This window comes from Acanthochromis polyacanthus, chromosome 12 (assembly GCF_021347895.1).
Source record: "Acanthochromis polyacanthus isolate Apoly-LR-REF ecotype Palm Island chromosome 12, KAUST_Apoly_ChrSc, whole genome shotgun sequence".
Lineage (NCBI taxonomy): Eukaryota > Metazoa > Chordata > Actinopteri > Pomacentridae > Acanthochromis > Acanthochromis polyacanthus.
Window position 1 is genome coordinate 32,705,253 of NC_067124.1, and position 70,979 is coordinate 32,776,231.

The following is a 70,979-nucleotide window of genomic DNA, read 5'->3' on the forward strand; positions in this document are numbered from 1 at the left end:
TTCCCTGACTAATTTAAACAGTAAGGTTAACCCTGTATAATATCACTAGAAATGAAACCTTATCTGACCTAGGTTAAGAGTCTACAGTATTATTTATTATGTGAACATACTTGAATATTTTAAATATTATAGTTTAAACACTGCAACATTTCATAAAATACAAATTCATCAGAATAATTTAAAAGTCATGGTTAAAACCCTTTATTTTGATTTATGATGCAATTGTCTAACTAAATTAAACATAAAAAATATTACCAATAATACTATAAATGATGCAAATTTATCAGACTAAGTTAAATATCAAGGTGTATACCCTGGAGTATTATTTGTTAATGTGAATTTACCTAAGTAATTTTAATATTATGGTTAAACCCCACAAAATGAAATGTAATAAAAACTAATCTGACCAATCTAAATGTTAAAGTTAACAAAATGAACAATGGATTAAGTTTAGTTTTCAGTGTCAGTGGGATGAATATTAATGCAACAGTAAAGTTTGACTCACATTAAAGTGGCCTGACATGTGACCTGTTCAATTTCTGAATGAAGTTTTGACATACAACCACCATGAGCGGTCGACCCACTTCCCTCTCCCAGAGAACACTCACCGAAAAACTTCCTTTCCCATGCTGCACTGCGGCTCCCCCCTCCCATCTCGCGCCTTCCCTCTTGTCTCTCCTCGAGCTGCTAGCCGTCGGTGTGTGTTGTTGTTGAAGCAATGATGGCGGCAGCGGGATGCGGATCAGCAACCGCGGCTGCCGTAGGAGGCCAAGGTGGAACCGCTACTGCCAGAGGTCGTTTTCCCGGTCGGCCTTGGTCATCACGCAGTCGTTTGCGCTCTGAGAAGCGATGGCAACTCGGACGATCAGGCTTAGAAGCTGATGATGTGACTAACGGAGGGCCAAGGCCCGCAAACCTGGTTCTATCGTTAAACGAAGACCAGTCTCACTTACGCTTACTTGGGATAGAGGCAAGCCACAAGATCCTTGGCCAGGCTGGATACAGCTCTAGTGGGAGTGAAGAGGTGAGGTCCCAAACCGACCCAGGAGTTAGTATCTTTATTTCATCTTCTCCATTTTGTGTGATCGTTAGTGTGCAAGAATGCGTGCTGTACACAGCAGTGTGACTGGTTAGTGCCATGGAGAAATGTCAACATCCTTTTGCTAGGCTAACTTTAGCTTTAAACTCGCTAAGCTAACATTACATGCTAACTAATGTTAGCACAGTGCAGCTTTCCATTACATTTAATGAACAGTCGTAACAGAAAATATCACTGCAACCAAGCAGCAAAGCTGTTGTGTTACATTAGCACTGCTGTCTCAGTTACTCTCATGGAGGTACATATATTAGTTGTTGAAAACAAAAGAAACCAGAATATATATTATTTAAGCTGGTCAGCAAGAACGCTAGTTTGTAAACAGGCAGCGTAATTGTTTTATCTATGGCCCGCTCGTTATCGAGCTGTGTAGCAGCTAGCTGGCTAATAGCGAACACAAAGAACGGGAAGGCTAGCGCCTCCGTACTCTGCACAGAGGCTAAATGCTAACTGTTTTCATACGCTGTCCAGATGTGTGCAGAGTTGTCCGCTTAGCTAACATTAGACAGAATTTATATGTCATACATTTGTCTGCCTTAGCTACCTGCTACATAGATACTCAGAGAACGAATTTTTATGTTTGACTATGTGGCCTCTTTCTAGTCAGAAATTGAATTTCAGTGTTTAGAGAGAATGGGATGGCTAACTGCTAGCTACTGTTACTGAACACGGCAGGTTTAAATGGTGATGCAGAAGTGTGCCAAAGCCAGCGGCACCTGTGTTCAAAGTGTAATTTCTCCAATTCACACGTTGTTGTTAACGCCTAATACTGATCCATGAGACTGGAGCTGTTTGTAGGCTTTCAGTTCCCAGCTGCAAGTATGAAGACGACATGCAGTACTTAAAAGGACTCGTAATTACAGCCCCAGATTTCCCCTGTATTTTCCCTCCCTGAAACGTTAGTGTAGGTGTTCTTCCTAACTGCTCCAGAGAGATTCACACAAAAGTTGTAGAGTTTTGATCTTACATGAAGATCACAAGTAACTGCATCAATACAACTTTATGACGAGTTACCCTGAACAGCTAAATCTTTATTTTGAGTGTTACTAATGAAGACCCTATTCATATCTTATTTTTATGGTCCAGAGATGATGAATGAACGTAGTTGGTTTGAATGTGGAAATGCTTTAACAATCATACAATGTCTGTTGCTTATTTATTTGAAATTTCTTGCCAATAACCCTTTTTTTTTGCAGTTTTGTTACTAGTATTATTATTCTACAAAACCTTTAATCCAATGTGCTAAGATAACGTATGCTGTTTCGTTAGGTATATTGATAGAATCAGCATTATGCTTCACATAATCCATTCTTCAGTGTGACTATCAAATTTCAGTTTTCCTCCATCTGTCCATTACATGATTTATGTAGTAACATTTTAGTTACTGTTTTTGTTAGTGGTTAGCAGTTTCCAGCAGTGTGGTTCTAAGTGCTTTCAAGTGTTAATCTTCTGGATTTTATTTTTCAAGAGTGACGACTTCAGAGGATTTGAAGCTGACAGAAAAAAAGGATCTGTATTGTCTCAACAGAATTCTTCCAAAGGTAAATTAAGAAGCTATAACTGTATCGCATGACACATTTGGTGTAATTTATGAACAAGACACAGATTAAATTTTGAATTAAGCAGGATACACAAGATAAAAGACCATTATTTTTCTTTACCATGTGTACATTTGTAGACAAGCTGTCGGTTTCGTAGTTTTTACTGTATTTTTTTGTCTTGTAGGTGATGCTGTCCACACAAAATCTAAACGACACAGCGAGAAGCTACCGCTTAAAACCGCAGCAATGGAGGCAGCTATCCCATCTGATCCTGTGAAAGATGTGAAGTCCTTAGAGGGAATACACGGCATATCTCTTGAGGCAAAGCCAGGAAAGGATTGCAGGAGAAGTTCGAAAGGAAAAAACACTATGGATCGTCAGTCCACGAAAAGCAAAGCTTCATCAGCAGCACCAAGGATTACTATAAAGTTGGTGGCCAAAAAGAAAGTGAAGACCGTAAAGGAGCCTCAGAAAAAACCTGTGAAGAAGTTGAAGATAAAAGAAGTTCAGGATCAGCCTACAGCCAAGGACATTCAGGGTGACCAAATTTTAAGTGCGCACGTCAAATTAAAAGCTGAACCACATGAGGACAAACAAGGCACAGAAGATAAAGGAGGGGGACTGTACCTACAAGAAGGCGTGGGAGGTCTGCCTTAAAGACAGCAGAGCCCGTATGCCAGACAAGCGCCAAAGTTGTGGTTGATGACCAAAAGTCAGATGAGAAGGAATCGACTGATCAACTTGACACTGTAAAAAAGAGAGGGACTGTAGAGCCAAAACTGAATTCAAAGAAATTAAAGATAAAGAATAAAGACACTGTGGCCGGGCAGGGTTCGGAAATTAATCAACTAGTGACTCGCAGGAGCAACAGAGTCACTAACCCACTCTGTAAAAAAGTTTCAGACACTGCAGCTGAACCAGAAACTAAAACTGACGCCGCTCCGGAAGAGTCCAAGTCAGAAGTTTCACCAACAGTGGAGGCCAAACCGGTGGTGGGAAGGGAGAGACGAAGGCAAAGCAGGAGGCTGAATAAAGATATTACAGTGCCAGAAAACCATGGTCTGTCTTCCACAGAGACGGATAATCCAGCTGTACAACCCGGTGACAGTTTGCCTTTGAAAAACGAAGAAATGAGGGTCCCAAGCTTAAAGCTGATAAGGATCAAAAATCCCAAATATGATCCGCAGGCCAGTGGAAAGAATTCATCTCGAAAGAAAAAGCGAAGAAAATTTGTCTGGAGTTTAACATTAGTGAAGGGAGGAATTCTGACACCGGGTGCTGAAGCCACTCTCAAAGTAACAGCAAAGACTGTGAGTGAGGTGGATCAGTCTGCTCTTTGTGACACCAGCGTCACCACAAATTTAAAAGGAGTGGATAAAAAATCAAAACAGGAGAACACACCGCTGCAACAGAGGGAAAGCACGGACAGCAGTGAGAAGGATGCTCAAAACAAAGCTGATGTGCCAGTTGAGGAAAAGTCAACTTTACAGGTGGAAGTTGAAGTGGAGCAAGTCGCTGAATCACCTGAACAAGACATGATTAAAACGGATTGCGGGAAAGTTGTCCCCCCTCTTCAGATTAAAAAGGTCTCCTCTCCTGGTAAACATAAAAGCTCAAAGCCATCCTTTTTAATTCAGCAGGTTAGCCCTGTGTCTGAAAAGAAAGAGGATGCTTTGAAAGATCCGAGCGAATTAAATGAGGATAAAGCACCATGTCAGGATGTTGAGGCCACACCTACAAGGAGACTAAGGAGACGGATGTCAAGCCTTGATTCACCACAAGCAAAGCCTGTCAGTCAGAAGCCAGTGACCACGCCGAAACGGAGGCTTAGAACGAGTCCAAAGGATGAAGATACTCCACAGGTGCATGTTGAAGATTCTTCTCAGGTTTCAACTGAAGATTCCAGCTCACAAGTTCTTCCTGAAAACTCTTGTCATGTTTTGGCTGAGGAGCCGCCACAGGTGACCAGTGAAAACACCACTGAAGTTCTTGACAAGGATATCTCAAAGATTGCTGACGAACCGTCACAGGTGCCAGAGGAAGTTCCTCCACAGAAGGTGGAAAATGAGGTAGAACCACAGATTGAAGAGGCCAAACCATTGCCTGTGCCTTCCAAACCTAAAAGATGTAGAAATAATAAACTAGGGAAAAAGAAGTCTGTTCAAAGGAAGAAAGCTGTTGTTTCTCCTGAAACTGCTGTCAACACAGAGCTTGTCACAGTTGATGCTCCCAACACAGAGCCTGTTTTACAGGAAGATGCTCAGCCTTTAGTAGAAGAGGTAAGTCAGCCAGAAACACAAGATTGCACTCAGCCAGAGACCAAACAGGACACTGTGTCAGTGGAAGTAGAAGAAGAGCAGATACAGCCTCCAGTAAAAGAGGAAACGGACATTCAGTTGATAGACGGTCAACAGTCTTTGGTGTCGGAAAGTCAACCAAGTGATCTCCAAAGGTCAAGGAAATCTCTCAAAAAAATTAAAAAGAAGCGTAAAAATTTAATTGGGCAGCGTCAGAAACACAGACACAGAAGCAGAGATGGGAAGTTTGCTCCACTTAAACTCACTGAAAGTGAGAAAATTGTTGAGGAAGATGGTGACATTTCCGCTCCACCGGCAGCTACTGCACTAACACCAAGCTCAAAACTTATTGGAGTACATAAAAAGTACAAAAAGAGACAGTCAGGTCTTCAGTTCATTGGAAGTAAACGGCCAAACACAGAAACTAAAATCATTTCTAAGCTGATGGAAATAGAACTTGACAAAAACAGTCTGAAGCAGGAAGAAACGGACACGTTAGTTGATGGCGGGCAGACAGATGTTGTAGATTCTCAGCCTGGGAAGTCAAAGTTCGTCAAAAACATCAAGCACTTCATTATGCCTGTTGTGAGTGCCAGATCCTCACGAGTAATCAAGACCCCGCAAAGGTTCATGGATGATGCTGGAATGTCTGTACTGCCTCGAAGAAACTCTCCAAAGAAGGGTTTACACCTGGGCTTGCAAATACGCCCAGGAAAGAGGCGAGATGATGGCACAGACAGAGCAATATCTCCCATCCTGCCAATTGATGAGGAGGATATATTGAGTGAAGCTCAACTGGATGTCGATCTGTTTTCAGCTCAGGACCTAGAAGACGGCATTGACATAGCCGACAGCTTGTTTTCTGAGAGAAAAAGTGGCAAAAATGAAAAGAAGAAGTCTCTTCTAAAGAACTCTAGTTTCAAATGGCATGTGCCAGAGGTGTCTAGCGAGGAGGCGTATACACTGGACAAATCTCCAGAGAACAAATGTGAGGATCTGTTTTTATCCACTCCTGTTGATAAGCCCCTGGAACTATCTACTGACCTCCTGGATGTTCAAAAGAAGAAAGGTTCTCCCAAGTTTTGCAAGCAAACGGCTCACCTCAAGATGTATCATAGGCTAAAGAAACCTCACATGGGACTTCCCAAAAGCAAAAACCTAACAGAACTGGATAGCGCGAGTAAACCTCCTCAGCCACCTGTTGATTTAGCAGAAGGACTGGATGATGAGGCCATGAGCATCAGCCTTAGGCAACGGAGTACAGGCGCAGAGAAAGAGAAGTCCAAGCTCAAGATAGAAGACCTCGATAGTCCTGGAGTGGTGAGAAAAGTTGCTGTGTGTGTTCGGACTACGAACTCGAAGTCGCTTGTATTACAGCCAGGTGAGCAGGAGGTTTCAGCAGGAAAAGACACTGCCCAGCTTCACTCAGGTAAAAACAACGATTAAAAGCATCAGATAAATTCATGGTAAACATTTTATACTTAACCTAACATGAAAACAAGAGCATGCAACAGACTACTAATCTTTATATCCACAGGAGAGTCGCAGTCAAAAAAGAACTCAAGCACAGGTGAAGGCGATCATCCTCCATCTGTGGAGAAAGGAGCCTCGCAAAGAGCGCGCCTCACTGGTGCAAATAAAAGAATGTTCAATCTCCTCAGGAAAGCCAAGGTCCAGCTCATTAAAATTGACCAGCAGAAACAGCTTAAGTCATCTGGGGTAAGGTCACGATCAACACAAGCATGTTCTCTGTCAATGTAGTCATTAGTTGTACATCGTTAACCCTCCAATCTGGAACCATAGCATTTTGCCCACAGGAATTACCAATACTGGAAAAACACTAGTTTGAGGACTGTCATACAGTTTGAGACTCTGATAAATGGTGTAATTTTCATGTATTTATTTGAAAAAAAGATAGCATACCTTTCAGAGTGCAGAGGGTTAGAACCTGTTACAAAGAAAGAAAAACCTCATATGTAATATGTTTTCTGAAAGATGCACATTAGGTTTTGGGGTGTCTTGTATTGACGCCTTGTTTTTGTTCGTTAACCTTTCAGCTGTTATCTGGCCCTGCCGGAGCCCGGTCTCAAGATAGGACCTCCAAGAGACAAAGGAGGAAGCAGAGGATGCAGCTTGAGTCTAATGTTCCCATCAAGACAGAGCCACCTCAAGGACAAGTAAGAGTACAAATCAATCAGCCTCAGGGGGCGAAGCATCAATCCAGCTAAAAATCTGGTTTCTGTCTCAGGTTTTACCACAAGAAAACCTGTTGTCTTTCGTGCGAATTTCATCACTTTTATGTATATTTTTCCCCCACAGCCACAGCTCATCTCTCCGCTGTGCCAGGAGTTTCGCAGAGCAGGAGGTCCGCGCATCAAACACGTGTGTCGTGCTGCATCAGTGGTACTCGGGCAGCCTCGAGCTCTGGTACCAGATGACATTCCCAGACTCAGCGCCTTGCCACTGCATGAAAGATCTGGGATTTCCCCGACAGCGGTCACAAAAGGTAGATTTGACATGATTGAGGAAGTAACAATGAATTCGCTTTCTTGGAATATCATGTGAGTTGATTGTAATTTTGTGGTAGCAGCACAAGCAGCAGGAAGAGAAACAAAACTGGTTTCGGCTCCTCAGACCTGACAGAGAAGTAGTTTGTGAAGCAGCTCGATTTTTGTCAACAGAAGTGTTTCATATTGATTGAAATCAGACTGGTTTGATCATTTGTTGTAACAGAGAAGTGCATGAAATTGGATGAAATCTGTATAATACATTACTCAGTACATCCCCATTGTTTCTATTTTGATGTGTCTCTAAATCGTAAAAGATATTGGCTTTTCAGTCTTACTGTAATTTTGTTGTTGCAGATGTGGGATCTCCGTCAGAATCCGACAGTCCTGGCCTCTCGGATCTGAAAGTCACAAAGGTCAAGAAGCCGTCAAATTTTGTGAAGCGGAAAGGACTTGGGCCATTTGGCTACCGTTCGAGGCGGTGTGGAGTATGCAAAGGATGCAACCACGAGGACGACTGTGGCAAGTGCATGAACTGCCTCGACAAACCCAAGTTCGGTGGTCCCAATACGAAGCGGCAGTGTTGTGTGTAAGTTCACTTAATTATTACCTGCAGTGGAGCGCAACACGTTGCTCAGAAATAAGAATTCTACGTTTCTTTCTTTACCACAAGGTATAAGAGATGTGATCAAATTGAGGAGAGGAAAGCTCGCAGGTTAAGCGGAAGAACGGCACCCAAAGGTAATTTTTCACTTCAGCATGTAAGCTTCCGGTCACTGTAACACCTCTTACATAACGCTCAGCGCGTCAGCAACAATGCTTCCTCTGCTTGATTTTTTTTATTTTTTTTTTAAGGTTCTTCTAAGCGACGGCGGTCCTCTCTCAGCGGGGGTCATTCAAGTAATGACGAAGGGAACGAGGGTGCTGTGGACTCGCCATCTGGTCTCCAGGGCGACGGTAACAGTCCGTCAGTAAGGAAGCAGCCAAAACGTGTTGTGAAACCCCGTGTCTATTTTGACCTGGTGGATTACGACTCAGATCTAGATGATAAAGCTGTCTCAAGCTCTGCGTCCCCAGCGAGGAGAAGAGGCGTTGGACCCCGTTTCAGTCAAGGTAAATTAACACTTGGAGACCTTATGAGACGGATTATCAAGTGTAATGTTTTCAATGATGCTATAGGTGATAAGTATCTGTTTTAAAATGGTTTATAACTCATTTATCTAACTCCCTAAACTCCAGAAAAGCATGTTGTCTTTTTGAAAAAATGCCGCAATTCATTTTTTCATCACAGCCAGGAAATAAAATGGGAAGAATCTTCAAATTCTCACCTTTCTGATGGTCCTTGAATTTCTAATCCATCGCCTGCTGTTATACCTGTAAACCTAATTTAGCTTAAGATCCAAATTTCATCGCAGTCACTTCATTTTACATTTATACATTAACCAAAATTTGCTGACCAGATTCTGTAGAAATCTAGAAAAATGCTCATTCCCTGGTGCAACCCTGAAACCATCATTGACTCACCTACGTGGGAAAAGTAATGTTACAAATATTCAAGCATTCTAAAGCTGAAATGAAGGGGTGTTTATATAGAAAAGATAGAACACAATTAAAAGGAAACAAATTAAAAGTGCAAGTAGTTTAATATCTGTAGTATGTTGATTCACTATTTTTCCTGTCCTGGAAACACCTGTGGCCACTTGAAAAACATGTTGATTCCAGGTTTATCCATTTTTGTAAGATAAACAGTCAAAGAAATTCAACCTTCATTTTTCCTTTCTTTAAAATTATTTATGGCATTATAATGATATTATGCACAAAAGATATTTTTGAGTTTTTGTCTACTTCTTGCCATGGCCGTGCTGTTTTCATAGAGGTGCAGGACTTTATATTGCAGCAAAAAATGAGCCCACAGTGAATAAAAAAGTCACAGAAGAAGAAAACGCACAGAAACTGCATTGGTTTCAGATTATAAAATGTGTGTTTTTTTTTTATGTGAGGGAACAAAGCCTCGTGCTATGTACTGAATAATATTTATCATTTTTTCCTGTCCTCTGAAGACTTTGTGTCACTGGACGGATTTCTGGGCGACATTTCAGATGAAGAAATCCGGCATCGAAAGTCCAGTTCCCATCGTGTACCAACGGGTCGACGTAAACCTGAGAAGGTGAGTTTAATCGATGCCGACACCTGCGTTGGCCTACACAACTTGGGTTTATGCCAATTTTCTGTTTGATTTTTTTTCTTTCAAAGCTGTCAGTCAGTGGTCTATCTAAGGCTGGCAAACAAGTCTCCTGTCCAGAACACTGCTTAGTACTGTGCTGCAGGAAACATGACTGGATTCGAGGAGGTTATTGTTTTTAATGTGTTCCCAGCAGACAAAGCTTCTGCAAATGTCAACTGCTGACCTTTTACCTGATGTACTTGCTCCACCATTCATGTTCTTCCTTGGCTTTTGTCAGCTTGGTGTGTGTCATGTCATGGATACCTGTGTATCCATTAGAGACAAGTCAGCTCTAGTCAGTTCCAGTCCGCTGAAGTCGATGCTGGCAGTATTTCTTGCCACAAGTGCAACAAGTGTTTTGCATGTGAAAGTGGGAACATAATGTCCCCGTCGAAACATCTACTGAAAGTACATCACATACAGTTGGAGGAATGCACACTCCCTAACTTGTAGTTCATCTCTCCCTGCCCCGGGTGTGTAATGTATGCTAACATCCCAGAGCTAACACATAAAGCTAGCCAAATTATACAAGCATGGGTTAATGATTAAGTGTAGTGAGTAGCCAGCTGGTAGTTTAGTTATAGGTGTGTTCATAAAAGCAGTCTGAAACGTGCAGAGCAGCATTTAAACTGTTGTTTAGAAGTTCACTTTCAGTTTAGAGCGCTGACAGCAGGAGGGAATTCAGTGATTTAGAGGTTACAGGCAAACTCTGTCTTGGCTTTTTTTTTTTTTCTCGACCTTTCTGTAACTATACTGGCCGTGGGAGAAGAAGCACTTTGAACCTTGAGCAAAAGTGACAAGGGAAAGAGAAATGAACAAAAAAATAGCTGACAGTATCTGATTGATGTGTCAGTAGTAGTAGTGGTACCTTTAAAATCTTGATGATGCTGATACTCGGTGTCCGTGCTGACATGTGAATGCATACTCAAATCCAAATTTAAATGTGCTCATATTTACGTTATGGTTGTCTCTTAGGGTCTCTCGTCTCAGAGTCCCTTGGAGCAGACTCCTCCCAGTGTCCTGGCTGCCTTGGCCCACGGATTTGAGCAGCGAGATGTTGAGTCGTCTAAACCTACTCACAAAATCAGGGTTGACTTCAAGGTAGGCCTTTTTTTATTTTATTTACACTACATTACATATGTTGCAGTATAAACATTTCTTGTATTAGTTTAAGAGGTAGAACATCCTCAGAATTTCGGCTGGAGTTGTACATTTTAACAATAAATGCAGATGTGTGAGCTGATATACGAACTGGAGTTAAACACAAGGTATTTAATATATTAGTCGTCCTCAAGCATTATTTATTCCACAAAGGATGCAATTTACTACTTCACATATTATTATATTTGCCCAATAGAGGTCAGTGTTTGTTTCTCATTTCCTACTTGAACCTATTGCAGTATGTGCTTTGTTTTAAAAAGGTTTCTACTAATAAATCAAGTGGTGCTTTTTAACTGAACAACAAATTTTAGATTTATAAAAGTCTTTTCACTGATCGGCAACATGGAAGTATACACAGTAACAGTCAAAAGTTTGGACACACCTCATTCAATGCTTTGTATTCATTTGGATTATTTTCTACATTGTACATTAATTCTGAAGATTAACCCTTTTTTGTTACAATGTAATTCCATATGTATTCTTTAATAGTTTTGATGTCTTCAGTATTAATTTACAGTGTATAAAATAATTAAATATCAACCAATGAATGACAAGGTGTGTCCAAATTTTTGACTGGTCGTGCATTCTTGTTTCTTTATTATTCTCCACGGATATTGGTTAGCAGATACAGTATTATGTTGGTGAGAACTGTGAGCAGTCTTTTCTAATCAGTCATTGCGTCTCTTTTTCAGGAGGACTGTACTTTGGAGAATGTCTGGAATATGGGCGGCTTAAGTATACTGACCTCTGCGCCGCTGATGCCACCCTACGTCTGCTTCCTTTGTGCCAGTAAAGGGCAACATGAGGTAGCTGCTCCTTTTTCTGCTCCATTTTACTTGAAGTACTTGATGTGTTGCTTTGCCATTCTAACCATCTCGTCTTTGCAAACTGTTAGCTAAAAAGGTTTTTACAATTGTGTGGTATATAATTTAACATGGACAGCTTTGAACAGATGCAATGAAGTATATTCTTGAGTCATCATTTTTTTGTGCGCAAGTCATCATATAATCCAAACTAAATTATCTTGCAATAATGTCTAAAATAAGAGAACTGTGCGATGGTGAGAAGACAGACACGTTTATGCTTAACGAAGATGGATACAAAGTAAGAGAAACTTATTGTCAACTGGCTTGGAATCAGTAAAACAGCTGTCCATTACAACATTAAGAAAAAATGCAGAATGGCTCCAGCAAAACCCACAAATGAGGCAAAAAACAGCTGTCACAGTAGTCTAATAGTTATTTCCAAAGCTGTATGTGATACAGATGTGGAAAAAGGATGAATTTCATCATATTTATATGTTGACGTTGTTTGAGGACTATTTTTAATACTGAGGATTCCTTTTTTGTGATTTTCTTGTTACAGATGCTGTATTGCCAAGTATGCTGTGAACCCTTCCACCAGTTTTGCCTTGAACCAGCAGAGCGCCCCTCTGAGGAGAACAAGGAAAACTGGTGCTGCCGACGCTGCAAGTTCTGCCACGTGTGCGGCAGGAAAAACAAGCTCTCAAAGGTACAGAAAGATCGTTTTGTTTGTTTTGCTTTCCCGCTGTTAATGCAGTTCAATCAGCATGTTTTTTCTCCTCTCTCTCAGCCTTTATTAGAGTGTGAGCGATGCCAGAACTGTTATCATGCTTCCTGTTTGGGACCCAACTATCCAAAGCAAAACAAGAAGAGGAAAGCCTGGGTAGGCTGCTTTAAAAAACACAAATTCATGCCAAAGTTCATAATAATCCTGTTGATTTTACGGATTAATGTGGTTGTTTTTGTGCAGGTTTGTATGACATGCATCCGGTGTAAAAGTTGTGGTGTTACACCGGGGAAGAGTTGGGACACTGAGTGGAACCATGACAAAGGACTCTGTCCAGACTGTTCCAAACTCTACGAACAGGGTGAGGGAAGAGTTTTATCTGGACAGAACATTTGGTGATGTGTCGCCTCCTGTATCTACCAACATTAGCTAAATTAAGGCTGATCTTTTCCGAATTCTTCTTTCTTGTAGGTAACTACTGTCCAATCTGCTTCAAGTGTTATGAGGACAATGACTATGACAGTCAGATGATGCAGTGCGGCACCTGTAACCACTGGGTGCATGCCAAGTGTGAGGATCTAACAGGTGATTTGTCGTTACCATCCTCATTGATGGCATACATTTTCTGTGCTCATTAACAGCGGTAAAACAATGCTAAACATCCAACTTCGTGTATTACTGCTATTTCATGCTGAACATGCATATACACAGCCAAGTCCAATAGCAAGTTACTTTTATTGAACTAGTCAGTTTTTTGGATTGGAAATGACATAGATCTTTCTCAAAAGATAAGATGATGTACAAGAGGTATCATTGTGCAAAAAATAATTTCTCGGCTTTTATTTACAGTTAAAGTAACTTTAAGTCAAAATTTGCTTGGGGTATGAATAATTTCGGGCTTGGCTGTAGCTTTACACATGTGCAGTATGTTCACACACCCTGAGGATAACATTTTCTGCTGGTGGAATCATCTGTAGTTGATTTGTACAGATGCACACCCATTGTTCAGCATGCATGTTAACCAAAGAATAATTGCAAAGTTTCACCACCATTTACCGCCTCTGTTATGTTTGAAAGTAATTAAAGGGCCACTCAAAGAGCACAGTCCTCCACCAAATTTAATGCTGTCTATCTATATTTAAAATTTTAAAAGAAAGTGGTTTGGATCTGCACAGAAATTTCAGTTAAACTCTAACCTCTCTGATCTGACACATAATATATGGGGATTTTTAACATTTCACTACATCTCCATGTGAAATGCTCTCATTTCAGATGAACTGTATGAGATCCTGTCCAGCCTGCCAGAGAGTGTTGTGTACTCGTGTCGGCCGTGCAGCGTGACTCAGCCCAGTGCCTGGAGAGAGCTGCTCTACATTGAGCTCAGGTCCGGGGTGGAGAAGGTGCTAGCATGCTTGCTTTCCTCCACCCTCACCCAGCACCTTGTTACCTGCTCACAGGTAGGAGATTTAAATTCTGTTTTTATGAATGAAAAGTAATGTGACAGATGTGAGATGTGAAATTTACAAATCATTTACTGTAATTACTAGTTTTCTGTAGTTTACAAGCGCTTAAGCAGTACTGAAACCTGTGAAATAAAGCATGTTAAATATGCTCTGGTTTCTGCTGCAGTGTGAAAAGTTGGTTGACCCTGACAGTGGAATAGAAGGACAGCCTGCCTGTGATCTCCGAGCTGTAGGCAAGAAGTTTGACAAAGGCCTTTATACTACATTGGTGAGTACATAACCTCTTCATGCATGCACTAAAGGAGTTTAATCTTTGACCTCTGCGACCAAAGATTAAAATCTGTGTTCATGTTATGGCACTTTATTGATATTAAGTTCTGAAGGTCAGATAAGAATGATGCATAAAATAATGTAGGACATATTTGTAAACATTCTTGCATTATACAGTTTTGAACCTTGGATTCCGTAAATGTTTATAAGGTTTTGAAACCATGCACGTAACAGTGAGTCTTTCTGATGTGCATGGACTCTGGTCACAGAGGATAATAAAATAAAGTAACAAAGAAGAGGACTCATAGTTTAATATTAGGCAGCTTACCGATTCTCACAAGTATAAAGTCCCAGCTTCTGCTTCCACATTAATGTGTAGTTTTGTGGGATACTGTGATTTTAGGAATACTGAAGTTTTATGCAAATATAAATGGCCACTAAATTATTGTTGTTCTTTCATTTTTTAATAGAAAATGTTCCATGAAGATGTGGTTCAGGTGGTACGAAAGAGGCTTGAGCAAGAGGATGATCTTCCAGAGGAGCGGAGACCCACCGCCCTAGCACGCTCGTACTACCTAAAGGTGCTGGAAATTACCCCAAATTGTCTCTAATGTGTTAACTTTTACATTGTTATCGTATGGGAATGTGGCACATAACACTTTCAGATATGCAGGTGAGTCAGCATTTATAACTGACTGATGATTTTTCTTCTGTAGCTCCTCGAGGAGGTATTTAATTGGTTCAACAGCCAAGACCCAAAGGTGTGGAACCCTTGTACCAAAGACTTGCCTGTGTGAGTATTGGTTACCATATACTGATTTGTACAGTGTGTTTATTTGAAATGTCCTCTGATCCATGCTAAAACCAATAGTGTGCATGCATTTTTAGCATTTGAGATGTTTACAACAACATAGTTCATCATTAGTATGCATTTAGTTGCTGCATACCTACTATTATTACATAGCCATATGTGCTGGTTTGTTTTTCTGTGGCATTGAAACTTATTAGTATTTAAACTCTGGAATTCTCTCTGTAGTGGGATGTTGTCCCATGCTGTTCATCCTCCTACAACGGAGCATGTTTACGCCCAGTGGCAGGAGAGAGAGGAGCTCCAGTCCAGGGCTCCACTGGGGCTCTTGCAGGAGGACAATGGGCAAAGCTTGGATATAAAAGAAGAGGAGGCAGTTTCTCCGATGTCTGGGGAGCCAACAAGCAGGAACTACTTCAAAGCCAGCAGGGCTGTCAGACTCAAATTCAAAGGTAATGTCGTCAGTTCAGGAAAGACAAGGAGAAAAGTACTTTTGATTTTGTGTGATGTTTTGCTTTGCCATTTAACTTTTGTACATTTGTGTAGGGAAAAGAGGCCGGCTTTCAAAAGCTGATCTAGACACTGGATGGTCTAAAGACGATGAGAGACAGTGCTCTTTGTGCCAAAAATATGGAGACCTCAAACCTAATGTGAGGATTGCATTGACTATGAAAGTGAACAGTGGCTGAGAGGATGTAGTAAACTCTTAATACTGCACATACAGCTTGTGTTGTTTACTTATTGGACGTTTTTTTTTGTGTTGTTCAACAGGAAGCAGGAAGGTTACTGTACTTGGGCCAAAATGAATGGGCACACGTCAACTGCTGTCTTTGGTCCGCGGAAGTTTTTGAAGAGGACAATGGCTCTCTGCTGCATGTGCACAGTGCCGTCACAAGGGGGCGCTTGATGGTTGGTTGAAATTTTGCTCATTTCATTTATTACTAGGAATATAGTCAGATTACGCTGGTAGTTGAGCATTTAACCCGCTTAACTTCAAACTGTCTCTGAGTATTTTCTGCTCTTGTCACATTTGCACTCAACATGGGCTCGTTTTGCAGTGAAATAAAAAGTCTTGCACTTTTTGACAACAGCACAACCATGACTGGAAGTGTAGAAATCCAAATGTCTTTTCTTCGGTATAATAAAATTCTAACACAGTGAATCAGTGTAGCAGGAAAAAAATGAAAGTTGAAATGATGTAATTGGTTAGAATACTATGGATATTTTACTACTTATATTTAAAATTAGTTTTTATACTTTTGTCTTTGTGCAAACAGCCAGCAGTTCATCCCATTTCAGCCAAAAACTCAGTAGATTATTTGTCATGTGGCTGTTGGTCACATCTGAGTCACTAATGGTTTCTCAGTTGCACTGACGAATGCAGTTTTTTGTTTATTTTTTGCAGAATTTGGTTAGAGCAAATGTGTGTTCAATGAAACATGCACAAAAAGTGATTTGGGGGAAATATGTAATTGGTTAAGTTTTCTAACTAAACAGCACATCATAGATGATGAGTTCAATGACTGTGGGAAAACTTCAGAGTATGGCAATTCTGTGTTTTTGGTTTGGTTTATTGCAGTTTCTGGCTTTGCTAAATTGTGTAATGTTGGCAATCTTTTAACATGCCTATCAAACTAGCTGTCAGGTTTTGGATTCAGAGGGTTTAAAACATACCAGATAAGATTACATCAGTTTGGTCAACTCATAGACAAAAGCTTTCTTGCAATTGCTGTTCCTTTGTTACTTAAACTCAAATGTAACATTTTACTCTTCACTCCATCCCAAATCCAATCCCATTAGCGATGTGAACGGTGCAACCAGACGGGTGCTACAGTTGGCTGCTGCCTGACATCTTGTCAAAGCAACTACCACTTCATGTGCGCCCGCTCCCGCCAGTGTGTGTTCCAAGATGACAAGAAGGTCTATTGCTACAAACATAGACATCTCATCAGCGGCAGGGTAAATTCCGCTCTTACACCGTTGTTCTTGCTTGATGTTGTAAAGATTTAGAATTTGAATCTTCTTGGATCGCATTTTTACATTGTTTTCTTTGTTGCATAGATGATAACCGGTCAAGAATTTGAAGTAAATCGTAGAGTGTATGTGGATTTTGAGGGAATCAGTCTCCGCAGAAAGTTCTTGACTGGACTGGAGCCAGAACTGATCAATGTGATGATTGGTAAGTCGGTTTCTTTTGGATAGTTTTCATGTTTCTCTCCTCACTGGCATTTCTTCGGATGAGCTTGTGTTATACTATTAACTGGTATGCACATTTTCACACAGGCTCCTTGCAGATTGACAGACTCGGTATACTGACAGAACTTTCTGCAAACAAAGGAAAATTGTTTCCTGTGGGTTTTCAGTAAGTTGCAGTTTCTGTTTTCAAACTTACTTCTATTTTTTTAAAAAAAAAATCATATTTGCAACATGAAAAGAAATGAACACTTTTAAAAATTAGATTTTATTCCCTCCTAAGGTCTTCTCGCTGGTACTGGAGTACAGTCAATCCTCTGCGTCGGTGCAAATACACATGTACAGTCCGGGAGGTCCGGCCCATTGTCCCAGAGAAACCTGTTGAGGAGATGCCAGACCAAGGCGACAATCACACCATCGCTCACAGCCCCTGTCCGCTCCCTGGTGCGTGTTTTACTATTGAGTGATTTACTTTGAATTGATAAAGATACTTGTAGTTTCATAAACTCTTTGTACAAATCTTCAGAGCCTGAAGCCCAAGAGACTGAGATGATAGAAGCCCAGCCCCCAGTGGAAGAAACTTTTGTCCCTCCCCTGAAGTCAGATCACGGTGCAAGGCCAAAGATTCCAAGCTATCCCCAACCCAGAAGACCAGCTGGGGGTTTGTCCCGACCTTTGCCATCGCCAGGTAAAACATAAGCTCACAGCTTTTTTTTGATAAAAGTCATTTAAATCCACCAGCAAACAATGTGTAAATCTAGTTACAGGCACACGTTTAAAGCTCTCATTAATTGTGTTTCCCACTTAGGGGCGGTCCCGTTGAAACCCCACCACATACTCACCATAAGTGATCTGGAAGAGACTCGAAGAGTTCGTCGCCACAGCCCTCACTCACAGACGACAGGCATGCGCTCTCACTTGTCTCCTCCTCCCCTGGGCCCCCTGCCTGGTCCAATCACCCTCCGTGCTGGAAAATCTTCCCTCCCCACCTCCCCACTGTTCCCACTTGGTGCTACAGACAACTTGATAAATTCTCCATCGTCCCGCCCAGCTGGAGGTAGAAGTGCTTCCTCAGTCCGATGCCCCGGGAATACAGTAACCCACTGTACCTCATCATTCTTTCCTCAGTCCCCCTGGCAGGAAAGTTCTGTTGGTCTGCCTTTCTCATCATCCATACAGCATTTACCCAGAACCCGACTGTCGTTTGATCTGAATCAGTCAGACTCAGTCGAGGTGCCGCACAACTTCTTAGCTTCGCCAGAGCCTGAGGATGTCTCCCCAGCTAATGGTACATCACCGCAGGGAGACCAGCAGAAGGATGAAGAAGAGTTTCCCTACAGTTCATTCCACAAGGATCCCAGCTTGAGTCTGGGCCAAGAGATGCGGACAGAACTTGAAATTGAGGAAACACTCCTGAATGAAGGAGTGGCAATGAACTGTGGGGGACAGATAGTGGTGGAAGGTGATGATCAAGAGGAATTCTGGGGAAGAACTCAAGAGGTGCACAAGAGGAAAACCCTTGTGGCCAATTTGCCACGGTCTGCAGCCTCAGCCAGGGATGACTTGGGCAACTCATCCTCTGATGATGACATGGAGCACTATTTTGACTTCTCGCGGACGATAGTCAGCTGCCCTGGATCAAAAGATCATTCTAAATCTCCTTCTTCTCCCTCTTCGAGGCCTTTGGCTCAGCTTGACGGGGTAGATGATGGTACAGAGAGTGATGCAAGTGTAGCGACCAACGATGATGCTCAGAAAGCTGATGGCTCCGGTCAAAATCAGATACAGGGCAAAAACACAAAAAATATAAACGCTCCTGGAGGCACAGAGGCTCAGAAATCATTGTCTGATGATAAGCAAACAGATTGTTCAACTGTCACCATGTCAGTTGCCGGAAAAGGTCCTACAGGTTCACCTAAAGATCCTCCTAAATCCAGTCACAGCTCTGGCACTCCTTTAGTAGATCAGGAGAGCATGCTTTCTACTCCAGCTGATAACAGTCTGTCTAACTTGCTTACAAAGGGGCCTGAGACGTCATATTCAGGGGAGTTATTGTTGGATTCCACTTTGCCGTTGGCTTCTGAAACACCCCTTGTTCTTGAGAGATGTGACAGTAGCCCACGTTTCACTGAGATGGTTCCAGTGCTACAAAATGCACATGAGACTCCACAGGTTGAAACTTGTAAAGTCCTGAACTCAGATCCTGACAGCAGCCACTTTGCATCATCAACTGAGGCATCTGCTGTATTGATGAACCACTTAACACCTAACACAAGTGAGCCCTCACTAGCAGATTCTGCTGTTAACGGTCAGGGCTCCCTGCTCGGTCTTCTTCAGCCCTCCCCGTTAAATACCACAGATGCACAAAACTCCTCCCAAGGCCTCGTAGACTCCCTCCAGATGTATTCCTGTTTACCAGGTTTCACTCAGCCTCCTCTAACAAGTATTACACTTCAGCCGGTCACAACTGCACAAGAGGCAACAGCCTTCACATCTGTGGAGTCGACTAAGCTAACAACTCTCAGTACAGTTGGAGACGTGACACAAGCACTGCTAAATGTTACCCCTCAGAATGACCTGGGGTTATCGGCTACGATAAGCACTTGCCTTCCAGCAGGAACTTGCGGTACAGTTTCTGTTCCCGTGTACTCCACACAAACACAGCCACTGGGTTCTACAGCCCTCACCATTGTTTCTTCCTCTGCTTCAATGCCGTCTCTTTCTGGACTGTCAACGCACTGTTCAGCCACTTCAGCGCCAGTACAAACCACCTCCACCCCTGTGATTTTAAATGGTTACAGCTCTTCATCTGTACAGAAGGAAGCTACATCTGGTCACACAATCTCCATCAATTTCTCCACACCCAGGACAGCTATAGAGCCTCAGCAGCCGGTGGTACCCCAGGCGCTACCTGGTCACGCTATTCTCACTGTAAAGGAGGTGGGAGGTCCCAATGTAGATCCCACACCACATGTCCTACTGGTGAACCGTCTCGGGCAGATCTTTGTGAAAAACCCAGAAAGCAACACTTTCCAGCTTCCCACTCCCAACTCCCCTTCCTATAACTGTGTCACTCAGATTGCCAGCCTTTTGCAGAGCAACGCACTTTCAGCCACACTGGCAGCAGCTGGTAATATGTCTGCTCCACCAGCCGGGGTCAACATGACACCAGCAGTTCCCCTGTCAGTCACACCTGCGGTTCAGAGCCCAGCCACTGTTACACAGCTGCTAACTCACAATAGCAACGGCGCGGTGGCATCGGTCAATGTAAAGAAGTCAAGAAAAAACACAAAAACATCAAAAGACGAAACTGTCCCAGAGGTAAGAAAGCCAAAGAAGAAGAAGGAGTCCAGCGCATCCAAAAAATCCAAGTCAGCCAAGTCCTCAGTGCAGCCTGCTCTGTCAGCTGAGAATCCTCCCACGAGTCCTGCTGAAAGTGCCCAAGCAATTATCAATCAAGCAATGGCAAGTAACTACACGCCCAAGTGGAGCGGGCTACGGACAATGAGCCCTTCCTCACTGGTTTTGCCTCCTGACCTGTTAATTGAACCAGAACCTCCGGTGTCATCTCGCTCTCCGTCACCAACATCAACACCAGCTCCCGTATCCCGCCCTCGCACCCACGTCCGGATGAAAAGAGTGTCTTCGCTTTCAGACCGCATCGTCACGAAGAAGTCTAAAGTGGATTTCCTGCAGCCAGAGCCCATCACTGAGGTGGAGGAGCGCCGCAGACCAGCCTTCCAGAGCATCTCCAGCAGAGCCTCCGGAGTTCGCATCAAGACCCCAACAGTGAAAGGAGTGCTGAACCTGGACGAGTTAAAGGAGGAGCGGATGAGCGATTCCGACAGCTCAGGGTAAGTTTTTGTTTATCGGAAGTACGACTGGAAACAACAGTTGTTGTCATAAAATCATTTTCTTTAAATTTGTTGTTCTGGCTTAGCAGCAATACAAACCTCGAAGACATTTAACCTGCTCATGTTTGTAGTGATGGTGTTTAGCACAGGAAACAATTAACCAATACTCAAAATAACTGCAGTTTACCTTTATTTCAATTCAGTAACTCAGCCGCTTGTTGTGGCTCTGCTCTTTAAAGTATTTTCCATTAGGTCCATTTCAAACAAAATTACTTCCAAATTTGAACAAATTCTGAACTCAAAACACATTAAGAGCTGTCATAATTTGAGCTGTCAATATTTGGTTTTCTTTCACATTTATATGACATTTTTCCAGTGATTTTCCGTATTGCATTTACTCTCACATGTTTTATGAAAAGGGTTAGGCATCAGGTTCCAAAGCTCTGATTCTAAAGGAATAATTAAGAAAGATCAGTTTGGATGCTATGTAATAATTCCTAAAAAAATGTAAACAGTGTACTGCATTGTACCACTATCAGCCTTGATCATTAGTTGTGAGCTGAGTGCATGCGTGTCTTTAAATCTCTGAATATTTTTGTCTTAATAAATCACGATCCCGACACAGCTGTTGCTGAGTTGCTTTGTTAGCAGGTAAACAGCCAATGTTGTGCAATTGGCTTTTACCACTTATCTTAATTTTGCAAATTCTACTACAAAACACTTGACTGAAACAGGATTAGACTCGTTATAGTTTCTCGTCTGTGACAGGAAACACAGCACGCAGACTCTGTGTAGCAAATACACTTATCTTGGCACGTCATCACTGATATCAGTAACCTCAGTACCCTTACACCTAAATTTACTCACTGTGGCTCTGCTCGGCTACATCTGTCACACATCAGGGGAGTCACTTCCCTCAACAAAACCTCTAGTGTACATCACTGCCTTAAAGAAAGGGTACGTACAGTCATTCTGTGCCTATATTAACTATACTTTAACTTTAATAATTGATATAATTATTAAGTGTTTGATACACAGCGCAGAGCTGTGGTATGCTTCACTCTAAAACAGAGCAGGATTTCACTCTTGTAGTAGACCTAACCACTCGCCCCTTTAAGAATCTAAATCAAGAAACAGACTTGTTGAAGAAAACTAATAATGCCCAACCGTCCAGACAAATACAGGGGTCCTCGACTTACCTCAAAGTTCCGTTCCTACGTATTGATATAAGTCAATTTTCACCGTAAATCGGAACTCCAGCGAAAATGTAAGCAAATCCGTTAGGTACATCGCAATATCAATTAGTTCTTTGGAAAAGTCATGAATACCAATGACCTTCATGCATGTATGAGTAATTTTACAAGAAGATAACAGAATATTGTAACGGACTGATATTGTTGTTGATGTTTCAGTGTTCATTGTTCAGTTCGAGATTTACCTAATGTCAGTGAACGTGCCATGTTTAGTTAGCTCACCTTGGATTGGCTGAGGGTCAGCAGTAGTGTGTGTGTGTTCTTGTACTTGCTACATTGTGAGAACCATTTTCTGCATTTAACTATCAAAGTGAGGACATTTTTACAAAGTGAGGACATTTTGGCCGGTCCTCACTTTGAAACATGAGCCATGTTTGAGGGTGAAGACTTGTTTTTCGAGAACAGGTATGAATTGAGGTTTAGTTAGGGTTAGGGTAAGGATTAAGTTTAGGCAATCAGTTGTGATAGTTAAGGTTAGGGTAAGGCTCTAGGAAATGGATTACACTTATGGATGTCCTCACTAAGATAGAAGTACAAACGTGTGTGTGTGTGTTGTTTCGTGCCGTGTCGGTAGCACCATGTGACGACGTAATCGTCCGATCCACACATCAAGTAATTCCATGTTACCAGTTCCGACATAGCGACAAAACGCCGTAGATCAGTGACTTCATATACCAAGGACCCCCTGTAGTGGATCAGTTTAGCAGGAGTATATTATCGTAGGAGTATATTACATGCATTGACAGTTTTACATGTAGCATGGTTAGCAGAGGAAAATGTTCCATAAAGCAAAATCAAATGTCAGATAAGTCGAGAAACAAATATTTGTATTATGAAACTTAAAAAAAAAACACTTCTGTGTTGTCTTTTCCAGGTCAGAGCCTTGGAATTATTTGTCTCAAGGTGAACAAGGCAAACAGCATGCATGGGAACCAGTGGGACACAGCACACTGACCGACTGGAAGAAATACTCTGGTACTCTTTTGTTTAAACTGCATCATTTCAGCAATGTCTGCAACATGCAACACTTACTGCAGTTAATGCCTTCAAGGACAAGCTGTACGAATTGTGTTTTTTGCTCAGGCGCTGCTTCTACCTCAGATGAAGAACCAACACCATCTGATGAGGACGAGGTTTGTCCAGCTAACAGAGACCAGCCACACTTACGGTTTGAGATAACCAGCGAGGATGGTTTCAGTGTGGAGGCGGACAGTATTGAAGGTAAGGAGTATATTGTAATAATAAAGGTCCTTCTAAAGCCTCCAAAAATTATCTAAAAGAGATTGTTGACATGGGAGTTCTCTTGCAATTTCTGTTCATTGTGTTCACCGAATGACTCCTGATTCTTGACTCTCTCTTCAGTGGCTTGGAAAGCGGTGATCGACGGGGTGCAGGAGGCACGAGCACTCGCACGGTTGAGGCCTCTGACTTTTCAGAGGATCACCGGCGGCCGTATGCTGGGTCTGGTCCACGACGCTGTGGTCTTCTTGCTGGAGCAACTTCAAGGGGCTCATCGCTGTCAGCGGCACGCCTTCCGATTCTTCAAACAGTTCAGCCAAGAGGACGACCTGCCTGTCAATCCCAGTGGCTGTGCCCGCTCTGAGCTCTACCTTAGGTGCGTTTAAGAGTTGCTGTTATTGGGAATTGTGAGTTACAAAAAGATGCTACTCATCTAGACCTAATGTCATTTTCTCTGTATTACAGGAAGTCTACATTTGACATCTTCAACTTCCTGGCTTCTCAGCACCGACAGCTTCCTGACATTGGGCCTTATGATGATGAGGAGGATGAGGTTCTCCTGAAGTCCACGAGGTCAGGCATTCACTCGTTTAGTTGTACTTCTTCTTTCCAAAAAATGTCTCTGCACGTTCAAAAACAACGAAAATGTTTTTTTCAACTTTAACTTCAAACAGTGCCCTGCGCACAAAGGCTTTTGCACAAAATTTTGCAGATTTCTTCCCTAAATATTGTAGCCATGCACCTAATTTGAGTTAACCCTTTAAGCTTCAGTGTACCGCCGGCGGTACACCTACTAATTTGCATAGGAATTTCAGGAATGTCCGACGGGTGCAAACGCGATTATACAAACACTATACACCGATGGAAAGCTTAGATTCTCATGAATCCGCCGGTATAAACCACTTTCAGATGCGATTACCACAGCGGGTGAGAAAAACACATTTGTCCGACAAAAACAAATATTCATCCATCCGTTCTCTATACACGGCTTCAAAGCACACAGCGCGACTCACATTTCCGGGTTTATTATTACACACAAAAAAAAAGATTCCACAAAAAACGGCCATAATCCAACCTTTTACATCAGATGACACAAGCCAGGAAACTATTTTGTCCAAAACATGTCCTGAAGTCGGTATAAAATCCCCGAATCGGTCGTTTTCAAGGAAATGCACCTCCCGATGCGCGTCCAATATTCCCCGTATTTTTCGTAATTTTTTTATTTAAAAATAGAATATTAGCGATTTTTTTGTACTGAAAACGGCTGGAATTGACTGAAGCTTAAAGGGTTAAGTACAAAGCAGAATAGTGTTGTATATGCTTTTAACTCATTTGTGCTTCTTCATTTAGGCGGGCTACTAGTTTGGAGTTGCCCATGGCTATGCGTTTCAGACATCTGGAAAGAACATCCAAGGAGGCTGTTGGAGTGTACAGGTTAGCTACATTTGCAAAATAACCACAATTCTATGTAGTAATGAAAATATTACATGTTGTGTGGACAGTAGAAAATACTAGAGTTGCTTTGAAGTCTTTTCAATGAGCTAGTGTTTCTAGTCATTCCTAGTATGCAAATTAAAACAGCACAATGGCAAAAATCTCAGTAAATGCATCATTCTGCAAACAAGCTGATAAACTTGTTTGTAATGAATCAAAATATTTGTGCATGTCCTGTTGTTGCAAACGAAGGAACAGCTGTGTAAGAAAATGGTTTGTCTGTTTGGAGTGGTGTCATGTTTCTGCACAGCACTGCTGCTTTCTGTTATTTTTATGTTACTGTATTTTAAAATGATGAACAAATTGTTTAAGCTCCTTAGTACAAGTCCAGTTAACTTGACATTTTAAGCCAGCGGTCACATTCATTTGAGAGAACTTTGTAAAAACAATGTCTGCGTTGATGACTCTGCTGAATATCAGTTACCAAACATTTGACTGTTATTTAAATGTCAGAGGCCATTCTTCCGTTCCAGAGTAGCAAAGATATTTTCAAAACAGTCTCCGTTTTAAAGATTTTTTAACCTCAGTTTCTGTTATCGTCAAATGACATTTAGTCATGGTCAAAACAGCCTTGACTTTTGAAGATAAATTTCCACTGTAGCTGCTGTGCCATCTGTAGATGAGATAACGGTTACAAGAGAGATGTGCATGTGCACTTAAATTTCATTGCAATTGCATCACATCCTAAGTCGATGCTGTCTATGTGTCAAATATGTCACTCCTGAAAGAATTTACAGTAACCTGTTTGTTTTTTGGTTTTGGTTAGATTTCCCGTGGAAACTTGGAAGATTAGATAGTATTTGAGGGAAAAAAACAATACAAAAATTCCAGAACATTTGTTCAGGCTTTGCAGCTGATATGGATAGAATCCTACCAAAACAATGACCGACCCAAACAACAAGCACTGACATGATTAGCGTACATGCATGAGTTCAGTTGATTTCATCATCCTTCAATATCCTGTATGTGACAGCTGCTTCCCACATTCAGCATCTGTTGTCTGCTAGGGAGTATTAAGAGGAAGCTGCACTCAGGGGGAAAAAAAATCTAGCAGAGACTTTGAAACAGACCCAGTCAAAACCAAACTATTAAAAACTCCGCAGCCTTGCTGGGAGGCCAATCTGGGTGCACACATACCTCATTTCCACATGGGAGTCAACTAAAACTCCCTTTCTTCCCATGATAGCCTTCGTCATTTATAATGTGTTTGCCAAATTGCTACTGTTTCTTCCAGCATTGCCTTGAATTGAACTTTTGTGGTAGATTTCCAAGAGACTGTGAGAATTGTGCACCAGAAAGTTAGAAAAACAAATGAGGTAACGTCTACAGGCTATTCCGTTGTTTGACGAAGTGAATAATCAAATTGTGTGAAGTCCCCAGTGGGTGGTGGTTTCTACACCGTTAAACAAAATATGTTACAAAAGTGACTGCACAAACGGCAGAGCAGCCTCCTCACTTCTTTCTTAGTATAGATAGTTGCTGTGGTCATGCTCCATGTGCATGTTCCGTAAAACTGGACTGAAGTTTCCAGACAGAAATACATTTCCTTGCTTTGCTCAAGAGGGGGCGTAGTTTATATATCCTAGAGAATTCTGGATATCCTTGAAAGGAGGCAGGAATCCCTTTTTAGTGTTCATATTCAGATAGTGTTTACCATGTTAGAATTCATGTTTACATTTAGTGATTACAAATACTCTCCACGTGAAGTAGTAAGGGGCAAATTCAAGCAACAACTATGCAGTATTGACAATGTACTGGTGTGTCTTTTTATGCACCTTTTAAGAGGAGGAAGGAGCATTTCTTTGTCTCAGGTTGGGGTCAGAGCGCATGGTCATTCTTAATAAGGGTCATGGTCCTTTCTCAAGGGCCCAACAGTGGCAGCGTGGCGGCGCTAAGGCTTGTACCGTCGACCTTCTGATTAGCTGTCTGGAACCTCAACCATCAGGCCACCACTGCTTCCCCAAAACTGCAAAGACTTCTAGAAAGTCATAGCAGAAACTGCCTGACTGTCTCACAGTGCTGATTAATCGTCACTTTTAAAATCTTGAGAAATTCCGGCAAATGAATTTGTGCGTTCTGACCACTCCTGTACATCTGCTGTAGGTCTGCTATCCACGGACGCGGTCTGTTCTGCAAGAGGAACATCGAAGCCGGGGAGATGGTCATCGAATACGCAGGCATCGTCATTCGCGCAGTGCTCACTGACAAACGGGAGAAGTACTACGACGGCAAGGTTTGTTGGCCACTCATTTTTTAAAATCAGTTTCATTCTAATTAAGATTGCCACAATTGTCTGTTTTTCTGTTATTTAGTCTGTACAGTATTTGACCAATCACGCGATTCGTTTACGTTCATTTTATTGTGACAAACTCTCTGTCATAGCATAGTGCAGCACAGTACAAAATGTTTACATATGAAAGACTTCAACACTACTGTAGTTTAACTGGCAACTCCATCATGATAAAAGGAGGGCTTATTATTTATGTTAGTAGGGCACGTTTAAAAGAAAGACAAGTTTCTGTTAAACTTTTTAACAAAATCAAAAAGTTCAGTCTGTATAATAAACACGTGCAGCATGGACATGGTGGATATTTTACAAGCGTGGAGCTGCTAAAGCAACTTCTTTTCTCCTTTTTGTGTAACATGTCTTAAACTTGCAGTTTTCACCTGTTGTGGGGTGATGCAGCTAAGATTTTATCAGTGCAGAGCAGCTGCTAGGGAGTGACAGCTGGTTAACAGGCAGCCTTAAAGGTCCTCATTTCAGTCCTTTTTTCATACTCCACTGAGAGCTTTACTTGAAAGTCAGCTTGATTAAAATACAACATATGTGATATCCACCTCAGGCCCACTGGATTGTAGATAAGTTATAGCTGACACGTTTGTTAACACAAGATTTACCAAAAATAAAACTTCTTGATTGTAATTGAAGTTTTGGAAGAATATTCCTAAACTTGAGTTTAGTTTAAAGAGGTGAATACAAAAAGCATTGATTAGATGTTTTCACGTTCAAAGGCATGTTTCACATTTTGTATTAACCACACAAGTCATGGCAAAATGAAACTTTGTCACTTCACAGAAAGAGTAGGAGAAAAGCAAACGGATGTAAAATGCATCCTGTCTGTTTGCTGTTGTGGTCTGCCACTGAAACTTGACAAATAGTGGCAACCTTCCTTATGTTCTGTGAGAGTTTGAGCTACTACCATCCTTTCAAAGCCTTGGGTCTTTCTAAACTTTTACTTGGAACCGAATCAGACTCTAGTGCCATTATCGTCTAAAACTGAAGTGCCGACTGCAGATGACCAAACACGATTGGTGTCATAATGAAACAATTCTGCAGTGATCCCGAAGAAAAGCATTAGTCACAATGAAAACCTTTCAGTAAAAGCATTTAGAAACTATTGATGTATTTCCTGGGGGTGGAACTAGTTACCAGAATCCCTTACATACTTTAAGGAAGGACTAAAAACCAACCCTCCCCTGAATACCTTTGTGCTTGACAGACTGCAAAAAACAAATTCTATTATCTCCTGCACTGCCCGTAGGCACCACAACCCTGTTATTACACTTTAAGTTGTTTTATGGCACTAATCCAGACACTTTTCTCCTGACAAGATCCTCGCTTGTGTTGTATCTGCTCTCAGATCTACGTCGCTTTAGATAAAACCATCTGCTGAATGACATGGTAGAACTGTAGAATGTCATCATCAACCCTGATTCCAACAGTGGTCAGCTGAGAAACTGACAGTTAAAGCTGAGAAATCATCTAGAATTGACCAACACGTTAAATTTCTGCCTTCACAGGGTATCGGCTGTTACATGTTCCGCATCGATGACTTTGACGTGGTGGACGCGACCATGCACGGCAACGCGGCGAGGTTCATCAACCACTCCTGCGAACCGAACTGCTACTCGCGAGTCATCAATGTGGAAGGCCGGAAGCATATCGTCATCTTTGCCCTTAGGAAAATCTACAGAGGAGAGGAGCTCACCTACGACTACAAGTTCCCCATCGAAGACGCCAGCAACAAACTCAACTGTAACTGCGGAGCCCGGCGATGCCGTCGTTTCCTCAACTAAGAGATCCCTCGGGTGAAAAAGGCAAAGGATCCTGTTTATTAGTAAGCCTTAAATTAAGGTGGCACTGGATGCGGCTTGGAGAGGCTGTGGTCAGTCTGCGCAGGAGGGGGAATTAGCCACTAAGGCCAGAAACAAATGGCTGGTAACAAGTAATATGTGGACATTTTACAGATCAGAGAGGAAGAGAACCAGCACAGAAAATTAGATATCTAAAGAGTTTCTTGCCTCATGTGTTCACGATGTACTTCTGCTTGAAAAGTCCAGATGTAGAGGTTGCAGCGCTTTGTCGCCATAGCAGCGATCGTTGCGGAGGAAGTGGTTTTAGTGTTGATGACAGCGGGACATGCAAAGCGTTTGAAAGGTGGGGATTTCCTGGATTTACATGGAAGACGCCAACAGAATTTCTGACACACACCAAGCCTTATATGTTTGAATCATTGCTGAATACCTATAGCTAAAACTTTGAGAGATTCCTTATATGTTTTATCCGTTTCTGGGGGGATACGTCTGTCTGTAGTACGCTTGTTATCATGATCGCTCCATCCTCTAGTGACAGGAACCTTGTAGTCCCATCCGTGCAGTGGTGAAGTCAGTTCTTGAGCCATACATTCACTCAAACCTTTATTTTGTGCGTTTTATCTGATTCAGCTCTTCTTATGTTGTTTTTTTCTCTGTAGACTTATTATTTTGTGTGAATAACAAAAACAACCATGGTGCTAAGCTTTGAAAGCTTTTGTCTTTAGTTGGACTAAGATGTCTTGCGAATCAGGAATCGTTTAGCTGTTTATTCACCCTGCTGAGATCTTAAATTTATGCACTCAAGCAGCACTCTTATCAGCGGAATATTTAGTGACTGCTAAGTTTCACATTTAGTGTCGTCAGTCTGCTATTTTCACCTACTCTCTTCTTGTGTCGAGTTTAAAATCGGTGTACTGGTTGCAGTCAGTAACACATTGTCATAGTTCTAAAGGCCCAAACATGTCTTGAAGACGTGTTGGTTTTTTTTTCTTGATGTACAGTGTATGTAGCAAACACTACCCAAGCCAAAAGCGAAGATTTGTGGTGAATATCAGTTTTTTAAATATCTATTTTATTACTCTCATAGCAGATGCTCATTACCTATTGCAATAAGACTTTGCTGCCCTACAGTTGCACATAAATAAGCATCAAACATACAAATTATCTTTGTGAAACCTGCTACAGTTTCTCTTAATCAGGGAGAGCACTGGTATAAAGCATTGCTACTGAGTGTGTACGTTCAGCTCCTCCTGCACCAGGCAAGTTGAGAACATAGACTTTTGGGGGTGTTGCCGTCGCAGGAAACGGTCGGCCTGACGCGGAGCTGACAGAATGCATTCAGCACCTTTAAAATATTGTTTAATGTCGTCGTGAGTTGATGTTCAGTGCCGTCATTGACAAGGCTAATTGAATTCACACACTGTTCAAATTGGTAGTTCTATTTATTCATGTTTTGATTTATGTTTTTAATGGTGGAAAAGAAAAACGACAAAAAAAAAAAATACGGTTGTGCTGTGTGTAATTGGTGGCGGTCTAGTGTATTTCCCCCAATTTGTGTCCTTCGTTTTGTTTACAAATGATGTCTTTGGTTTCACTAATTTACTTGAATTGTTTTTCTTCGGAGCAGTCGTGTCATGCGTTTAAGCCTTTATGACAGAAATTGTTCGAAAGCAGGTATTTTTAAAAGAAGCCTTTTTATTTGATTTTTTTTTTGTTACGGTAGATTACTGACGTTCTTAAAATCAGCCACAGGAGTAAAGTGAGCACTGTTTTGCCTATTCAAGCCCATGATCATGTTTTATTTTCTCCCCTATCCCTTTGTCTCCCAACTTAATAGAGCAAATTAACATCACCTTTGTCTTTATCTTAGCCCCCTTTTTCCCCTCTTTGCATGTCCAATCACTGGGATGGAGCCCAGATTAACTTGTGTCAATCACCTTAGCTGACGACAAGAGCAGAGTCACTCCCAACTCCTTGCAAGGATTCTACCTCAGCTGTTTAGACAGATGTTTGGGAATACTGATGCAAAAAGAGAGGATGATGATTTAAGAATAGCTTGGTTTTAATATCCTGTATGCGTGCGTGTGTGTTTGTTATTTTGTGTGCATGTGCGTGTGTGCGCGATGAAGGATGCAAGCACTAGTCAAAACCTGAAGTTATCATGACCATCTCTCCCAGAATCTGTTAAGAAAGCTGTATGTTATATATACACACATATATATATAAATATATAAATATATATATATATAGTAGGGTTATTTTAAAGTAAGTGTAAAAGACATAAAAACGAGAAAATATGTGCTCTTTAAATTTACGTCTTTGTTACCATGTACAAATAAACCCTGAGTTTGTAAATATTTGTATACATATTTCTAAACCTGTTTAATTTTTCTATGCACTTTTTTATTTATAATGTTATTTGCTTAATAAAGATGTTAAGATGTTTGAACAAATTTCTTTTTTTCTATTATGAAATGGTTGAAGTAGAAAATTATTGGTATTGCACAGCAGTAATCATTGATTGAAATGGTACAAACGGCTTCATTATTACAGTAAATCGTGGATGAAGATGCTCTTAAAAGATTCTAATAGTGGAGCAATCTGGAATTTTATTGGCAAAAGAAGGTGAAGTGCTCTCTGCGAAAAAGGGAAACATTTGATCTCATTAAGCGCATGAATTTCGTTAACTGAAAGCACAAAGAAGTCTAAAATAGTTTGTACTGGCAGTTCTTGCAGCTTCAGAGACAGTCAGTGTGAATCTATTGATGCTGAGCCAAACTTGAACTGAGCAGCAGTTCAGAGTAGCTGCCAAGTGATTCCTTTTTTTGATGTTCTTTGTGCACATATTAAGCAAATCAAGTCGGAAAAAGCAGTGATTTCGTCTAGCGCATTTCCCCAAAAACTGGGGAGAATGCAAAAGACAATTCTTTAGAGAGTCTCAGATATTGTGAGTCTTTGTCCTTAGAATAGATCCTTCATCTGTTGCTGTGATCAGTAAACTCAACATGCCCTGTGCACTTTTGTGCTCCATTCAATGAGGTCAGGAAGCCTCATTTTTGCCTGATTCTTTATGAAATCCTGGAATTAGCTCAACATGTACCAGTAGACCACATGATATTACAAAAGAACATTATGTTGCAAAATGTTTTATTGTGAAATGATTTTTTTTTTTTAAAACACGTGAACTTTCACAAGACTACTTGAAAAACACTGTTTGGCAAGAATGAATGATGCTAGAAAGATTGTGGTGATTTTGTAGGGAGGGGAATCTGCAGTACAGTACTTCGCCAAGGCTGCTCAGTCGTATGATTTCCAGTGGATGAAATCTACGGGAATTGATGGGACATGGAAATAAGCCCACAATTTAATCAATTGTTCCTTGAATCTTTTCCGATGGATAAGTCCTGATTTGTAGGAGGATGGTAGTCATGTGATCGTCAGCAGGCAGCTGACGTAGTGTTCACTTGTCATAGAGTGACACTGTTCCGCTATCTCATAATACAGAAATCTTTAACAAATCCTTGGATCCAGACTATAAGCGACATCACTGCCAAAATCTAATCACTTGGTCCTTGTGTCCTTTCTTGCCTTCCCTGAAAATATCATCCAGATCTGTCAGTTTGTTTTTGAGTAATGTTGCTAACAGACAGACAGACAGACAGACAGACAAACATACGCTGATCGTCACATAGCTCCGCCGCGTTCCTTGGCAGAGTAATAATTTCTAAAAAGCTGGAAAAAAAAAGATGCACAGAACTTTACTAATACTGTGAAACACTGGCAGTCATGCAAAACAGTTTTTGCTTTGGATTGGGGTTTTGTTCTGATGATTCATTTGTGAGTGCTTCATGTTGTGCCAACGACTGCATGACACTGCTCACGGAGAACCTGCTGATTTAGTCAATGTCATCCTTTCTGAAGCCAAAATACTTCCAGCCAGCTGACTTGGCATTTCCTTTTAACTTGCTTTTTAGTATTTCCATCCTGTTCCTCATTTCACTGACGTCACATGCATGTGAGCGAGCAAAAAAACTCAACCAATCAAAAGCCCTTGAAAATGCAGTAAATGATGTTCTTTAAGACAGGTAGCAAAAAAAAGCTGCAAATTGTTTTGGCAAATTTAGTTTTTGGACCAATATCGGTGCTTATATATGTTAGAAAACCTTCATGAAATCATTTCATACAGCTCAAAGAATGTCACTGCAGTAATGCGATTCTATGCAGTTCAGACTTGTGCTGACTGCAAAGTGATATAAAAACATTACCAGCTCTGGCCTAGTGTGATTGTCATTGTGTTACGAAAAAGTGACACAGATGAAGGCAACATGTTAAGCAGTGCAAATCTGCCTTAAGTCACACTGCAATATTGGGATCTGCTGAAGCAATCTGTCATGTAGCCCTGATTTACAATGCAGAATCTGACACAATCAGAAAAAAGTTATAATGTCTACATCTTGCACAACTTTCTGCAGTCGGGTGAAGTAACTACTATACCCCAGTTTCATTCATCTCAGTTTGGCGAGAGCAGTGATGGCGTCATTGCGCTCCATATGTCTGAGCAGCTTCGCCAGGTGGCCGACAGTCCACTCGGGGTTCTTGCTGGTCACCGCCTCCAGCAGAGCTTTCAGGGGGCTCTTGCTCTCCCTCATGGAGTAGGTGTAGGTCACCCAGGGGGAGGGGAAGGAGCAGAGCGAAGCCAGATGTTTGGTGTTCTTTATTCCTTGGCTTTCTGGATCCAGCAAAATCACCAACTCCTCCAAGACATCCAGGTTGTCCAGCACCGTCTGCAAAGGTGCTGACAGGATGTTGTGATCTGCATCCAAACGAGATGCGACACATTAGAACCAGAGAGCAGCACAAGAAAAAGAGCTGGTGCTGAAGGGCACGCAGATGTTTCTAATTACGATGAACCTGTTGTAAGCAATTTACAGGAAGTCATGGGTGTGGGATTTGTTTAAAACACTGGGTGAGACAAAATAAATGAAGTGTGTGTGTGTGTTTAGTGTTTGTGGAAATTGTTAACATCAAACGTGATTTCCTGCAGTCTGGTGAATTTTTCTGCAACAGCATCTGACTTCTTTGCACGCAATACTGCAGCTGTTACACTTAAAGCTGTCTTTCATGTCTTCACTGATGCACACGTTTTTAACAATGAGGAGGGGTTAATCACCTGCAAACCCAGCAAAATCTCTGCCTCTGTAGGACATCCTAAGTAATAATGAAAAACTAAAGCCAGACATTGTGGGATAACCATCCTTTCCACTCACTGAGAATGTCCTCCAGGTCATTGTCACAAGCCGGAGTGGGAAGAGGAGAGAAGCCTGGATTGACATAAGACGGTCTTCTGTTAAAACCAATCACTGTACGTTGTCCTGAAGGCAGGAGAGAGACACACACACTGTTAAAATCAGCATCAGAATCAAATTTGCCAACCAGCCAGCCAATTATAAACTTTATTGCTCTCTAAAAAAAAAGGCAGTGGTCAGTGTGTCATCATTTTTCCAGTCTGTTATTTCATCATGAAAGACTTTTAGCCCTTTTTAGACCAACGATGCACAATATTGCTGCCTCATCATTCTGTTAAACAGATGACATCCTGCCACTCACACATGATTCCCTCTGTAATGAATGTTCCCTATGCACCACAGCGACACGTCAGATTACACAGAACATCAAGTGGTATATATTTAGATTGATGCACTCATAATTAAAAGACTAAATCTGTTTCTTCTCCTTATGGCTGTTTCGGTTCCACATTGTCTCTTAGCAAAGTTTATTTTTATCTAAAGCTCTTTGTTAACAATCAAAATTTGCTCCCATATGACCAAATGTAAAACTGTGTTGTCTCCTCACAGCTCTTCATGTGCAATAACTTCATGTTAACACGGGTCTTCTTTCTTAATAATGCTTTTGACTGCAATAACAGAAATGCTAGGGACATGATTCTCCATGTCCTATCTGTACACATGCATATTTAAATTCACCAATATTACATTTGTACATATCTATAAGTCAATATATCATGCCTTGTACATTGTCTTCTTCATATCTTTCATTTTTAGGCTAATTGTACTCTTTCAGTTCTGACCATTGTTTACAATTTCTTTTGTCACCAGAGTCTAACTGCCAAAACACTGAAACAACCTTTAGTTAATTTCCCCTTATAACAATATATATAATTTCCCCTTTCGTTTGAACCAGTGGCCTAGTTTATCTATGAGGTACGAAACGTTCAAATTTCTGTCCATGTGTTGCGATAATCTCATCCTACTATTACAAGCAGTAAAAGTATAGGAAAGACTTGAATCGCAGTGCAGTTTTATTTCCGTGGACATTTAAGTCTGCAATGAATGTAAAGTAACAGTGCAAAGAGAATGAGAAAGGCACACAAACTGTACCTTTTGCACTCTCTGTGATGCTTTTGGGGTTGAAATGTGGAAAAACCCTTGTCCAGAATAAACAACTCAAAGAATGCAGCTTGTGTGTGCCAGCGCATAAATGTAGGTCAGGGTTGTGTTGACCTAGTAAGGTTTTGCTGCAATCTGTGCCACAATCGCACGTCTGGAGAATATTATTTTCGAGCCTTGACCTCCCTGTAGCACTAAAAACTACATCTCCTGTGGTTTAGGTATTTGACATATCCACATTGGGATTTTGAAGATATTTTGATAAATTGTTCACCCCTAACATTCAGCGAACAAAAACAAATGCGCGTCTGAAATGGGCTTTTGTTTATGCTCATTTAACTTTGTTCAACCCTTTGCTTTCAAATTACACAAACCTCTTTTCCGTTTCATGTTGAGTATGAAAGCCAATGAGGCTGCAAGCATGATGAAAATTAGGATGGCTAACGGTGCTGCCCCTGCAAAAACAGCAAACGTCAAGGTTAAATATGGATTTCGATGACGAAATGTGTCCTTGTTAAATATTTAGGTGCATACTTACATGCTACATGAGGTATAGTTGGTGTAGTCCCTTCTTTTGTTGGGAATGACTTTTCCATGTCCTTAGCCTGAAACTAGAAAAAATTAACCCTTTTGAAAAAATGAGCTGTATCTGCTCTAAAGGCTGAATTAAGACTCTGTTTTAATTCTGTTACATGTTATGCTTTAAAGGTCCCAAATGCTGAAAATCCATTTACCAGTATATTGTATTTTGAGATTCATGTAAACTTGGAGGTAAAAGATGCCACGTTGCCCTTGTGCGACTAGATACCCTTCCAGCTTCACAGACAAATCAGAGTTTTACTGAACTGCTATAATTCCAGCTGAACAACCACCAGCTGCCTCTCAGTCCACCAGGTTTATCTACTATCTAGAGCTGCTTCTGCCAACTCTAAAATGTCTAAGTGATGAGCAAGACGCACTGAATGTTCTGCTGTTGGCTGCAAGAGAGAACACAAGAGCACTGATGCACTCCCAGCGTCTGAGCAACTGAAGATCTAGTGCAGGGTGTCGAACTCATTTTAGTTCAGGGGCCACATACAACCCAACTGCTGCTGCCTTGTTCTTGTACCAATAGGTGTCAACAAAAAAACTTATATATGACTGCTTTGCACACACTTGGCATTCTCTCCATGAGCTTCATGAGGTAGTAGTTTTCCAACAGTCTTGAAGGAGGTCCCAGAGATGCTGAGCACTTGTTGACCCTTTTGCTCTCACTCTGCGGTCCATCTCATCCCAAACTATGTGGACTGGCTTTAGGTCAGGTGACTATGGAGGCCAGGTCATCTGACGCAGCACTCCATCACTCTCCTTCTTGGTCAAATAGCCCTTAGGATTCATCATTTCTCTTTATTTAGCTATGGCTTCTAACAGTTGTCTGATAGGGCTGTCAACTGTGTACTAACCTGACCTCTGCACAACACAACTGATGGTCCCAGTCCCATTAAGAAGTCAAAAAATTCCACAAATTATCATTGACAAGGCACATCCATGAGGTGAAAACTATTTCAGGTGACTACCTCATGAAGCTCAGTGAGAGAATGCCAAGAGTGTTTAAAGCAGTGAATCTAAAATATATAACATGTTTTGACTTATTTCACAGAAATTTATTTACTACATAATTGCATACATGTTCATTCATATAGACACACACACACACACACACACACACACACACACACACACACACACACAATCTTGTACTTCTATCTTAGTGAGGACATCCGTAGGCGTAATGCATTTCCTAGAACTTACCCTAACCTTAACCATCACAACTGATTGCCTAAACTTAATCCTTACCCTAACCCTAACCAAACCTCAATTCATACCTGTTCTCTAAAAACAAGTCTTCACCCTCAAACATGGCTGTTTCAAAGTGAGGACCGGCCAAAATGTCCTCACTTTGTAAAAATGTCCTCACTTTGATAGTTAAATGCAGAAAGTGGTCCTCACAATGTAGCAAGTACAAGTACACACACACACACACACACACACATACAAGATTTCATAGCAGCTTTGAGCAGATGAGCAGACAGACTAATGATGAATTTAAAGCAGAATGGAGTTCATTACATGATCAGTTTTGCAGTGTTCACTCGCTACAATTATCAATTAAAAAAAAATCATTTATTCACTGGAAATGAGGGAGGTGGCTTCACTTATGTATTTCCCACAGTAAGACTTGATGTAATAGCTCCTGCTTTCATCAAGGTTTATTTTGCATTCTTAAAAATGATATGGATTACCGTTGATGCATTGGTGGAAGGAGCTGGAACATATTGAGTAGTTACTGGTGGTGTCTGTAGGGGAAGAGAAGCTCTGGTTAAGGAATTCGAAAATGACTTAAAGCTTGATTTTCATTTTTCAAATGAGCCCACTTACTGTGACAGGAACTGTGGTCGTCCAGCTTCTGTAGAAATACAGAAAAAAAAAAGACAAATGCTACAATACCGCAGAGTGCGTCTTTATGCGTAAAACGTCAAAAGCTGTCGTGCTTAGGTGGGATTATCAGTGACACTGTCAACTTTGTCACGCCGATTAATAAATGAATAAATAAATAAATGTAAATCATCCTCCAACGTCGCAGGAGAACACAAAAGCCCCTATGCGTCTGAGTCTGCTCAGGTTGACGCACACTTTCCATTTAACCGTGGGACTTTCTGTCTGGCAGGTGGTATTACGCAGTTTTCCGCAGTATAATTAACAATAATACTTTCTCACCTCATGTCGGAACAAACGGTGTCAGTCGTTGCGTTGCATTGTGTCAAGGTAACGTGTCCAGAAGCGCACATGGAACAGGGTTTACAGTCCGGGCTGCTGCCGTCATTGAAAGTGTTGGGTTTGCACTGTATGTATGGAGGTCCGTGTGACGATCCATGATCATCATGTCCACAATGATCGGTTACTTGAAACCCTACATTAATTAATAATATAATAGGTATAATATAATACAATACAATACAATACAATATAATATTTTGACCCACCTGCTCTTATCTTGCACAAAATGCAAACACCACTGGTCGGGTCCCAGCGCGTTTTCAGATCAGGGCACTTTTTAACGCGTCCCATCTTCGATATACTGAACTCAAAAATCCAATACTCTTTGCAAAGCACCACCTCCTCCAAACTCACGCTGAAGTATACAAGGTGGGTGCATGAGTTTGCATCATATAAAGTCAGCGGAAGGAGGAGACAGTTTTTTGGGGTGGCCAAAACTTGTAGGCAGCATAGGCTTTTATGTAATTCTTAGTGGAATGTAATCTAGAAGAGTTGCTAAAGGAAAGCTTTTTTTTAGTTGCTGATGAAGCTCAAGTGGTAATTACAATTTAAATTACATGAGGTTAGAAATTTTATGGGGAAAAATGTCCCTTTTCTGCTCATGACACTACTTGAGATATTGCACTATATGCATCCATCCATCCATCCATCCATCCATCCATCCATCCATCCATCCATCAGCCATCCATCCATCAGCCATCTGCCATCCATCCATCCATGCACAGGCATATATCCATTCATCCATTGCTTCTGTCTTTTGATGCAGCTTTTGTCAGTCCCAAATTGTTTAGCAGTTTGCACAACTTATTCCACACTTCTTCCAAGTGGGTTTCATCTCTGCAGTCCTAAAGAGTTTCTTCAACCAAATCCACATCTAAATCTAAATCAAGCACACTATAACTAATAGAAACACATAAACACATTACTTTTTTTTTTTTTTTTTACATATAAAAGTAGATGTTTGTACTCTCTGCGCTCCTTTCAGCGACAATAATCTGAAAATTTTGAATTGCTGCAAACCAAGTTTCACAGTTGGATGTGGTTGACAACGCATCTGTGTGGGAATAATGACATTACAGAAATGGTTCTGCCAGAATAATGGTAGTTACTGGAAGTAATTCCAGTTCTATGTGTGTGTGTGTGTGTGTGTTGTCCTCTAACTGGCTTCGCTGTGGGTTTTATAGGGAGACCAGGCACCACACTGGAAAAAATATCCTTCTCAAAACAAGAAAAAAAAAACTTATTTCAAAGAACTTTTACCTTGAAACAGGTGAAAAAAATCTGCCAGTAGAACAAGTGAGAAATGTCTTTTTACCAGGATTGTCAAGCTTAGGTGTCTTAAAATATGCCAGATATGCTAAAAAAAAAAAGAGTACTTTTTCACTCAAAAACAGATTTTGCTTTCATGTAACCTCCTAATTTGAGATGTATTAAACTTATAGTATTTTTTAGATAGGGACAGTGGAAACAGACAGGAAAAGAGGGAAGAAATTCAGCAAAGAGCCATGGGTGGGAATTGAACCCATGCCACTGCATCAAGGACCAGCCCCTGTACATGGGTCACCCACTTAATCCATTGAGCTATCCAGGAGATCTGTATTAAACTTATTTTAAGTTATATTATAGTGGCATTTCTCTAGATTTAAGACCATCTTGTCCTTGAAATAAGAGTACAAAGACTAACTGAAGCATTTTGATATGTCTTCTCACAGTTAACTAGAAATCCTAACATCTAGTCGTGTTTTGACAGCATTTGGAGGCGTTGGGTAAGCCAGCTGTGCCCAAAAGCAGGTGTTTATAACTCAAAAGTAGACATTTGCTTTATAAACATTCATGTTGACTACAAAATTTAAGATGTATTTTACTTATTTTAGGTTGTTTAACAGTGACATGACCCTAGATTTTATGACTACCTTGTCATTGAAACAGGATAAGAAAATGTGATTTAAGCTTTTAAGATATTCGTCTGCATACAGTCGGTTGAAAATACATTTGCTGAAATATGACTAGGGTTCTTACTCCCTCATTTATAAATAACTGTACTGCATGTGAACAAGTCCAGTTTTAAAATATTTTTTTCGAATTTGCATGCAACACATGAGCAAATTTGACAAAATGAACTAATTGGTGATCTTCTAACAGACCACATTTACTTGAATCAAGTTAAGTTTATTTCTTAAATCAAGATTGTGTAGTTTCTTTAAATAACACCTCAGCTTGAAAAATGTATGAAAAGTAAAATGAACCTTGTTTCTTGTAAAATACAATTCAAAACAAGATCATTTCAAAATTGTTTGACTTAAAATATTTTAGATGTGTTGTCTTAAAACAAGTCCCTCATCTTGCTGAAATGTCACTTGTTCAGTGAATTCATCTTAAATCATGGGATGAGAAATTTTGATTAAAAATAAGACAACTAGACTTGGTAAGATGTTGAGTTTTTGCAGTGCATGATTCTCCCCTTCAGTTCCTGCCCTGTCCGTCAGCGCTGATTTAATTGAATTCCAGTTTCTTGCTGGCCTACTTTTCTATGTTGCTTTAATCAAAAGGAAACTCCACCTCTGTAACTCAGTATGATGCCAACTTGAGTGTAGACTTTATTTAATGTGGTGCTTGAAATCTGTGAAAAATGAGAGGTTAAAAAGCTTCAAAGGAAGCCCAGCAAAAATATTTTGAAGAGTTGCATTATGAATGACACAGGGTTCAGTGTGTTTTTGGAACTTGACGCATATAAAACACCATCCCAGCCAGAAGCGAATGTTCCCACAATAGGGGTTATTTTCACTAGTGTTCCAGGAATTTTAAAAGACAACTGAGACATTTCGAAATTGTTTGGAGGATGTTGGCAGGACCTTGGATTCTGTTACATGATAACAATTAAAGAACGCTTTTCTTTTTAAAGCCTCTCCCCTCACAAAAGGGGTCCATTTCTTATTTTTATTTGAATGTTTCTGAGCTTTGTCAGGCCTCTTCCACCCCACTTAGGACAGTTTGGGAGACAGATTTGGGGATGGAGATTCCAGAGGATGTTTGGGAGGGAGCTGTGAGGAGAGTACACACTTCTTCGATTTGTGCAAGGCATACTTTTATGCAATGTCGAATTTTGCATCGGGCTCACTATACGAAGGCCCGGCTGGCTAAAATTTTCTCTACATTGTCTCCCCTGTGCGACCGATGCCAGCAAGTTACAGCCAATTACTCGCACATGTTTTGGAGCTGTTCTTCTTTGACTGGCTTTTGGTCAGAGATATTTAGTACACTGAGCAAGGTGACAGGGAGGAACATAACCCCTGATGTTTTCACTGCTTTGTTTGGTGTGAGCCCTTCTTCACTCTCTCTTCCTTCAGATACAGCGGACTTGGTCGCTTTTATGACTCTGTTGGCCAGAAGGTTGATACTGTTAAAATGGAAATCATCAGTCCCACCTACCTACTCAGCCTGGGTTAAGGAGGTTCTTTATTTCTTAAAATTAGAGAAGATTAGGCTAACTCTGAAAGGGAAAGATGTCTGTTTTGAGAGAATGTGGAATCCCTTCATGTCATATGTAAAAAGTACAGCCTGCCAGATCACTGTGAGTTGAATGTACATGATTTTTTTTTTTTAATCTGTTTTTTCTTTATTACTCTTTTTATTTATTATATCTTTATTCTTTTTGCTAATATCAGCACGGTTGATATTGTCACTTCTGTCTGTATTCTTTTATTACAGTCTTTGTTTAACATGTTTTGCTTCCGCTTTACTTTTTTTTTAAACTAACCCGTTTACAGGCTATGTGTCCAGCCAACTACGGGTGATGGGTGCCAGCCGGTGGGGTGGGGTGGGGTGGGAGTGGAGCGTTGTTTGTTTCTTGTTTTTTTCTTTCTTTCTTTCTTTCTTTCTTTCTTTCTTTCCTTTGTTTTTTCTGATTAAATTTAAATCTGTAATTGTACATGCTTACTGTGAAGAAAATCAATAAAACAGATTGTTTAAAAAAAAAAGAACGCTGAAAATGCTTTTGAGTTCTCTGATGACAGAAGATGTTTTAAAAATGTTCCTGTATTGTGCTGTATGACAAAGATAGAACATTTTGATTGAAATGTTCTGAGGGTGGTTTGTGGATGCTGCTGGTGTGACACTTTAAAGAATGTTCTTTAATAAAACATTTCCTCAGTGTTACCCAATCTACGTTCTTGACACAACATTCAGAGAATGTTTTGAGAATTTTTGGCATTAAGGTCTAACAATGTCTTTAGAGAATGCTGCTTTTAAAGAGGGCAGTTTGTGAACTAGAAAGAAAAACTTCCTGCTGAAAGCATTCCAGTAACTTTGCAGAACTCTCTCAGAATGATTTCAGAACAATAGAAATTAAAGCTGGGATACTGAAGCCAGAAGGCACCTGATTATTTTGGTTTGGTTGATTATTGCATCCAGTATTTAAAAACTGATTATAGAAATTATTTTTAAAATGCGCCACTGTGGCTCTATTGGTGAAAGATAAACTTTAAAAAGCTGTTTTATCATTTTAAAAAGTGTCAAATATAATTGCAGGCAATTAAATGAAATCCTGTGCCCTAGTTCACATTATTGTGAATTTTTTTAAAGTAAGTTTTTTCTTTTTACTGCAAATTTTAATGTGTTCCAAATATCTAAAGTGGGCCTTACAAAAGCCTGAAACTGTTATTAACTGTTGCAGTTGTTTGCAGTAGAATGTGGAAGTTGTCAGATTTTTTTCATAAATAAATGAAAAAAATTAATAAATAATAATAAATTGATGTCTCAGAGCTGCCAAACACAATAGAAAAAATACATTAAACATTTAAACATTTTCAGCTGCTATAATAAGGCAATTGGACGGAGAGTAAAGAAAAAACATTAATTAGTATTTTCATACTCAATAACTGCTTTTAGGCTCCATTAGTTCGCAGCTACTACTGACTCAGATATGTAGAAATGCCTTGCAAAACACATGTGCAGTTAAAGTGTTAACCAAAGGCTCATAGTGCAAGATTTCTTTTTCTTTTTTTTTTTTTTTTACTAATTTACTTTTACTTTCTTCACATTCGTGTTTCCACTGTGACCATTCAGAGTCAGCAAAAACACTCTATGTGATATTTCCCATAAATCTGCTCCATAAGATCTTCATTTAACCCCTGTCACGTTTTTATCGTGCCCCTGTGAGAGTAAGCTGAACCAGTTAGCAGACTTTATGTTTGTTTATTCACTAGTTATTCCCTCTAATCTTTCATTAGAACATTTCAAAACATTATTTTCCTACTGTACTCTCACAAGCGGTTTTTGCAAGGTTTCAAGTTGTAATAAATGTCACGGCCTTGTTCTGGTGTATTTGTACATGTTAGATGTTAAATTGGGGTTAATTCCACTTTGATGTCCAAGTTAATAGGTTTAGATAACTGTGTCGTTTGTCCTACTCTGCAGGATGCAACGACAGCACTGCTGAGGCTGCAGGGTGCAGCTTAGCTCCAGCTGGACAGGATATCTCCCATAAAGCTTTTCCCCTTCATGCTGGCTGCCCCATGTCAGTTCAAGGAGGCAGACTAAAAACATTGCTTTGAAAGGAAGTTTTCCGTGTGTCTTATCTTTGGCATGGAATGATGCTGGCGTTGCTTTCAGGTTAGTCAGTCTCACATCTGATCTGGAAATTGCTTTGTTTATTTTACTGATAAGAAACTGCTGCCGGAAACATGTTTGTACTTGGTGGAATTATTGATAAAAAAAAAAGGCCTCAGATCTGTAGTGACATTTCTTGGTTATTTGTCACTGTTTGTTAGCTACTTTTAAAGAGATTGCATTCATTTTTAGGGCCGATAATGTGCTCAATATTTCCTCGATTAAACTTAGAATCCAATAATGTGATTGTTCCAAGATCTAAATCCAGAAGACTCTTTTATGTCTTCTGGTCTTAAATCAATGCAAGAATTATGACATCCCCAAATGATCATTATCATGCTCTGCTGCCAGTGTTTATTGCCTTTGCACTGCTGTAATGCTTCCCAGATGAGACCGTAACTTGGAAAGCAGATCCATTGGGACAGCAGTGAGCTTGGGAGCCATGGGACCTCCCGGGACCACTCAAGATGGGACAAGAGGACGGCGACCATCGACACCCTATCAACCAAAATCCATCATGGTTGTCCATTCAACACTGTCAGGGGAGAAAACACAGTGTGAGAGCTGTTTGATAAATGTAAGACAGTATATTCTGTTTTCCTATAACAATCATCTTTTGTTTGGGGAGTATTTATGCAATAATAAGGTAAATATAAAACTGAAAATGACAAAAAGAAATCTTACCACATGGTCCATGTTCTGGAGCATTTATCACAGTGCGTCATCTCACACAGTTTGTCTGAGCACTTCCTGGAATTCTAATAACAAACTGGTCAAAAGGTTTAAAGTTTGCTTTTGATAAATTAATCTCAGTCTCAAAGTCAGTTTTGTAGCCATCGTGGAATTTTTAATCAAATCCTCCTTTTCAGGCCAATAGAAGCATGCTTTGCTTTGTTTCTGTTACATACAGTTAATGAAGAGAAGTCGAAAGTACTCTATGACCCTGAGGTTGAACTCAAATAACCTCTTGAAATGAGCATGGCTATGTATTTTCTGTTTTCCAGACAGACAAAGACAGATCACTTCCTCTTCCAGACATCATGCCAGGAACTTTTCCTGAGCTTGCAACAGCCAAGCGGCGCCACAAAAGTACAACAGACATCCCATATCGGGGTAACGTGTGCCTGCTTCCACCGTCACCTCTTGGTTTCACCGAAACAGAACAAAATTTCTTGCGCCGATGCTCATTAAGAGAGACCAAAAGTGTTTCACGCTCCCCTCGTCACGCCCTCAGCGTCCCCAACATGGGCACCAACAGTCCCCTCAGGGTTTTCCACAGCAGCCCCCTCCACAGCGCCCCACTCTCGCCAGCACAAAGCAACATATCTAGCGCCACCAGGGAGATGGAGAGGCTCGCCAAGGCTCAGAGTAAACTCCTGGAAAGCGAGAGTAACCAAACACCGACTCTTCCCCCAGAAACCAGAGAGCAACTTCGTTACGTCTCCAAGGATGGAAAGTGCCGTGTCAATTTGTGTCACATCTCTGAAAGGGGGCGCTTCATGTCTGATATCTTTACCTCTTTTGTGGACCTCCAGTATCGCTGGTTCCTGTTTGTTTTTATGATGTGCTATATCACCACCTGGTTCTTGTTTGCCGGGCTTTACTTCTTTAACGCTGCCTTTCGAGGTGATCTTGAACAGGAGCATCATCTCGACACCCCTGCGAACCACTTTGTAGATCAGACGCCCTGCTACTTAGGCGTAGACGGCTTCATCTCAGCTCTGCTCTTCTCAGTGGAGACACAACGCACTATTGGCTATGGTTCACGAACTGTTTCTCCAACCTGCCACGAGGGTGTGCTGCTGGTCATGATTCAGTGTATTGTTGGGTCCATGATAGACGCCCTCATGGTGGGTTGCATGTTTGCTAAAATATCCCGACCTAAGAAGCGAGCAGAGACCCTCCTTTTTAGTCGCACTTGCGTCATTGCAAACCGGGACGACCAGCTGTGCTTGATGTTCCGTCTGGGAGACCTGAGAGAAAGTCACATGGTGGACGCAAAGGTTCGTGCAAAGTTAATCAAGTCCCGCCAAACAGCTGAGGGTGAGTTTTTGCCTCTTGAACAGACTGAAATCGATCTTGGTTATGAAACTGGGTCAGACAGACTTTTTTTGGTGGAACCTCAAGTCATTCAGCATAATATCGACTCAAACAGTCCGCTGTGGGAGCTGGGCCCTGATCAGCTTAGACGCCAGCAGTTTGAGATAATCGTCATCTTGGAGGGAATTGTCGAGGCAACAGGTGAGTAATCTACAATCACAGCAGTCAAAAGGCGATACAGAACAAGATATTGCACAAGCAAAGCCAAGATTTCTGTCATTTGCCTTTATCACAACACCTGCTCAGTTGAAAAATTACGCTCATGAAATATCAGTTATGTAATTGCAGACTTTTCTTCCACAGAAAACAGTTCACTGCATGATACAGCGAAACTGAAACACTTTCCTGGGAAATGCATGCTGCAGTTTACATGTAATTTCTAGAGCTGTGGGAACCACAAGGAAAACAATCTAAATCACCCTCATGATTTGATCTGGAGGCAGTCTTGGGCAAAACCCGGACATGCTGCAGAAAAACATTGATAAGATTTACCCTGATTACTTACAGCACTGTTCTAAAGGGGCTACGCAGTACACGTGCATGTACACCTCGTGTGTGCTTGTGTCATTTGAATCCAATCTAATTATACTACTGTCTTTCTCCCTTTTTACATGTACAGTTTGTAGGTTTCTTCTGGCTGGAAAGACATTGATAAGCAACAAATTACAGTAAGATGTTGTGTAACAAATGTTAGTGTTGAAATTGTCATAGATTTCTGAGAAAATACGACTTCTATATTATTCCAAATAATCCTGGTATTTACTACCATATTCTATAGTATTCTAATAGACTATGAGATCAGAACAGCTGGTGGAGTCATTCACTAGTGAGATACTCTTGAAATGCAAGTAGTGACAAAAACCAAATCGCTCAGTGAGTTGCTGTTAGAATCTATCATTAAGATAGATTTGCACACTGTGGCTGCTCATCAGACTGGAAAGACTATAAAACCACGTCCAAGTGATACTAAAAAATCTAACCAAGAAGTATATGGAGCTGCACACTGTATAAGATCTCAAAGTACATAGCAGGTAGACAAAAGTGATGCCTAGACAGGCAAGAATGGTAGAAGCCTAGAAGAATGCCAGGATCAGTACCAAGAGTATCCTGATGAATGTGAGCATGTCAATCAGACACTCCAGCAAACCAAGAACAAGACTGGACCAAGGAGGACTCCATTTCTGCAAGACAAGCACAAACAAGAAAGTTGCTGGTCATCACTTCTGTGGTTGATGAGATGAAAATGGAGTTACTTGGATAGAGTGAAGTTACTTTTCAGTGGTAAAAGAAAGCAGAAGCATTTAATGCCAATAACATCCTCCCTGCAGTCAAGCACAATGTTGACACTGTGATGCTTTGGGGATTTTTTTTCAACAAATGTACTAAATGGCCTTGTGAAAGTAAAAAGCATCGTGAGAATGGAGAAATAAACCAAGATTGAGGAGGAAAACATCAGACCAGACAGTCTGCAGTAAATCATGGGAAGTACTGAAATCTCCAAAACAACAATGACCTGAAACATGGAGCCAAAGTGGTGAAGAAATGGTGAAGAGAAAACAGTGAGAAGATGTTGGAGCGGCTCACCCAGATTCTAGACCTGAATCCATTCAGAATATGTGGAGGAACTGAAGAGATGAGTGATGCAGAAGAAACCTTTCAAATTAAAAGATCTGAAAATGGACACTTGAATGATCTAAATCCCAGTGGAGACATGAAGACAGACTGTTAGTGATAATAAGAATTGTTTGACTGAAGTGGTTGCAACTTGTTATTTCCAGCCAGAAGAAACCCACTGATTAAAAAAAAATCATCATAACTCAAATTTTGGTTGGTATAGGTATGGATAACTTTGTGCATTACCGTGCCATGTAAAGACACATTTATGCATTTACAATTGTTTTTGTTTTTTTTTAAAAAAAGAAGCAAATTAGCTGCTCCTGACTACATAGCCTCTTGGAGTATATTCATGTCATTATACATAAAAAATATCTGGAGTAGTAAATTACTTTTATTGTCAAAGATATTATGTCATGCAGTCATCTAGAAATTGTTAGTATTCTGTGCCTCTTCTGAACAGTTTATGAGTCAGGGTAGCGCCAAAGAGCAAACTACTAAAACATTGGACAAATTATATTAACATGAACAAATAGCTTTACATTTCTGGAAATATGTACACCTACTTTCTTGCCAAGAGGCTGCTCTCGAGTGCTTGTCAAAATATATAACTTATATGTCTCATTTTTCTTACACTAACACAAATAACAAAAACTCAGGTCTTTAGACAGTTTTCTGTGAAAGAAATGCTTGCAAGAAGTTGTCCTCCCTTGCATGTGACAAGATATGCATCAAATTAAAAGCAGATCATTGCAGCTGTGCCTTTGGATGAGCCTCTAAATCCCACAGCTAGACAGAAACCAGCTTCAAATGGGAGAGTCATGAGAGAAAAACAAAGCAGAGGAATAGGGATTAAAAGAGAAGGACAGGCCAGAGGAATGTTTTTGGGTCGCACACAGCTTAATTATATTAAAATGTAAAGAGAATCATGCACCTTTATTTGTTTGTTTATTGTTTTGGTCTGGGTTAAGGTTAGGGTTGGGGTAAGGGTTAGGGGTTAGATATGAATGAGAGTCAATGGTAAGTCCCCACAATGATAGAAAAACATAGTATGTGTGTGTGTGTTGTACTGTACAGTACCATGCAAAAGTATCACATAAATTACAGGAATCGTCCATTTTTAAAAAATATTTCTCACACTTAAATGTTCTAAATCATCAAACTAATTTTAGACAGATATAACCCAACCCAAACACAAAATGTTGTTTTAGAATTAGGGTTTATCCAAGATTTATTGAAAACCTATATCACCCCTGTGAGAAAGAAACTGCCCCTCTGAGCCTAATAACTGGTTGGGCCACCCTTGGCAGCAACACTTGCAGTAAAATGTTTGTGATAGCTTGTTATTAGTCTTCTACATTACCGTGAAGGAATTCTGGCCCACTCTACTCTGCAGAATAATTTTAGTTCAGTTCATGAGCACAAACTGCCCTTTTAAAGTCTAGCCACAGCCAGTGGCGGTTTTTCACGGAGGCCAAGGGAAGCCTGGCTTCCTCAAAAAATATGCAAGAAAGAAAAAATATAAATAATCTTCACCACTATGTATTTTATGTTTTATATTTTTGTCATTCCTTGTTGTCAAAACACTACATCAGGCATTTCTGCTTTGTGGGGAGCAAAACTGCACCCCTCTTGTCAAGCTCTTTTTGTGTATTACACTACATCTCTCATGCCCTCTGCGCTGTCCGTATGTTCAGAGGCCAGCTTCGCCTTGCCTCCCTTAGAGAAAAAAACAGCCCGTATTAGCCAATCAGATTGAAGCAAGGCTCATCGCTTAATGGTCGATGCATCATTAAAAAAAACATAACGGAGGCCAGATCAAATCTGGCTTCCAACCAATCACAAACTGTGATGAACAATACCCACACTAATGCAGCTGTCCCGCCAGGCGCCAGCAAGCCCACACAGCAAGTATAACCATCAAGCTAGCCAGAGAATGGATGGTGACAGGGACCTTGAGTTTCTTGTAAAAATGACTTCACAAAGCTTCCTTTTGAAGTTCAACTACAAGTCAAAAGGGACGGTAGGCCAACTCCAAAGCTCAATCTAACTAAGTGTAGAGCTAATGGAAAAGCTCGCTCTTTTTGTGAAGCTAACTATGCCAGAAACGAGTGGCTAACGGGAAGTGCCAAGCTTAACCGGCTTTTCTGCTGGCCATGTCTCCTATTTGACCGGTCTACCGGCTCCCTGAACAACCCCTGGAGCACTTAACCTCTTATTTTTCACTGAAATGAATGAGAAGTCGGTAGAATAAAGATACTGTAACAGTAGGCTGATTTGTTTACATGAAAATAACAGTTAAAACATCGAATCTAATTTGTTGTTCACACTGGCTTCCTCGGTAATTTTGGTCACGGGCCAGCATGTCAATTTCACTGAAGCATAGACTTCGACTCAAACACTCCAATTCCTTCATTTTATTCATTTTGGACCACTCAGAGGTGGAATTGCTTGTGTGCTTTGGCTCATTGTCATGCCACATAAACCATTTGTACTTCAGCTTAAGTTCACGAACTGACTGATGGATGTTCTCCAGGAGGATTTTCTGACAGAGAGCGGAATTCTGGGCTCCATCCATTATGACAAGTCGTCTGGCTCGTCAAACCATCACACCACCACCCCCATGTTCCACTGTTGATGTGATGTTCTTCTTGTGAAATGCTGTAATAGCTTTACACCAGATGTAGCAGACCTATGTCTTCCAAAAGTGCCACCTGTTCCATCAGTTAACAGGATGTTATCCTAAAACTATTAGGGCTCACCAAGATTTTTTTTTTTTTAAATTTTTTTGCAAATGTTGGATGGACTTTTATTTTCTTTTTAGTCTGTAGTGGTTTTCAACTTTCCCATGGATCCATTTTCTCCCAGAGTCTTTCTTATTGTGGAGTCATGAACAGTGACCTCAGCTGAGGCCAGTGACGTCAGCAGATCTCTTGATGTTCATCTGGTTTTTTTTTTGTGACTTCCTGGGTGAGATGTTAATGCGCTCTTGGAGAAATGTTTGCAGTTGGTCCATTCGAGGGAAGGTTCACCTCTGTTCCATGTTCTCTCCATTCGTGCATAATGTGTGGAGTCCCACAGCAATGGCTTTGTAACCCTTCCACACTGATGAAAGCCACTGAGCTTGTTTTGCACCTTTTCTTGAATCTCTTTAGAACATGGAATCGTGTGCTGCTTTTTGAGACCCTTTAGCTACTTCACACTCAGACAGGTTCTATTTAGGTGATGTTAAGATTCAAGAAGCCAGGTAGTAATTATAGGTGAGTGTGGCTGGTGAAGTTGAACCATCCATCCATCCATCCATCCATTATCTATACACCGCTTGATCCTCATTAGGGTCGTGGAGGTGCTGGAGTCTATCCCAGCTGACTCGGGCGAAGGCAGGGGACACCCTGGACAGGTCGCCAGTCTGTCGCAGGGCTACATATACAGACAAACAATCACTCTCATTTACACCTACGGGCAATTTAGAATCATTTTTCGACTGTGGGAGGAACCCGGAGAAAACCCACGCATGCACACGGAAAACATGCAAACTCCATGCAGAAAGATCCCAGGAAAGCCAGGACGCAAGCCAGGGATCTTCTCACTGCAAGGCAAAAGTGCTAACCACTACACCACAGTGCAGCCTGAAGTTGAACCCAATTGCCAAAATATTTTGGTCATTTGGTAGATTAGTAGCTAGGCTAAAGTTCAAATAATTTTTCACATAGGGCATTGTGGGCTAGACAGCATTAATCTTTCAATAAATGAAATCATTTTAAAATCTGCATTTTGTGTCTTCTTGGGTTATCTTTGTCTCACAATAAAATTAGTTTAATGATCAGAAATATTTACATGTGACAAATATGGAAGAATACAAGATTTTGGTAGAGAGGCAAATATTTTTGCTCACCACTGTATGTGTGTTTGCTAAATGTCAAAAAGAAAAATTCTTCAAAAACCGGTGTATTCATGAAATGAATGACATTTTATTTCATAAATTAACATTAGCTGTGATGTGCAGAAGTATCTATTCCTGATTTGGCCGTTGTTGGTCATTTTTCTGAGATATTCTGGTTTGTACTGTCTCACACACACAGCTTAGGATTTACTCACAGATTCTCAAAGAGCTCTTGTTTGGTTTTCGTCTGGGTCTGTGGGAGAGACTCCAAATTTCTGGTTTCTGTTTCCTGAAGTGTCTAAAGGGAATATTTTGAAGTTTTCTTTGGGTGGTGCTACTTTCAGTTTTCGATTTCCCAGTACTTTTCTTGACTGACTGCATTGTATTTGCATCTAGAATTTAGAGATGTTCCCTGGAATCCCTGACTTCTTCTGTATGTGCTGCTGCCCACCACATAATGTCAGAGCTGAATACTCCCACTCATGCTTTCGAGGTGGTCTGACTTCTTGTTTTTTTCCAAACATACTTTTGGTTTCTGTGCACAGAGAGCTGAGTTTAAATCCTTTTGCAGCCCCCCCCCCCCCCCTCACTTTATCATACTCATATGTTCCTTTACTACAACAGCAACTGACCTCTTTGGTATGTTTACAGTAATGTTTTAAACACTTTGTAGCCTCCCTCATAAACAGGCATTCATTTTGAGGTCTCAGTCAGCTCATTAAGGAAGCTTGCTTTTGTTGCCATAAGATTTAAAGAGTCAAGGAACCTATCAGCTCTTAAACTGTCTTTAGCTGATTATTCCTAATGACAAGCCATGCCTTGTCTTGTAAATGCTAGTGAATTAATGAAGTTCCAAGACTTTACACATATTAAATGTCAAAACTTTTGCGCCATGCACTTTTCCACCGTATCTCTCTCTCTCTCTCTCTGTGTGTGTGTGTGTGTGTGTGTGTGTGTGTGTGTGTGTGTGTGTGTGTGTGTGTGTGTGTGTGTGTGTGTGCGTGCAGCAAATCTCCCTTTAAGGGAAGGGAGGATGACCAACTTGCCAAACCAACCTTATCATGCCATGACTCAACAACTGTACAAACAGTGGAAAAGCTGTTGTATATCCACTGGGGTTCCAATTAAACCTCATATAAATTTGGCTTTGTGTTGAAACAGCACGACTAAGGTTTCTGGGAAAGCTTAGATGAGTAAAATGCAGGCTTTTTTAGGAAACCTGTAAACATTCCACAGTAAATTGTGTAGACTAAAAGATGAAGCCCTCTACCATTTCTTTTCTAATGGGATAATCCTGAAATGTTATTTTGCCTGCTCTAGGGTTGCCTGTTTTTTTTTTTTAATTAGAGGAGTATATTTTGTTCATTCCTGTCCTGTGAACATCACATCTACTGTGATAGGTTAAGCTGATTTCAGAAGGCAACACGAAGAGACAAAACAACTGCGACTTTTAGCTCCTGATGTAAAGTTAAGACAGAAAATAAGCACTTTTCTCTGACTTTACTTAAATCTGAAAGTTATTGGATAGTTTTCTTTTCGAAAAGCTATTTCATACATTCTCCAACTCCATAAGCTACCGTGGATGTCAAAAAACAAAACTTACAACCTTTAGATGGTGTGACTGTATGACAACTTAGAACAGAAGTTGCCTCAGGACAAACCTTTCTCTTACAAATCCAGTTTATACTCCTGATTTATTGTTCCATTTAGAAAGGAACTGTAAAAACTCAGTGACTTTGCCAGACTGGATATTGTAGGGAAAGCAAACAAAATGCACTGTCAGCTAATGTTTGCAGATATATTCAGTACTAACAATAGGCATTAATAAAGAGTCATGGCCTCAAAAACTTAATACAGCCTTAACAGGTCTTCCAAAATATATGTACTCTTGGAAACAGCTATAATTTAGATGTCATTGTGAGGACAAGGACTGAACCATCACCCTGCTCTTGCATCAGGCTTTTAAGTGCGGTTGTTTATCCACAACCCTTTTTCTCTGGAAAACAGTTTGACATTTCAGAAATATACTGCAAGTAATGAACTGAGTCTTGCCTCAGTTCCATTTAACTGCTTCAGTTCCATGGAAATGTTGCTGTGCATGCAGAAAAGGCTGTCATGAATAACATGTATGTATCTTCTGCTGTGATCAAAAAGCTGTTCTGTTGAGTCCTTTTAAGTAGTAATCTTGACTTGTGAGAGAGTCAAACAGTGGCATCATGTGGCGAAGGATGTGTACTTCGCTCTTGAAAACAGTGCTGATTTGACATGTTTAAGAGAATCAAAACTAACCCCTCCTTATCTCACACAGGGATGATGTGCCAAGCCAAAACATCTTACATCGAAACAGAGATCGAGTGGGGGGCTCGCTTTGAGCCCTGCATGACGCTGGAGAAAGGTTCTTTCAGAGTGGACCTGCGTCGGTTCCACACCACCTACCAGGTTCCGCTGCCTCACTGCAGTGCCAGCCAGGCCCACCAGTTCATGACTCTGTCAGACCAGAAGCTCCAAAGCCACAAATCCGGACAGGACCTGGAAACCTGGATGGAAGGAGCAACTGAGGAGGACAAAACCAAGCAACCATCTTATGGATTCATTATTGGCAACATTCAGGAAGAAAGAATGTCCGAAACAAATGAAAGTGAAGCAAGTGCAGAAGAAAGCTTGCCGTAAGAAGAGCTTATGAAAGACATTTTGCACTTTTTGTGTTAGTATTTACAGTGAATTATTTATCGATGAGAAGATCATGGATAGGCCTGTGGAACAGAGGACATTGAAGCCACAGTAGGAAAAGCAGCCAAGTGTAAATTAAACGTATAACATTGTGTTTGAATTGACTGTTTGCCAAGTTTACTCCAAAACAACATCCAACAAGCTTTCCAGTCTACCATTGTATTCAGTTTAATGATTAATACTGGAAGGTTTACTCCTTCAAATTCTGTTTAATTTCTGAAGCAATGCACCAATTCACAAAATGAGTCATCTTGGAGCACCTCCCATAGTGAAGACAAGACAAGATTTAATATAGAGAGATGCCTCATACATGCAAACTATTCCCTGTGAGCAACAGTGGGAAGAAAAAATTTCCTTTAAACAAAAACACACCTCTGCTTCCGGCTGAGGAACGGCAGCAGTCTGCCTCGACAGGTTAGGGTGAGGAGAGGAGAGAAAAACAACACCGAATAGGAAAATAAAGTGGGGAGGTTGCCAGATCAAGATCATATAGCTCTGATGCCATGGATACCAGCATAGAAAACAAAACAAAGCGGCATGCAATTGTGTTGGGCAAGCTACTTGGAAACTATAATGAGCTAAGCTACCAGCTACTCTGTGTTAAATCAAGCTTTACTACACTGAAGCTATGACCCACAGAAATGTAGCAAGCAATATGGCCAAAGTAGCTTAATACATTCAAGTTACTTTTTTTCTTACCAAAAAATTTCAGGGACTAATGAAGTCAGTCAAACGGAGACAAGAAAATGCTGACTTGTTTATTATTAAACCATCATTTTTGTTCTCAGTGCTCCAAACTTAGTAAGTTGATACACTGAGGAATATGTGGAGCTATATTTAAAATGAATCAACCTTTTTACATTAGAAATCATGGTTTTGATTTTCTTTTTAGTTTGTATTGCAGACATAATGTATCTGATAATTAAGCTGCAGTAGTTTATATTAACACACCACTTACATTGGAGGGTATAATAGGTTACATTTGATATAATTTCCATATAAAGTAAGCAATATTATAGTAAGACAATACTATACATAATTTGGGTATTCATGTTGGGTATTAAATCAAGTTTTATTTCTTAAGTCTAATATCTATGTAAAATCATTCAATGCTTTCCCAAAGTGCTGTATCCACTACTACTTAACTCAATTTTGGTCTTGAGTGTAAGATTAAGATATTTAATCATTTATGCCATCACTTTTGTTGCCCTTTCTGTTATTTTTTTCCAGCCATTTGCTCATTAGTGTTAACAGTAAGACTGAAGAAGACAGATTTTGGTTTTACTGTTACCTCGTTTTCTCCCATACCTCTTCCCTCCTATATGTATCAGTTTAATTATTTAATCCCCCAATTTATACATATTCACACACTGCCACCACAACCTTACGCTTAATTTAATTAATTTACTGCCACGCGAATTTTAGATGTTGAAAAGTAGCTCGTTTGTGCATCTTATACTGCGGTTGACATGTGGTGGTTCAACACGGTCTCACGGGGATTCGTGAAACTGTCACGTCAGTTTTTGTTTCGGAGACCGGGCTGGGTGGTTAGCTAACTGCTGCTGGTTGTGCATATTCGGTAGTCACCTGTATATGGGTTCTCATATTTGTATTTGACGTCTTTGAAGTTGACAGAAACTTCGCCTTGGGCTGGCACAGTAGACATCTCTAAACAACTATTCTCCGGTTTTTCACAAAAACTCATATAACTATTTAGGTAGGGCCACGGTGACTCTGACTCCTTCGGTTGCTCCTCGTCTTCTCCCTCCTTCTCTGCCATCTCTCAGTGAACTGAAGCGAGTGTCTGTGTGTGTGTGGATCCAGTGAGTCGCAGGAAGGGATTGTTGAATGACGACATCAACAGTTCCTCCGCTTCTATTGGTCGACACAGACATGTCGGCGTTTGGAGAGGATGTCACTGTCTGATTCTTAAAAGTGTGAGATGAGACTGCAGCAGAGCAGAAAGCTCCGCTTCAAGCAGTTCAACATTCATCATTTTTAATGTAGCTTTTTGAGTTCGCGACCGCGCTACATGACCAAAAGATCAGCTAAGCTGTTGAAACGTTTTTTGATTTTGTAAACAACGACGCTACCACGTCGTTACAGAAAAATGTAGTTAAACTACTAACGACGCTATTTGTAGTGACGTTACTGCCCAACACTGCATATAAATGTATGGAGTCTCTTTCGGTTTGACACGAAAAGCTTTTTTTTTCTTGAACAAAAACCATGTCACAGCTCATCAGGTAGATCAGCTGTACCTGTGAAGGTGAGCTCAGCTGTAGGCTGTTGGTAATCAGCCTGGCTGGGAGGCTATGTAAAGAGAGGGGTCTGGCTCGCGGATCAGTTGGGGAGGGTGGTACAGAAGGTTTAGCACCATCAGCTGACTTTCTTTGGGAATATTGAGTTTGAGTGTCTGAATGGGAGAATCAAGTCATTCTTTATGCCCCCCCCGCCAACAACAACCCCACATAAGTTGTGTTTTGGGTCATACATCTTAGTTCTGTCTTTTTGGTAGATTCAGTGGGCAGTAGTTGGATGAATCTCACTCTCACCTTTAAGAAAATGAAGACCCATTTTTCTTCCCCCTTCCATTTTGAGTGTGTGGATTTTGTTAGTTTCCCCAGTTTGCCTTAAATGTCTTGTGTTGTGTCCTGGGGGAAGGGAACATAACAATCATGAAGAGTAGAGGAGCAGTGCTTTGTGGGAAGTCCCCAAGTAGTCTGGGCCAAAAGCAGCAGAACTAAGGAATGGTTCAGGGTCATCAGAGCCCACCTTAACTGCCATCAATCGATCCATTATCCACACACCATTTAATCCTCACTAGGGTCGTGGGGGTGGAGCCTATCCCAGAGAGACAAACAAGCACACTCATGTTCCGACCCACAGACAATTTACAAAGACCAGTTGACTTCAGCACACTTTAGGACTGTAGGAGGAAGCCAGAGAAGCCACGCTGCACAGGGAGAACATGCAAACTCCATGCAGAAAGATCCCAGACTGCTGTGTGTGAACTGGGAATCTTCCAGCTATGAGGCGACAGTGCCAAACACTGATTCAGTATGCAGCCCCTTAACTATAATGTTGATCAAAAATGAAAGTTTTAAGCCACCCATGCTCAAACCTGGTTTATCAGCAGAAGCGCCTGAAAGCTGAAGGGTTTGCTTTCAACTCTGTGAGAAACTCAAGAAATGAGAAGTAGGCCTGCAATAAAAGCAAAGTGAAGTCAATTAGGTCAATGTGCTACTTGGTCACTAAATGTTTTGTATGTAAAGAGAACGACTATAAACTCTATTCTGGATTTTACAGGGCCAATGGAAAAAAATGCTAATGCAGAAAAAACAATCTCTCCTGCTGGTTCCCATCAGTATTCTGTCTGTGGTTACCGTTACGAACAAGTGTTTTTGTTTTTTAAATGTATTTATTTATTTATTTTTTAAATGCCCAGTTTAATAAGACCAGAGCTGTTTGGAAATAGTGAGACTTTGTAATGTTTCCAATTGACTGAGCTCGGATCAAGCCAGTTACTGTGTGCTTTAATTTTTAAGGTTACAATAGAAAAAGCCCTGCAAAAACAATAATAGTTGTGAGTTGCGTGGCCTTTAACTAATGCAATGAGTTATTGATGTGCAGTCATTCTGCATTGTTGAGGACTGTTTATTAGCTAAAGCAGTCAGTTTGTCTGAGACATTCACATCGAAACACACAGTTTAATCCATTCAGTGTGGTGTTTGCAGTTATGTTTATGATTAGGCAAAAAAACAAAAAAAACTGGATACACTGGTTTCAGTGTGTGCAAAAATGGCTTGCTGCTTCAATTTCAGGGTCGTGGTCCAAACCAGAAACCCTCCCATAGTGATTGCTCATATCATCCATAAATGAAGTTTTACAAGCACCACTATACATACTGACACACAAACACACTCAGTCGAGTTTCCATCACTTCAGTAGACATTACTTTAAACCGCTACCTGTCTGACCCTGACCGTAAACCAAGTTGTTGTGCTACATTATACGATTTACATTTTGGGGACTTTCTTGTCCCCACGAAGGATGATGAATCCTCACAATGACTGTGTAAACGGATTTATTTCCCCACAACACTAATCACAATACTACTTTTTTCCAGTGCAATTAAAAGGGCCTTTAGAGACGAATGCCAGTAAGCTTTAGTCTCTTTAAGACAGAAATACGTTTTCTCATATAAAAGGGCTCAAGCTAAGCTTTTTGTTGATTTCATCAATGAAATGATAACAAATCTCCACTGATTTTGTGCAATTTTAGAATAAAACACCTCCTGCTCTGTATGTGTACAAATGAGAATTGCCAAGCTAGCGGTTTGCAAACTTTATTCGATGCATTGGTAATCAAAGACATGACATACTGATCCTTCAAAGCCTACAAATGAGAATTGATTAAAACATGCATTTTCTTCCCCATGAACATCAAGATAATGCTGTACACATTCATATATCTTTCAGTAGAAACAGGCCCAAAAGCTGTACCAAGAGCTCCTCTAGGAAGCAACATTCCTGATTACAGACAAACACACAAGGCAGCTATTGTGATAGTTTCACAGTCACATAACTTGCATTTACAGAGGTGTGATTTAACTGCTAAATACCACTTGGTAATGCTTCTGAGATGCATTTTTTTTGCCCCCCAGCATGTCCATGCCTTTGTAGTTTTAGGAGGCTTGGCATACAGAATATCTGCAAACAGACAAAATGCAGTGGACAGCTGATTGTCAGCAGCCACACCATAAAACATATGCAGTCTTTTTTTTTGTTTTGTTTTCAATTTTACTTTTTTTTAATACACAGAAATAGCAATAATATAAAAAGTCATATAAATTAACTTTAAAACACATAAATAAAATGCCATCAATTTCAATTTTTAAAGAAATTTGAAACTGATGAAAAGATGCTCACCTATTTGCAAATTTATTGTAATTTATTTTATTATTCAATTGCATTTGACTAGATATATTTCCAAAATTAAATATGATTAGTGACAATTAACTGAAAATGAAACGATGATTTTATTTTGTTACATGATAAATACAGAAGTGTGTGTGGTGTGTGTTTTTAATTTTTTAATTTCTCTTCATTAAACAATAAAAAGCCTAAAAAGACACATTGTCAGGTAAAATGAAGGCGAGGCATTGCTTCAGTGATTCCATTCCTTGAAATGGGTATTAATTTCTGGTAGTTTTCCAGCACTTTTTTTTTTCCAGTCTAGATATGCATAGCTGCAAAGCTCCATTATTCTCATCACAATCCACTGAGCCAGTGCACATTATTGAGCTATGAAGTGACATCTAAATTCTTTTCATATGTAGGATTTTTTCTCTCAAGCAATGCTGTAGCTCAGTTGTTGAAATTGTTTTGACTGACTTTGGAGAAATCTCTTCCACCCCCTTAGTAGACCAGAACAAAGTCAATATTTTAGTTAAAATGCAAACGCATCATGAGGCATATGAATGTGATTTATTAATTTATTTGTCCTGACAAATTCGGAGTAACAGAAAACCTAAATTTCTTTTGTCCATCTCCAAATGTGATCCCTTCGTCACTGGTCCCATTTTTGGCAGGGTGAGGCCCTTTCGAGTACTAATATAGGGGGGAAAAAAAGAAGTATTTTGTTGCAGTGGTTGTCCTCAGGAGGGAGCTATAAACCAGAGTCAGACCTGCAAGGCCTACACAAGCAGTCCAATAATTGTGAAAGTCGGAGGGAAGATTCCTGCGTCATTCGACGAGGATAATTTGTTGATGTGGCTTGAATAAATGCTAAACAGTTTCAATACCTTTTCTGACATGTCATTGGAAATTAGTGCTGCACTCTGTTCTGTAGCCGAGAATGTCAACACAGAACAGTTTCAGTATGTGTAGAAGTTGTTGCTGCTACACCTCTGATAGCATCAGTTTGTGTGCTTGTGTACTTTAAACAGTGATACGCGTTGTTAAATGGTTTCAGGAGTGAATTCTTCAGAAAAAGCACTCATGACTGCATGTCTAACGATAAAACATGAGAAGCAGAAACTAGAGTTCCAGCTATGAGAACTTTGATGGAGGGCTCCGATTTGGGCGTTCAGATGTGGGAGATGTACAGGTAGGTGCTGCTGATGCTCCAGTCGGGAGGGAAGTCCTGCACGGCGTGGGTCTTGACGTGTCTCTGCATGGCCACCAGGCTGCTGCAGAACTCCAGGCAAACCGTGCACTGGTAGGGCGCCGCGCCGCCGTGAGTCCGCAGGTGCTTGATCATGGCCGAATAGTCCCGCGAGCGCTGGCCACAGAGGCGACACTCGAAGGGTTTCTCCCCTAGAAGCAGAGAGAACAGGGGCACAGGAAGGAAGAAGAGGTGTGCTTACCGAAGAAAGGGTCTCTAAAACCATATTCACCACCCAGAGTGCCAGCATTTGGTCATTTTATATGTAGTATTTAGTCATTGTTCAAGCCCAGAGTGGAAACAAAAAGCAGCTAAATTGTTTAACTGCAGTTTCCCTTTTTAGACAACAATTTTCTAAATGAGTGAAACGACGTAAACTGGGCCACTTTCATGCAAATCCAGATCTGCACAACTTGCATTTAGGTTCCACTGAGTCAGTTTCCCTCTCTGATTGTAAGTCAGTGTAGCAAAAAGCAAAACTCAAAGACTTGCATTTACATGTTATATACAGTATGTAAGCGTGTAAACAAAGTGCATGTAACAATAAAACTCAACAAATCCTCTCTAGCAACAACTTTTGAGTGAGTACGTTTTAAAAATGACGCAACATCTATTACATAAGGGTTTAACATCTTTTAAGTTTTTGGACAGATTAATATTAAAGTTTCAGATCAACAATTGTTCAGTATTATGTAAAAGTATAATAAATATCGGATGAGGGATCAGAATTAATCTTTAAAACAGTGCCCTATGTCGGAGCTATGTTCAGCCCCATTTCTGTGGTTGAGCATACTGTTTGCTTCAGTTTAAACATACACGGCAGCACTTTCATTCCAAAATGCAGGTAAAATGCTGGACACCAAAAATCTACAGTGGACATTTCTGCGAAAAGCGTTGCCAAAGTAACTGTATGCTAATAAAGCTGTGAGGACACACCTGTGCTTTGCTACACAGAACTAATATCTGGACGTGATGTTCGCCGTTCAACAGATTTTCTGTTTCAGTTGTGCAAGTTTCAACTTTCTGTGAGGTGACCTTGAAAGTATTCAACAGTGGAAAGCTGTCGGCTGCCTGGACGATGGTTGAAGTTCTAAAAACAGTCGGCAGTAATGCCAAGCAGAAATATTTGGTGATAAATGGTCTCAATCAGTCAAAAGCGCTGACACTCTCCTCTTACAAAAGCATTTATAGAAAGAGTACTTTCTCAAACAGCTGTTTAAGATGGAATACATTCTCTCTTTCACCTGTAACTTGGAGACAACCTGTCACTGACTTAGACAAATGCTGCTATTATTACTTTTCAGCACTGGCATGTGAAACTAAAGTATATTAATGCTTCTCAGATGTCTTGTCTTTTTACCTCATTGTCCTGACTCCACTTTGTAACTGGCTTCACACATAACGAGTAGCTTATTTTATGTCTAAATAAAAATTAGAGTTTGTCTCGGAAGACGTTAGCCATCACTGTGAGTGGGTCTAGTGTTGGATCCTAACAAGTTGTGTCCAACCAGCACCATAAGTCACAGAGCTAAAGTTTAGATTTCTAGTTGGAAAATAGGATTTACAATTCTCTCCTTCTATACAACTAATCTGAGTGAAATGTGTCAAATGTGAACGCGCTGCAGGTTAGACTGTGCTCCTACCGGTGTGAACTCGGTGATGTGTGTCCAGCTGATGCTTCAGACTGAACTTCTTGGGGCAGTGTTGGCACTGGTAGGGTTTTTCTCCTCTGTGTTCTCCTCTCGCGTCTGTTTCGTTTTGCACACCATCTCCTCTTCCACAGAAGCGACATCCTGCACAGGCTTTACCTGTGAAAAACACCAACAACAAGATAAGGGAAGATAAGTGAAGGTGTGAATATTGCGGTGGACACATTGGCATGGTTGCTCACGAAAGTTCCACTTTACGGCTTGAAATGACTGTGAGGGAGTTGGTGAAAAAGCCAGCGAATTTACTTCATATTTCCACCAAAAATGGGAACAAATTCACATTTTCTTCCACTTTTGTGTTTTTTCTTTACCTTTTGTTGTAGATTTTTAGCACCGGCTATTGTCATACATTGACACTAAACAGTATTGAGATTTACGGGTCACCAGCATATTGCATAAAATAAGGACTAAAGACAGAGCTGCAACTATTCCATGGTTAGTTGCAAAAATCTAAATGAAGTTAAAAACAATAAAACAAAACGCAAAACATTCCACATGAAATCAAACCAAAAACATTGCTTGGTCACAGAAGGTCATGGATTTTTCATGTTTTTTTTTATAGAATTACAAAATGAGATTAAAATAAATGAATATTGTTGTATCTTTGTCTTAGTCTTTGAATTAGTTTAAGCTACATAATTAAGAATAGTGAAGCGTCTTAGCCACATTAAATGAGTAGAACAATCTGCATAAATGACACTGTAGGTTTTCAGCTTTAACATGTAATATAGTAACGTACAGTAGCATTTTCTATATTTAACTATGTTAAGGTTGGATTCTAATCCCTAATCTGCAAATTACTAAGGTAAAATCACACCAAAAATAACACTGTAGAGTCCTAACTAAGCTACAGAACATGTAGGGTAAATTCATAATGAAAACCCTTTTTTCCCCCCATTGGACTGCACTATAGCTGTTGTTACATGTCATGTATATAAGAAAAGATGACTTGGTTTGAATTAAACTGACTGAAAATTAATTGAGAAATGATTTATTAATTGATTAGACTTTAAATTTTGAGTTTTTGGCATGACTATGGACTCTATGAACTCATAGCAGAACTGTTTTATAACACTTTATAGTCCAAATCTTTCAGTAAATTATTTGAAAACATAATTGATCATTTCTCTTAATGCAGTTTTTACAATCTTACCAAAGTTCACATTAGCTGACCTTTCAATCTGACCAGCAAACGGCAGCATGGTTTTTCAGCAAGACCTTTATGAAGATGTATTAGTGTGACATTTAGCATTTCAGAGCCAGAAGTCTATTTGTGGCCAGCATCCTGTTGCAAGACAATAAATTCAGTTTGTGGAAACCGAGTTTTCAGTCGCTTATGCATGCATATGTCCTCTAAAAAAGTGACAAAGGTGTGAGTTTGAGGTTAAGGCAGCAACTCTGAAACCTTTTCAACACCTTTACTTTTTTTTTTTTTTTTTAGGGTCTTTCAAGCGAAAACATGGGCCTCACAGTATAGACAGGATGCTGAAACAAGAAGGGGGAGCACTGTAGTAAAGGAAATTGAGACAATAAACCACAACAATTGAACATTTACCACTAAAACTGACAACCTACTGAGACCTGTTGCCATTAGCGAGCTTCCTGTCCAATATATTGCTCAATTTCTCACTTTGAAATACCAAACACCTTATAATGCTTGAATTTTTGCGTAAATATACGTTCTTGGGTTGGTTATTTCCTTGAAAACAAGTGGTTTTGCAAACTCGCAGAAAATCACATTCACTGCTGCATCAACTCTTTAGAAAATCTAGAATTATACATGTAGTGAAGACAAACGTCAAACCAGGAAACCATGGCAGCCGTGAATGTAAGCGTTCAATAAGTTATTGACTAGTTTTATCAGCATTACCGCAGCCTGCTGCTGAAGTACGAACATAATGTTCCAGTGATATTCAGAATCAGATAAAATGTTTATCAGCTTGACTGTACACTTGCACACTGTGCATACATGCACACACAACCTGTTAGTGAAGCTCAATGTGTTGCTCCTTACTTTTATATTAGAATTTATGATAAATCAATCTTTGACTTTTTTGGCATAGGACAAACCACTGTAGTGATGCAGCACATACTGTATGCGTGTATCTAGCTGTATCTAGTAACCACACTACTGCTCCTGCTGCACCATGCTCTCAAAACCACAACTCTCTTTATCACTTTCCATTGCGTAGCTTCGTAGCTGGAGTCTGCCGGGCTAGGGGTCATGACAAGAACTGTGTCGCTATCTTGTTAAATTAATCTTTTCAGCACAGGATAACCACCTCTGCAGTCTTCATCATACTGTATGGTAATAATAGTATTAAAAAGTGCATGTTTTCTGTTTTTATTAATCACATCATTACCTAATTGTGCGGAGGCCGACTCCCGCAGCACCAGGTCATCAAGGAGAGCTGCACTGCAGTGCCGACAGTCTTTAACTCTCTTTGCACTGGCTTTGGGCGCTTCAGGGTAACTGAAAAAGACATTTTCTGATGCAACAGTTGCAAGAAAAAAATGTACCTAAGCTCTTAAAATTATATAGAAAGGAAATGTCATCACATACAAGCTACATGCGTTTTACTGCATTATGTGTTATCATATATTACATCTTAAACACCCTTTTCCTTCCTCCCCAGTCCCAACCACAAGATATGTATAGCGCTCGCTCAGGGTAAAAATGCATTTACTTTGCTTTGAGAAAGTGTTACAGTAGAAGTAACGGGATAATAAAAGGTAGCTTTTCTTTTTTTCGGCAAATGTTTTTTCTTGTGGTACAGAAACGACCAGACGAAACACTGAAAGCATATTTCAGTGGGTGGAAAATCTTGAAATCTGCTCAGGAGGGGAGAAATTAAGGGGGCTCCCCTTTTACATGCACCGCTTGGTTATTCTGAGTGGAACACTATATTATGTGCAGGCAGAATTTGGTAAATCGCACAAAAACAAAGTCGAGTAGGTTTTCACACTTACCACCGCAAAGGAGTGTAGTGAATTCACTCAATTAGAGAAAAGTATGACTTTGTTCAATCCAAGTTTTTGAGAAAAAAACTATATCTTATATTTAGGTTAGCTGAAACATTAACTTCCAGCATCTTGTTGTGCTTGGAAAGTTATGGTTTCTTAAGAAGGAGTTAGATAGACTTGGTCTGGCAGGGAAGGGTTAACAGGTGAAACTGCTCTGGAAAGTGCAGGAGGCTAGATCACACACACATCTACCCGAGCAGCAGCAGTGAGTCAGGTACGGTGGCTGTCGCAAAGGAACAATTGAGCTAATTAGGGGATTCTGAATGACTCTGAGAGGAAAAACATGGAGACGATGACTGAGAATGAAAACCAAAGTTTCCAAAATCATGTCCAAAGTACTGACTTACCTTGGCTCACCAGTTTGAACATTTGTCCCTATGAACGCTCTCTGGTTGGCCTTATTTCTCTTTGGCAGGCCTTGTTTGATGATGCTGCCCATCCGTGTAGATCCGGCGTAAAGGTTTTGTGTGTAACGGGGATGAAAGCCTGAGTAGCCCATTACAGAGTTCTGACCTGGGGTTTGGAAATGGGGACTCAGTAGGGGGAACATGTGGGGAGTGGTGAGGGAGAATGGGTAAGCTACAGAGGCCTGATTTGGGGACTGAATGGGGTGAGCTGCGAGTAGGTCTGAGTAGTTTTGTGCTATTCGCCTCAGTGTGCTGACAGACTCCCACATGTTTGCAGAGAAAGTCCACGGAGGAGAGAAGGAGGAGCTGCTGGTGGTCGGCCTGCTGATAACACTGTCTCTATGCCCTGTTGAGGACAATCTGGGCTTCTTTCTAGGGGATTGTGGATTGTTTTGTGGAGGGTTTTTCATGGCAATATGTGCTTTCTCTACTGGGGAACATGTCTCTTGGAGTTTCTCCTCAGAAGCTGGACTTTGCTTTTGATCTTTCTCCTCCTTCTCCTCTTTGACATCTGTGTTTTCCTCACTTTCATGCTCCTCTCCAGCTCTGTAGCTGAGAGAGTCCAGCTGCTTCTGACACTGGTCCTCCAGTAGCTGCATCTCCAGCTGCTGAGCAGCTCTGAGCAACAGACGCAGATCGTCCACGGACACCTCCAGAGCTTGGGTATAGGTGAAGTCCAGGACTTGCTGGAAGGTGTGGGGCGAGAAATTCTCCAGAGTGCAGTGCACCGGGCTGTCGACGTCTCCTTGAGCGAGCTGCTGCGCCAACGTTCTGCTCGCACAGGCGAGAACCAACCGATGAGCCCTAAAAGTTTGACTTTTTACCAAGATGATGGCATCGCAGAGCGTCCCGGAGCGACGTAAGGCATCTGCCTGCTGCAGGAAATGGAAATATTGGGTGTTGTCTAGTCGGATCATTTCTGAAGATTGAGGAAATATTATTACTGGTCTGAGAAGAGAAAGTAAAAAAAAAAGCAAGATCTTATCAGATAACACCCACACTGCGGTACAATCAGTTCCACTTAAATGGTTATTATGCAACATTTCTTGAAATTAAAGATGGAAAATAAGAAAATCAGCAGCTTTTATTTGATCTGTGATTTACAGATAATGCATTCTGTAGTTTGCTGTTTTTTCCCATCATTTCCATACAACTTTAGCCACAGTGAGAACTGAGGGGGCAGAAAGTACCCGAGGTGGTATATCTGGAAGAAACGGTTTAACTGTGATTCTGGTTTTCAGCTCCTTTTAGCTGCAAAACTGGTTGGGTTTTTTGTATTAAAGAGTGAGATTCACATTTAAAAAAACAAAACAAAAAAAAAGTAAGACACATCCGCAGATGACAGCATTTCTGATGCAATGAAAATTTTCCTGAATCACAATTGAACAACTGTTCAAATGTATTGCTGATGTGTGGAAATGTGCTCTGCTGTGACAGCTTTGATATTCGGAGCTTGCATACACACTCTAAAAGCCACAAAGCCCTAACAGTATATGAAACCATGACTAATGACTGTACACACAAGCAAACATGAGTAAAGTTTGAACATCAACAACAATAAGACTTGTATTTGGGTGCAATAAACATCAAAGGCAAGCGAGCGAAGGGGTGGAATAAGCAAATATCTAATTATGTCATAGAAATATTTGGAATTTTACGAGTAAAATTGAGAATACATGGATGAAAATGCTGCGGCGGTGTGTTTGAAACTACCGGATGCCTGCGAGGGTTGTCGTCTTCACACAGTCTGAAGTCTAAAATGAACTTTTATGATAATACAGTGTGCGGTCGCTTTCTGCAGCCGAGGTCACAAGTACTGTGAGCTATTACAGAAGGTTGTCTTTTTGTGCATGTGTGCAATTGCAACCCCATTCGATCGTCCGATGGTGACTGTAAATGGAAAGTAAATGTGAAACAAAATGACATTTGGTTGTCTCATTACTGGAATTAAAGGCAAAAAAAAGTGCATACATTGTTTGCACGCTTTCGAAATCTGTCGTTCTGTTATTTAAATGAATCAAGTAAAGTGAATAAAAAACACTGCATCAAAATTAGAAATAATTTTAAAGCAATCTCCCAATATTATATTAATTATAATACTTTCTAAAAAATTACAATATTTTCTGAAGATATTTCAACATGTCATAACATGTTTTTAACTCCTGTTAATTTTGATCTCTGCTATGTGTTACATGTAGGTGGTACAGCATTGCAGCACTGAGAGTGAAAGTAACAGTGGAACAAGTCAGTATCAAAAGTACGAAGTTTCTTATATTTACAGTATAATGGGGTCAGACTGCAAGCTTAAGGATGAACTTTAGTATGCATTTTAAAGTGTATCAAAAGTCATCACAATAAAAATAAAAAGGGCAATGTCGTGTGAACAGTGTGCGACATGTAGAGGAGTTATCGAGCACGAAGCTAATTATCTGTGTACGTGAATATGAAGCAGTATCCATTTTTGTCACTGCGACATTTACGGCAAACATAACCTTCATTAAACTGGTTTTATTAGTCATACTGTCAAATAATAGTTACAAATTTATCAAGTGATCTTCTTGTATGTGTAATTAAAATGTTAAAAGTGCTTCTGCACATTTTTGCATTGTCTGCCGTGAGCATTTTAATAATATTTAATCATATCAATTCCCTTTGAAAAAACAGTAACAGCAATCTGATTATTAATATATATATATATATATATATATATATATATATATATATATACGTGTGTGTGTGTGTGTGTGTGTGTGTGTGTGTGTGTGTGTGTGTGTGTGTGTGTGTGTGTGTATATATAATTTATCAGTAATATCCTTGTAGTGAAGTTAGAGTAGCAAACAGGATGGTAATTAAGCATTCTGCAATTTATTTTCTCGTGTAAACTTTAAAGTAACTGGGCAACCACATTATTTTAAATGAGTGCGCGTGTGTATATGTATATATATATATATATATATATATATGCATGTACATGCGTACGCTACCGTTCAAAAGTTTGGGGTCACCGAGACAATTCGTGTTTTCCATGAAAACTCACACTTATTCACATTTATTCATGTGCTAACATAATTACACAAGGGTTTTTTAATAATCAATTAGCCTTTGAACACGATTAGCTAACGCAATGTAGCATTAGAACACAGGAGTGATGGTTGCTGGAAATGCTCCTCTGTACCCCTATGGAGATGTTCCATTAAAAATCAGCCGTTTCCAGCAAGAATAGTCATCTGCCACATTACCAATGTCTAGACTGTATTTCCTATTATTTAATGTTATCTTCATTGAATAAAATTGCTTTTCTTTCAAGAAAGTGTATATGTATGTATGTATGTATGTATATATAGGCTATATCTATATATATCTATACATACATACATGTGTGTGTATGTGGGAGTCAAGACATATACTTAAAAAAAATTACTTCCAAACGTCTTTCAGTTTAAGTTACGCATCATGTCGTGCACTTTGGCTTCTACTTTTTTAATTACATTGCATTTTTTGAAAAAAAAAGTCTGACTTTCTATTTGTTTTGATCCACCATGTGCTGTGCAATTGATTTATTATACGCTGCAGTAATGCACCGCCAGAGGCTGGCGGCCACTAAACGTATACACTTTTATTGTATTTTGTTTAACTAGGCATTGTGTTCCTGCTAACCTTGTCTAACATCATTTACACCTTTTAAGCACATTTGATTTCGTAATAAACCGACTTATGCAATAATCAATTCCCCCTGCTGCAGCTCAAAACAACAACTTGCAGAGTTGTGACATAGTTAGCAGGTCTTTGAGCTCCTTTCAGCCACAGTAGAATCTCACGGAGGGGAAAACCATGCATGCATATGTCAGATTTACACATCCTTTGACAGGACATGAACTTACACTCAGCCTCCTCACAGCTCACATATAAAGGACTACAATCACAGGAGATAAGTCTGGTTTGAAAGACTCCGTGGGCTATGGAACACCAGTAGCTGAGTACGAGAGATTGTGTTTACACGAGATCACAGAAACGCTGCTGAAAAGACCAAAGAAGAGCAGTGTTACGGTGGATCTGCATGTGGTTTCAAGTCGCGGAAACTTAAGAAGCAGCAAGCTGTATGAATGAGACACTTACCGGGTGTTTAGTGCGAAGTCTCCCTGGAGAATGATGAGCTACCTTGCACCATGACTGCGAAGTGACTTGTAGAGTGACATGTCTGTCAGGGCACAGGTTATGCTGTGGGCCAGGGTGGTTTCCTCTTTTGTCTTTACAGTCCCTCCTCTTCAAGTTAACTCTCAGTGGTGTATTGATTACAGCTCTTGCTTTTTGTGGTTAAAATTGTGACTTTCTGATATGTAAACCAATTATTTTATGTTTTATTGTTCTTAAAGCAATGAGGAAGATATTCTATTTCATATCTTTGACTTCTCATAGTGTATAGACATCATACAAAGCATTGTTGTTGCATCCAAAACACAAGCTGAACAGGTATAAAACTGTATCTTCTGAAACAAAAGTGTGATTGAGGAAGAGGGAGAAAAATGAGGACAGTGGTTAGGTGGATACTTGCGTGTAAAATCATGCTGATGCTGTGTACCTGTACATGCTGCCTCCAGCATCACTCGCTGGTCACTACATTAATAGACTGTTCTGTGCTGAGACAAAAAACCACCTCAAAGACACTCGTCTGTGACAGGAAACATAAAGGCCAAAGCCCAGTGGTGCTGATATGTAGGGCTACACTTCACTGAAACCTGCAGCACCAAAATAGAAATATCAGCTTGTTTTTTTTCTTGTGTGACAACTTGTAAAAATAGGCCAACTGTAGACAGACGGTCACTTTATGGCACCTTTGTGTCTGAGTATCTTATACATCCTTGCTGTGCCTTTAAAGCTTTATATTGCCAGGAAATCATTATTAATCAAGAAGTGTATGCAACATATTTGATTTTCTTATTTCTTTTCTCCTGTGTGTATAAAACTCATTATATTCAGACTTTTAGGAGCAATTTAGTCTTTTTTTAAACAGATTTTGCTGATATTTTTCTTTAAATGCCAGTCTTCCTGTATATTATTACCTTTACCTTTCTTGCCATCAGCAGTCAGGCTATTCAATTCAAAATTAAACAGATAAGAACCCTGACAACTGAATTTCCCTTCGGGGATGAATAAAGTGATTCTGATTCTGATTCTGATTTACTGCTAAGCCTACACACCTCGATGCTGTCAGGTTTCATTAGTTGACATCGCAAAACTGTCCTCGTAGCCTCCCCCTGCAAAGTGTTGAAGTCAGATGCTATAAAGAAATAAAATGTCTCTGAGATCTTTGAATCTTCGTTTAAAAATAAATTTTAAAGGATGTATGGTTGTGCTGTCTCCTTTATGAGCTCTTGTTGTACCATATAATTTTTGATTTATACAATAATTTTGCAATCTGTTTTTGTACAATACAGCTGGCAGACAAAGTTAAAAATAAGCTGGCTTGATGGAGAATTTAATGTTTGGA

General features: G+C 40.4%; 4 protein-coding genes and 1 long non-coding RNA gene across 7 annotated transcripts; 3 read left to right on the top strand and 2 right to left on the bottom strand.

The window, feature by feature from the left end:
- Positions 1–898: 898 nt before the first annotated feature.
- Positions 899–2,898, top strand: LOC127536605 (uncharacterized). The gene is made up of 3 exons (XR_007945697.1): positions 899–1,024; positions 2,565–2,637; positions 2,822–2,898. It is a non-coding gene; the product is annotated as an uncharacterized LOC127536605 (long non-coding RNA).
- Positions 2,899–3,254: 356 nt separating this feature from the next.
- kmt2bb (lysine (K)-specific methyltransferase 2Bb) lies at positions 3,255–31,478 on the top strand (the record flags this gene model as incomplete). Its single annotated transcript, XM_022202224.2, has 34 exons — positions 3,255–6,363; positions 6,472–6,653; positions 6,992–7,111; positions 7,254–7,440; positions 7,799–8,030; positions 8,115–8,182; positions 8,297–8,554; positions 9,502–9,608; positions 10,641–10,766; positions 11,519–11,632; positions 12,192–12,338; positions 12,420–12,512; positions 12,600–12,717; positions 12,828–12,941; positions 13,629–13,813; positions 13,986–14,087; positions 14,560–14,670; positions 14,806–14,882; positions 15,126–15,349; positions 15,444–15,547; positions 15,669–15,806; positions 16,698–16,856; positions 16,959–17,076; positions 17,181–17,259; positions 17,374–17,534; positions 17,617–17,778; positions 17,899–20,944; positions 23,072–23,172; positions 23,281–23,418; positions 23,560–23,812; positions 23,902–24,009; positions 24,787–24,870; positions 27,034–27,163; positions 28,732–31,478. Coding segments are annotated over 34 exons (10,731 nt in total), but the record flags the coding sequence as incomplete, so codon positions are not given.
- Positions 31,479–32,155: 677 nt separating this feature from the next.
- igflr1 (IGF-like family receptor 1) lies at positions 32,156–38,636 on the bottom strand. Of its 2 annotated transcripts, none has more exons than XM_022202222.2 (8): positions 38,456–38,636; positions 38,190–38,382; positions 37,851–37,878; positions 37,715–37,768; positions 35,971–36,037; positions 35,807–35,887; positions 34,293–34,397; positions 32,156–33,838 (listed from the first exon to the last, which is right to left on the bottom strand). In XM_022202222.2, the coding sequence occupies exons 1-8, from the start codon at positions 38,538–38,540 to the stop codon at positions 33,531–33,533; spliced, it is 921 nt and encodes a 306-aa protein (XP_022057914.1). In that variant the 5' UTR covers positions 38,541–38,636; the 3' UTR covers positions 32,156–33,530. The 2 variants fall into 2 exon arrangements, with proteins under 2 accessions (XP_022057914.1, XP_022057913.1); XM_022202221.2 differs by having other exon boundaries at positions 35,971–36,043; positions 38,456–38,634.
- Positions 38,637–43,749: 5,113 nt separating this feature from the next.
- Positions 43,750–46,105, top strand: kcnj20 (potassium inwardly rectifying channel subfamily J member 20). 2 transcript variants are annotated; one of them, XM_051957438.1, is made up of 3 exons: positions 43,750–43,859; positions 44,244–44,433; positions 44,861–46,105. In XM_051957438.1, exons 2-3 carry the CDS (start codon positions 44,299–44,301, stop codon positions 46,103–46,105), a joined length of 1,380 nt encoding a protein of 459 aa, XP_051813398.1. In that variant the 5' UTR covers positions 43,750–43,859; positions 44,244–44,298. The 2 variants fall into 2 exon arrangements, with proteins under 2 accessions (XP_051813398.1, XP_022057901.2); XM_022202209.2 differs by lacking the exons at positions 43,750–43,859; positions 44,244–44,433 and having other exon boundaries at positions 44,835–46,105.
- Positions 46,106–58,515: 12,410 nt separating this feature from the next.
- Positions 58,516–69,737, bottom strand: zbtb32 (zinc finger and BTB domain containing 32). The gene is made up of 5 exons (XM_022202220.2): positions 69,608–69,737; positions 65,432–66,439; positions 64,424–64,533; positions 61,995–62,159; positions 58,516–60,503 (listed from the first exon to the last, which is right to left on the bottom strand). The coding sequence occupies exons 2-5, from the start codon at positions 66,406–66,408 to the stop codon at positions 60,274–60,276; spliced, it is 1,482 nt and encodes a 493-aa protein (XP_022057912.2). The 5' UTR covers positions 66,409–66,439; positions 69,608–69,737; the 3' UTR covers positions 58,516–60,273.
- Positions 69,738–70,979: the final 1,242 nt, after the last annotated feature.

Bases quoted from the DNA above. Each gene is read 5' to 3' on its own strand.
- zbtb32 (XM_022202220.2), bottom strand. From the start codon at position 66,408: ATGATCCGACTAGACAACACCCAATATTTCCATTTCCTGCAGCAGGCA. The intron at 64,534-65,431 runs GTAAGTCAGTAC...TGTCTTTTTCAG, and splicing joins GTTCAAACTGGTGAGCCAAG to TTACCCTGAAGCGCCCAAAG. The intron at 60,504-61,994 runs GTAGGAGCACAG...CTCTGCTTCTAG, and splicing joins ACATCACCGAGTTCACACCG to GGGAGAAACCCTTCGAGTGT.
- igflr1 (XM_022202221.2), bottom strand. From the start codon at position 38,540: ATGGGACGCGTTAAAAAGTGCCCTGATCTGAAAACGCGCTGGGACCCG. The intron at 38,383-38,455 runs GTGGGTCAAAAT...TAATTAATGTAG, and splicing joins TTTGTGCAAGATAAGAGCAG to GGTTTCAAGTAACCGATCAT. The intron at 36,044-37,714 runs GTAATCCATATC...AATTTTTTCTAG, and splicing joins CTTCCACCAATGCATCAACG to TTTCAGGCTAAGGACATGGA.
- kcnj20 (XM_051957438.1), top strand. From the start codon at position 44,299: ATGGGACCTCCCGGGACCACTCAAGATGGGACAAGAGGACGGCGACCA. The intron at 44,434-44,860 runs GTAAGACAGTAT...TCTGTTTTCCAG, and splicing joins GTGAGAGCTGTTTGATAAAT to ACAGACAAAGACAGATCACT.